This window comes from Amblyomma maculatum, chromosome 3 (genome assembly GCF_055883805.1).
Source record: "Amblyomma maculatum isolate TAMU_Amacu chromosome 3, ASM5588380v1, whole genome shotgun sequence".
Classification (NCBI taxonomy): Eukaryota; Metazoa; Arthropoda; class Arachnida; order Ixodida; family Ixodidae; genus Amblyomma; species Amblyomma maculatum.
Genome location: NC_139346.1, coordinates 85,310,937 through 85,371,884, shown reverse-complemented (window position 1 = coordinate 85,371,884; position 60,948 = coordinate 85,310,937). Strand labels below are relative to the sequence as shown.

At 46.6% G+C, this 60,948-nt stretch overlaps 1 protein-coding gene across 1 annotated transcript; it reads right to left on the bottom strand.

Annotated features, from left to right (window-relative positions):
- Positions 1-11,504: 11,504 nt before the first annotated feature.
- LOC146195165 (uncharacterized) lies at positions 11,505-37,381 on the bottom strand. Its single transcript, XM_084597707.1, has 5 exons — positions 37,094-37,381; positions 27,101-27,258; positions 22,936-23,009; positions 22,420-22,503; positions 11,505-11,785 (listed from the first exon to the last, which is right to left on the bottom strand). Exons 1-5 carry the CDS (start codon positions 37,214-37,216, stop codon positions 11,658-11,660), a joined length of 567 nt encoding a protein of 188 aa, XP_084453833.1. The 5' UTR covers positions 37,217-37,381; the 3' UTR covers positions 11,505-11,657.
- Positions 37,382-60,948: the final 23,567 nt, after the last annotated feature.

Sequence of the window (60,948 nt, the reverse complement as noted above, 5' to 3'; positions counted from 1 at the left end):
AGATGAAAGTTAGTCGGATGTTTAAAACACTTTCAAAACATTTTGCTAAACAGCTGGTCAGAGCTATGGGTCTGTAACTGCCCGCTGAGGTCGGCGGCTTTCCTGGTTTCAGAAACGGAACAATAACGGCTTGTTTCCAAGCCTCCGGGAGTTTACCCAGAGTCCAAATTTTGTTAAAGAATTTCACAAGTGCCTCTACAGAGGATTCGGATAAATGAGCCAGCATTTCGTAATGAATTTCGTCAGGACCAGGCGCAGTCTGTTTTCCAGCAGCAAGGACGTTCTTTACTTCTTGGAGTGTAATAAAACTATTATATGATTCATTTCTGCCACCACTTGTTGGGAGTTTTTGTTTCTCAGCTATGTTTTTGTATTTTAGGAATGTTTCTGTGTAGTGTGACGAACTTGAAACGTGTGCGAAATGTTCGCCTAGTATATTGGCCTGTTCTTCTATGCTAGTCTGAACACCAGGGGCTGTGAGGATGGGAATTGTAAACGAGGAAAAGTTTCCACTGAGTTTACGAACTTGTTCCCACATTTTTTTAGACGTCATTGAGCTATTTATTGACATGACATACTTCTGCCAGGATTCTTTTTCAGAGTTGCGACGGATGTATCGAGCTTTAGCTTTGGCCTTTTTAAAAGCTGTAAGATTTTCGTGTGTAGGGTACCTTCGGAAAACACCCCATGCTTTATTTTGTCGCTTTTTGGCCTCCTTACATTCCCGAGACCACCACGTCTTGTGTTTTTGTCGCACCACACCTAAGGACTGTGGAATGGCGAGGTGAGCGGCAGTGATAATGCAAGTCGTGAACAACTCATTTATTCTGTCGACACTAAGGGCATCTGTAAAAACTGCACCTAGATTCGCCTCTACTTTAAAAAGCTCCCAATCTGCTAAGTGAAGTTTCCACCGTTTCGGTTTGGTCGGCATGAGTGATGGTGAGGATGATAAGCTGATTATTGCTGGCAGGTGGTCGCTACTATACGGGTTGTTCAGAACATCCCATTTAAAATCATTAAAAAGGGAAGGTGAACTAAAAGCCAAATCTAAAAAACTCATTTTTCCTGTCCTTGGTGAACAGTACGTGGGCTCACAGGAGTTCAATAAGCAAATGTCTGAACTAAGAATAAAATCCTCGATAAGCTGTCCACGTGTATCACTTTTTTCACTTCCCCACAAAGGAGAGTGTGCATTAAAATCTCCTACTACTAGGTAGGGCTCTGGTAGCTGGCAAAAAAGGTTTTCTAGATCATGGAGTGTTATTTTAAGATTTGGTTGAATATAGACAGAACACACCGTAAGAGTTTTAAAGGCAATTATTCTGGCTGCTACAGCTTCTAAGGGAGTGTTTAATTTCAGTTCTTGAGCTGGAACTCCACTTTGCAATATGATGGCCGCACCACCCGAAAGCCTGCTTGCTTGCTCTCGATCTCGACGGAAGACTTGATATTTTTTCAGTATATTCGAGTGCATGCAACCTAAATTTGTTTCCTGTACGCACAGTGCAACTGGCGAGACTGTATCTAGAATGTCTTTTATGTCATTAATATTCTTTAGAAGTCCTCTACAGTTCCACTGTACCAGGAATGCCATCTTTTTTTTGTTGAAAGCTTGGAGATTAAGTTAAGTTTTTTCCAGGGCCCGTGATTCGGGCCTTGTCTGTTTTTGTTCGTTCCAAGGAGCTCCGCCGTCTCTGTGACGAAGACGGCAAAGAGCTGTCCTGGCCTATGTCCATTACCTCGTCTGAGGTGCTGGACGAACGTGCCAGAGGCACGTGTTCCTTATTTTTAGACCTTGCCTCGTGGGCAGAGGTCTTGTGGCCCGCCGACCCTGAGGGACGCGTAGCCTGTTTTGGGGGTGGTGGAGGAGCGGGAGCTGCTTCCACCAGGGCAGGGGATGGCACTACCTCAGCCTCGTTTGAGGTCTGGGTAGGTGCCGAAGGCCGTTGTGGTGCCCCGCCCTGTCGCACCACATCGGCGAGATTTGGTTTCGCTGTGAACTGAAAAGTGTTCTTGGTTTTGTTGTACTGGGTACGTGCCTCTTTGTATGTGATGTTCTTTGTTGTTTTTAGTGTTATGATCTGCTTTTCTTCTTTCCATTTTTGGCAGGATCGAGAGTATGCGGGGTGATCCCCCTCACAGTTTGCACAGCGTGGGTCTGCGGTGCAGTTATCAGAGTTGTGGTCGTTCGCAGCACATTTCGCACAAGTTCTGCGGCCACGGCAACTTTGCGAACCATGGCCGTATTTCTGGCAGTTGAAGCATCTCCTCGGATTTGGGATGTACGGTCGGACGTTTATTTTGATGTATCCAACTTCAATTGACTCTGGGAGGGTGCAGCTATTGAAAGTCAGAACCAGATGTTTTGTAGGGATCTCCTTGTTATCCTTTCGGATTTTTATTCTGTGAACCGCTATGACGTTTTGGTCTGCTAGTCCTTCTGCCATTTCATCTTCAGTGAGAGCAATGAAGTCTATCTCAGATATTACTCCTTTTACAATGTTCAAGGATCGGTGGGGAGTGATGACGACGGGGATGTCCCCAAGCGACACAATGTTTTTCAGGTTGGAGGACTGGCACTTAGTTTGTACTTCTAGCAAGAGGTCACCATTTGCAAGTTTTGATACTTTGTATCCAGGGCCCAGGTCTTTAGTGAGACACTTTGACACTATGAAAGGGGATATTTTTCGAGCGGGTTTTTCTAGCTCTTCGCTATGTATGACATGGAACTTTGGGAAAGTCTCTTTTGTTTTCACAAAGAAATGGCTTGTAGCATCGGTCCGCCCTCGTTTGCTTGGAGGGCGATCATTTGTTTGGGAGAAAGAATCCATGAAAGGGTTTGTGTTTTCGGTAGTTGTGCCTGCCACCCACCATGGAGCCCAACGAGGGGACGGGACAGGAACTTGAAAGAAGTCCTGCCCACGCCAGCAGTACACCGCCACTATAACCAAATATGGGCAACTCAGGGTAGCTACTCCACACAAGGTTAACCCTCGCCGCCAAGAAAAAAGGAAAAACAAGAAATGAGGAGGAGACAGGACAGTGCTGAGAAAAGAGATAGGAAAGTGAAAGATGAAGTGGAGGACAGGAAAAGGCGACTGCCGATTTCCCCCGGGTGGGTCAGCCCGGAGGTGCCGTCTGTGGGAAGCGTGGGCCAAAGTGGTGTGTTGCCTCCGCCGAGGGGCCTTAAAGGTCCAAACACTCGGCATCGGCTCAACCACCAGGATCCCCTTTTCCCCAGACACGGCGATGCCACGCACGGCTAAGCGTGGGTGCTCGGGGTCCGTGGTGTCGCACAAAACACACAAACACCTGCTTTAACAGGTGCCCCCTGCGGGGGCATTGGTGTTTGTAAAGCGGTGGAGTCACTAGCAGGTGAGGGGGTAGCAGGACGCATGGCGTTTGGTTCTGTCTCGTTCCCCAGCGACTGCGATGTGGAGACTGGGGCTGGGGTGCTTGGCAGCGCAGTCCTTTCTGGCCCTTGCATGATTTGCTCGTCCCCGCGATTCACGTCTGACCCCTCTTGTGGGCCTCCGAGCCGGCGCCGCAAGTGGTCTCCATGGCAGTGCCACACAGTGCCATCCTCCAGTACTACTTCGGCTGATGACGAACTGGTCGATGCTTTGGCAATTTCTGGTACTCCTCGGGGCCCCGGTCTGAAATTGCTGGCCCAAAGCGTGTCCCCAGCCACGGGCCCTGGCTCCTTCCTGGCTTCAGCATCGCCACGCACGTTTTGCTGTAGGTGCTGCAGGCCCACTCTGGTGCGCAAGTCTGGCTTCAGCATATCGATTGCAGTCTTCAACCGCCGACGTATGAGCAGTTCAACAGGGGAACGACCAGTGAGGGCATGAGGTGTCCTTCGGTATTTCAGCAAACTGCTCGGCACTCAAAATCCCCTCGTTGCACCTTCTTAAGCTTGTCCTTAATGGTTTGCACAACTCGTTTTGCGGCCCCATTTGACGCAGGATGGTATGGTGGAATCAGGATAGACCGGACACAATTCCTAGCCAAGAATGCCTTGTACTGTGCGCTTGCGAATGTTGGACCATTGTCGCTCACCACGACATCAGGCAATCTATGGCTGGCGAAGATAGTTGTAGGCATGCAATTGTGGCCTGCGCCGATGGCGACGGTACCCGGGCCACCTCTACCCACTTCGAGTATGCGTCCACAAATACCTAGAAGTACACGCCGTGAAGAGGTCTACCAAAATCTACGTATAATCGGGACCACTTCCACTCAGGGAATGGTTATGGTGCCAGTTGCATTGCCTTGGGAGCCTTACGATGCACCTGACAAACTGTGCACCGGCCCACTTTCACAGTGATGTCCGCATCAATCCCTGGCCACCGCACGTGACTGCGGGCCACTAACTTAAAATTTTCAACACCCGGATGGCACTAATGCAGCAGATTCAGCAAAGCTGCCCGTACCGACTCAGGTACTACCGCCCGATTTCCATGTAGCACACAGCCTTCCATCACAGAGAACCCCTACATTCGATTTGTAAATGGCCGAAAGTCCTGTCCAGGTGGCAAGTGCCCTCCCGACCACAACACACTACGCAGGGTAGCCAACACGGAGTCACGATCAGTTGCTGCCTCCACTGCCGAGGCTGACGACATGTGGGTATGCACCTTCCAACATCAAGACGTCCTGGATCCTGGGCTCCTCTCGTAGCGCCCTAGCGAGTGGCTGGCGACTCACAGCATCAGCGTGTTCCAAGGTCACCCCTGGTCTGAAGCGCAACCGATAGTTATATCCACTCAGCGTCAGGGCCCAACGCAACAGTCGCGGTGAACTTTGAAGTGGAATTCGGTTCTCATGACCAAACAGTCCCAATAATGACTTGTGGTCGGCGATAATTTCAAATGGCCTTCCCTACACAAACTGATGGAACTTTAACATGCCAAAAATAACTGTCGTGCATCCTTATCCAACTGACTGTAATTGTTCTCGGCAGCTGTTAGTCTCCGAGACGCAAAGGCTATTGGCTTCTCCTCTCCGGACGGCAGCCGATGTGCTAGTACAACTCCAATGCCATACGGCGACGCATAGCAACACAGAACAAGGGCCACTCTGGGTCGTAATAAACCAACGCTCTTGCTGATACGAGCAACGTCTTGCTTTGTGCAAATGCTGCTTCCTGTTGAGGTCCCCAGTGCCATGGGACTCCGTTCTTAAGTAATTGTAACTGGTACGGGAGTGCAGTACTGTTGACAACTGTGGTAGGAACCTCCTGTAAAAACTAAGCAGACTCAGGAAGCTCTGCAACTCACGAGTTTCAGTCGGTGCCGGTGCTCTAAGAATGACTTCAACTTTCTCTGGTGCTGGATGCAGACCATCCTTTTCGATGACATATCCCAGGTAAGCTATGCTTGCTGCGGCGAATACACATTCCTGCATCACTCAGTCGTTTCAACACTTCCTCCACGTTCATACGGTGGTCCTCTGCCGACACCGCAGCAACTAGTATGTCATCGAAGTACACGACAGTCTTTCGGCAACATCGAAGCAAATTGTCTATTTCGCGTTGGAAAATTGCCAGTGCTGATGCCACTCCAAATGGCAGTCGGTTGTACTTAAACAGTCCCTGCTGGGTATTAATAGTCACATATTTCTTCGAATCCTCATCCAGCTCCACTTGCTAGTATGCGTCTTGAAGGTCCAACTTCGAGAACAACACGCCTCCTGCCAGCTGCGCCCAGAATTCCTCGGCCCGTGGCGTTGGATATGTCTCAATATCGGCTGCTCGGTTCACTGTGACCTTGAAGTCTCTGCACAGCCTAACTTTCCCGTCCTTCTGGTACTGGCCATGGCCCAAAGAACCGTGGCTGCGCATCCTCGGGTACTCTTATCTTGGCTTTCACTCCTGAAAACTGTCCGAGACCTTCGGCGAATATATTAGGGAACCGACCTATCCACTCCTGTATATCATCGACTGCGTTAACGCTGAGCATGTTCTTAAACGGCATCAAACGCCTTTGCCCTGTTTCTGCCTAATAGGGCCCCTTGAACCACCTCTGACGATGAACAATGGCAGTTGTGCAACCTTTCCTCCAAACTTTGCAAGCATTGACGCTTTCCCCGCGACCGCTGACTGGTGTCCAAAGTAGCCTCTTCACTTGAGATCAGACTTCTCCATAGCCATCCTCGGAAAACGTCTCATGAATTCTGCCTCGTACATCACCGAGTAGACTACCACTGATTACCGACGTCCGTTTCATCGTTCTCGTCTTCGGGTGGCGTATCTACCGGGTCTACGGCCATCACCCCGCGGCAAGGTCGATATCTGGCCGGTCCCGCTCCTTGCTGCCTGTTCTGTTCCGCGCCTCGCAGACTTGTCCCAGGTTCCTGTCCGCCGCGCATTTTTTTGCTACGTGACCTTTCGTCTGGCAAGCAAAACCACAAATTCCTGAACCTGCATGATTGCTCGTAGTGCCTTCCGCCACAGCGATGACAATCACTGTCCGCCTCGTCGCTTTCCATACGCGGTGAATGTTCACCTCCTCAATCTGCCCGGTCATCATATTGGCGCCCGAAACGACAGCTGCCATACTAGTGATGATTTTGACCGTGCGGTCTAGCGTCAGCTCCGAGTGTTCGAGCAGCCGTCGTCGCATTGCAGCATCCCGAATACCATGCACGATCCTGTCCCTTAAGTTGTTCTCCAGCTCCCCTCTAAAATCACAGAAATCCAGCAACTTACGCAGTTCGTCAACGAACTCCTTGACTGGTTCTCCGTCCCGTGGAGCTCGGCAGTGAAAACAATAGCGTTGTACCATCACTGACGGTTTGGGCGCATAATGGTTGGACAGCAACTGGATGCTCTCGGTGAGAACGCCACTTGGCCGTCGGGGTGTCAGTAAGCGACGAAGCAGTGAGTACGTCGGCTTTCCGCATGAGCTGAGAAACACAGTACGCTTCTTATCTTGTCCTCCGGGACGCTGTCGGCTGTGAAGTGTTGTTCAAGAATCTCCACGTACTCATCCCATTCCGGTCCTTCGCCCGCAAACGGCTCCAACTTCGACATCACGGTCGACAATTCTCCGGTTACTCCTCGTCGCCAGTTGTTACAGGTGTTCATCATCATCATCAGCCTGATTATACCCACTGCAGGGCGAAGGCCTCTTCCATATCTCTCCACTTAACCCGGTTCTGTGCTAGCTGCATCCACTTGACCCCTGCGAACTTCTTAATCTCATCCGCCCACCTAACTTTCTGCCGCCCCCTGCTACGCTTTCCTTCCCTTGGAATCCAGTTTGTTACCCTCAGCGACCATCGGTTATCCTCTCTTCGCACTACATGTCCTGCCCATGTCCATTTCTTCTACATGTGTTTCTGTTACAGGTGTTAATACACTTTTATTATCCTCAACTACACAGCGGTCAGCAATGCATGGCGGTTGTCCAACCAGCCCTAGCTCTAACCCAAGCACACGGAACACAGCACGCCAGACACCGCACAAGACACCGCGTCCAGTCCAGTCAACGCCCCCGTCCAGTCTGCCTTCTGCACGCCACCTGGATGTCCACTCCGTGCCGCTGGTTAGCGATACAACACCTCGGCGGCGCAGGAAGATGTCTGTATGCACTGTGCGGCACCGGGGACCGCTTAGCCGTGCGTGGCATCGCCGTGTCTGGGGAAAAGGGAATCCTGGTGGTTGAGCCGATGCCAAGTTTTTGATCCTTTAAGGCCCCTTTGTCCCACGCTTCCCATAGAGGGCACCTGCGGGTTGACCCAGGTGAGGGGGGAGGGACAGGAAGGGTACAGGAAAAGGCAGTTGCCTTTTCCTGTCCCCTTCATTTTTAACTTTGCTATCTTTTTCTCGGCACTATCCTGTCTCGTTTTCCTGTTTTTTTTCCTTGCGGTGAGGGTTAAACATGTGAGGAATAGCTTCCCTGAGTTGCCCATATTTGATGGGCAGAACTTGCAAATTCCTGCCCCGCCCCTCAGTAGGCTCCATGGAGGGTGGCAGGCACAACTACCGAAAACCAAACCCTTTCACAGATCTTTTATCACCAGCAACTGATAGCCTTTCAAACAAAAAAGGGCGGACCAGTGCTACGAGCCATTTTTGTGAAAACGAAAGAGAAGGTCGTAAATATGTTGTGCATAATGAGGAATCCAAAGCCTGTTCTAAAATCTCCTTGAATAGTGTGAGTCGCAGGAAACCTGGGTTCTGGATACAAAGAAACTTGCGAACGGCGACCTCTTAGAAGGACAAAATAAGTAACAGTCGTCCAACCTGAAAAACACTGTGTCGCTTGAGAACATCCCCGTCACCATCTCTCCCCACTGATCCTTGAGCATTTTAAAATGCGGAATATCTGAAATAGACTTCATTGCTGCCACCGCAGATAAAAATAGCAGGGCTAGTAGACCAAAATGTCACAGCTGTTTACAGAATAAGAATCATAAAGAATAACAAGAATATCCTGAGAAAACATCTGGTTCTTTCATTAGGAGCGTCGAGTCAATTGATGTGGGATACGTGATAAGAAATGCTCGACCGCGCATTCCAAATGTCAGGAGATGCTTTTACTGCCAAAAATACGGCCATGGATTGCAGGGTTGCTGTGGCTGAAACACTACGTGTCCTTCGGGGTCGGCGGGCCACCTCTGCCCTCGAGGCAAGGTCAGACTGAACGTACCTGCGTCACGTTCGTCGAACATTAAAAGCGGCTATGGACACGAGCCAGGAGAGCTCCTTGCCGTCTTCACAGAGACAGCAGAGCTACTTGGAACGAACAAAACAGACAATGCCCAAACCTCGGGCCCCGCCAAGAAACCCAACTTAGTTTTCCAACTCGCAACATATAAGATGGCGTTCCTTGTCCTGTGGAACTGTAGGGAGCTTCTAAAATTATTAATGCATGAAATACACCCTAGATACACTCTCGCCAGTTGTACTATGAATACAGGAAGCAAATATAGCTTTCAAACACACAAATATACTAAACGTATCAAGTCTTCCCCCGAGATCGAGAGCAAGCAAGCAAGCTCTTAGGTTTCACGGCCATCATATTGCAAACGTCGTTCCAGCTGAAGAACCGAAATAAAATGCTCCCTTAGGAGATGTAGCAGCGACAATAATTCCTTTAAAACCATTACTGTGTTTCTGTGTATCTTGAGCCGCGCTTTAAAATAAGCCTTCATGATTTGACTACCTTTTCAATCAACTACCAGAACAATACCTGGTAGTTAGAGATTTTAATTTACACTCTGTGCGGAAGAGAAAAAGCTGACACGCGTGGTCAGCTTATAGACGACCTTATTCTTAGTAACATTTGCTTATTCAATTCCTGTAGCCTACGCGCTTCTTCCCAAGTTCGGGAAAATGAGTTCATTAGATTTGCTTTTAGCTCATCTTCCATTTTAACTATTTTAAATGTGATGTTCTGAATAATCCAGGCGGTAGCACCTGCCTACCTGCAATAGTCATCTTATCATCTTCACCATCAGTCATCCCGACCAAACCATGACGGAAGCTTCATTTAGCTGATTGAAGCTTTTTAAAGTAGAGGCAAGTGGCGAAATATTTTCTCAGATACTCTCAGTGCTGACAAACTAAATGACCGCAGTTACACACCACAGGCCTCCGTCTTTCAACTGGCTTTTGTAGAACATCACTTATAGCTAGTCTGTATGTTGAAAGAAATGAATGTTCCCTTACCGATAAGGGAACCATGCTTATATGTGCTTATATACTGAAAATAAGGTCTCTTCCGAAGCACCTGTGTGATCCCATCATTACTACATCACCATTCGGAACTCTAACCAGCAATAACCCCGAGCATTCAAACCATTGCTTCTCCGATTCGGATAAAAATGCGAAGTAGGACTTACTAGATGCCCTTCACAGTATGACCGAAGACCGAACCGACTGCCACTACGGGACAGTTTTCCTCGTATGTGCAATGTTACACTGACACATCTTGATAAAAAGCAAACTCCCAGAGAACGAATGCCCCGCCGGGGTGGTGCAGTGGTAAGACGCCCGACTACTGTGCCGGAGTTCCCGGGATCGAATCCCGGCCTCGGCGGCTGCGTTTCGATGGAGGCGAAACGAAGTGGCGTCCGTGTGCTGTGCGATGTCAGCGCACGTTAAAGATCCCCAGGTGGTCGAAATTACTCCGTAGCCCTCCACTACGGCCCCCCTTTCTCTCTATCCACTTTCACTCCCACCCTCATCCCTTCCCTTACGGCGCGGTTCAGGTGTCCACAGAGCAAGTGTGACAGATACTGCGCCTTTTCCTTCCTATGAACCAACCAACCAACCAACCAACCAGAGAACGAATATTTCAAGAGTTTTTAGCACTGTAAGAGAAATATGGAACATACACATCATAATGCACAGACAGTTCAAAGACTGCGCAGTACATTGGGAGTCAAATAACACAATACATATTAAAGAAAATAGTGCGATGCTGAAAAGCAAGGCGCCCGTGTGCTGCATGGTGTTAGTGCACGTTAAAAAACCCAAGTGGGCGAAATTTCCGGAGATTTCCACTACGCAGTCTCTCATAACCTGAACCGCTTTGGGACATTAAAGCCCGTAAACCAAACCAGAAAACAGTACGGCTGCATCAGGGCATCTCAAACGTCACTGCCGAATTGTATGCCGTCTCAGTAACGCTAGAAACGGTAATAAAGAATATTAAAAGCAGTGTTATATACTCCGAGCCCTAACGCGTAATCGCAGGGCTGCACCTCCATAATGGATTGGAACCCTTAATTGTAGACATAAACAATCTAGTAAAAGCTTACAAACAAGGATAGGCAATAAAGTTCTGCTGGGTCCCTAGCCACGTGGGCATCAGCGGGAATGAGAAAACTGGCGAATGTGCCGCACATGCCTGTGGCGGTGTAATAAAACAAATCAACATTCCTAGTAAAGACTGCATGAAAGTTATACAGAGCAGACAGGACTAAATGGCAGGCTTCGTGGAAGAACGAGGTGAACAAGGCTATAATTAGGGAATGGAAGTTGTGCAGTCATCAAAACGTTTCGTTGAAGTGATCCCATGTCGTCTGCGCATCGAACACACACCTCACGCGCAACGTTTTATTCCGGAATGAAGAGAAACCTACCTGTGAAGCATGTGAAGAAGAGCTTACAATCAGTCATGTGCTTATACCATGCGCAAAGCTCGAGGCAACAAGGAAAAGGCATTTCAAATTTCATAGCGCTCTACAATGCACACATCCCGCTCCACCCATCCCTTTTGCTGGGAGAAAAGTCATGTGTCGAGTTTTCATGCCTTCTCAATTTTTTACGAAGAAATAAACATAATAAAACTGTGACATAATTGTAAACAATACTTTACCTAACACACCACATACTCAACCGTGTACTTGGAGAATGATGGCCTTAATTGGCTATGCGCCATAAAGCCCCAATATAATACTGTATAATAATACAGTGAGCAGAAAAAGTATTTTTTGATGTTCTGAGGGCTTTGTGTTTGTTCAGATATACAATTGCTGAACAGTGTTGGCTAAAATTTATTTTTATTACAACACTCTCAAAGCATGACGTCGGGAGCTCAATAATTCCGATGTGTTGATGCGAATTAAAATCCTAGCATCAGTCTCGCAATCCTTGGCCACAAGAATCCAGTCTGTTTTCCAAGCGTAGACAAAGAATGGGCTCATTGGCAGCTCTCGTCGTACATCTTATACAAAGGCGATGTGCCGCACAGCAGCTTGTAGACGAACTCGCAGCAGGTGGTATCTTCTCCGAGGGCCTCGTCAGTGACCCAGTAACTGCAACCGTTTCCTGCACATGATGCAGCGGAAAAATTCAACATTAGCCATATTCATGTGAAGTACAACCTTACTGTAGAAGTAGGTACATGGCATGGATAACTGAAAACGCTTACTAACACATCGAGCTACTTCATTCTGCCCAAACCGGACTGACTCAGAAACGAAGCAGATTAAATAGATATCCTGGTGACTCATATTTAGTGCACTAGCGATAAAGCACTTTGCTCCTCCTCTTTTACCAATAGTTGCGAGCCGCGTGATTATTCACCTAATCAAACCTGCATACATAAAATACCTCTAGTCCATTAATTTCTTACACGGTGAGGACCATGCAACTTTATCACAGCAATCGAAGGAAGCAACTCACTTTAATAAACGTAAGAAGAATCTGCTGTAACAGGTAATTTCTTTGAACTGAAATTTTTTTTTAATGCATTTCAAACACTGTGGAGCTTTTTATAACGACGGGCCCATCTGACTCACATTACGCCTAATTGGGCGAAGCCATTGGACGTTGGCAGCTGGAGTTGATGCAGTTGTATTTAGAACGACAACGTTAACGACCGCGTTCTGCGTACAAAGTCCGGCCTCAGGGTTACGGTTGTAAGGAAAAAAACATTGAGAGCACACTACCGATATAACCTTCGAATGAACAACGTTAGTTCAGTCTTTTCAATCCGCTCGCACATTGCACGCACGCCTCCGCGTCTATCACCGTGCAAGTGATGAGGCGCTCATTGCAGGCATTGCTTCACTGTCTTCAACGCGACGAGAGGGCGCCCCTCTGCGACGATGGTGGTGGTTGTGGTGAACTCTTTTATTGCGCCTAAAAACAGGGGACCAGTCAAAGGACCGGTTGCGCTGGCTCAGAGGAGGTCGGCGAGGATCCCTTGGGATGTCAAGGCCTCCACCGCGCGCTGGATAAGCCTGCGTTGGTCTGCTGGCTCGAAAGTACGCAGGAGAGACTCCCACCTCTCTGGGGTGTTAGCGTTGTCTGTGTTGTAGCGTAGCAAGTTCACGCCATGTGTATGTGAGTGCGACGAAGTGACGTCACCCTGCGACTGCTGATTCGACCGTCATGGCCCCCCAAAGGTCAGCAACGAAGTGCCGTCCCTCTGCGACGTTCGGCTCGGCAATCACGCCCCTCCGAAGGTCTGCGACGAAGTAGCATCCCTCGGAGACCACTGGTTCGATTACCACGGCCCTCCGAAGGTTGCCATCACTACGGTTGCGAGGACCAAATGTCGTTGGCGTGAATCCCTCACATGCACTGGGTCTTTTCTGGACCAGTCATTCTGTACTACATATCGTACTGAATCGTCTGCCATCACTCCGAACCTTCTACGCCAAACAGGCGGGCCAAAAATTTAACAGCAATAGTAGCTCTAGGTGACCCAATCTCGGCTGCTGGCCCGGCGGCCGTGCGTGCTGGAGGGAGGAACCTCTGATGACGTCACAACATGGGCGCCTAGTCATGTGATATACATAGCCTACTTACGTGCAGAAATCACAACATAGCTTCCCTTGGTCACTATCTGTCATGTCATTACGGCGCAACATGGCTGTCCTACTCGCGTGATGAACGTGATAACGTCTCAACATACCTACCCATGGCGGCTACCCTTAATGCCGTGACTGCGTGATGACATCACAACATGGCTACCCTAGTATACAGTGCTCTAACTAGTCCTGTGATATAATTGCTCCAATTGTGCGAATACGTCATGCAGGAGGTAGCCACGTAGCTACAACGGCAGCGCGTAGACTATTGTGCGGCAATTTGGTCACGTGGTGTGTCGGACAGACGAATGAAAGCGAAATGTGCGAACGAAAGTATTAATATCTTACGCCTTTAAAAATCACGAACACGCCTTCGGCAGATGGGAGCTGGCAGCTGACTCGACCGAGTGCTGTTTGGCCGCTGAAATCTTTGACGTCACGAGACCGCATTCCATTGAGTTGACAGGGGAACTCAGTACCTCACTTGAGATTAGAAGGTTAGGTAGGATTTGAATTGAACCCACTGGCAGTCTTGGTCACCGAACCATACAGGCTACCTGTACGCCACGCTGGCTCGTCTCTAGAGCGTGGTTAAATCGAGGCATTATAACTATCGTTTGGCCCTTCATATAATGTGGCGACGTACCACTGCGTGTCATTGTGCATGTGTGAGGAGATAGAGGCGCAAAGTAAAACAAAATAAATTTTCTCTTTTACGTATGAACTCTGATATTGTTTTCAAACTCGCGCGCAAAGCAGGCCTGTGCACTTGCAGATAGCTAGTGAAGAATAATTGACAAATCATATATTTTTGCGCTTTACTGCTTGGGAAATTTGTTATGTGTAAAGGTTTTGTCATTATTTTCCGGTGTTTAAATTGTCTTGCCGTGTATGTAAAAAACAAGGTATCTAGTACGCGTATTTATACTACGTTTTGTCAAATATATTTGGAATGGGCGAACTCTTGTGCACACATACTAAGTCTCGATGGTTTCCGCGCTCGAGACCAGGAAAAAGCGCTGACCAACTGGCCAGCAGAATGTTGGGCGATGCTATTAAAGAATTGTCCAGGCGCAAATAAGGATTGGTACGCCTGGACGTAACTAAATCACGAATTATTTTATGGACGGAAAATAATTCATTGTAGACGTGAGCTCTGACATGGACCTACAGAATAAGTTCAACGCTGGCAAAGCAGTTTTCATGGTTCGACAGGCTGTGGGTACAACTACCTTTCCAACAGCGCTTTTCCACTTTAGGTTTGAGCGTGAAATTCGAAATATATATTGTGAGACAGCACTTGCACAAAACGTCTGTTCTATTCCAGAGCCAGCTGGCACACAGCGCGCGACGCTCCGAGCAGCAGTCAGCGATGATGATGATAATGATGATGGATCTATACAGATGAAAGAGGTGAAAGTCCACGCGTTGCGCTCACACAAATCCCCCCGACAAAAGAGCGGCCACCCTGGTCGCTGATTACAGGGATGAGGGACGACGGGCATAGGGCTTCATGCGCGAGGCGTGGACGATCTCTTCGGAGCGACGACATCGATCTGCGACGGTGTGCGAGGGAATAACGCGATAGTTCACCGGAGACGTTTGTTGGAGTACTGTATAAGGGCCAATGTAACGATGGAGAAACTTCTCACACAGGCCAGGAATGCGGATTGGTGTCCACAGGAGAACTTCATCACCGGGGTAAAAGGAGGGAGTTCGATGGCGTTGATCATACAGGGCTTTGCGTTCCTGTTGAGCATCTTCAGTGTTCAAACGGGCAAGTTGGCGACACTGGGCCATACGAGTGGCAAACTCTTCGCCCAGAGATTCAGACGTAGAGGGAGCAGAGAAGAAAGTAGTGTCCAGTACTGTCGATGGTTGACGGCCATAAACTAAAAAGAAAGGGCTATAACCAGTAGTGCACTGAACAGCGGAATTGTAGGCGTAGGTGACGAAAGGTAAAACGTTGTCCCAGTTCCGGTGATCAGGAGCGATATACATGGATATCATGTCAGACAAAGTGCGATGAAACCGCTCGATGAGTCCGTTGGTCTGAGGGTGGTAGTTAGAAGAAGTCTTATGGACGGTGTTGGCTGCGCGCAGTACTTCCTGAAGGACTTGAGAAAGAAATGTCTTTCCACGGTCGCTAATGAGAATACGAGGAGCACCATGACGCAAAACTATCGCACGCAGGAAAAAATCGGCGACTTCAGAGGCGGTACCGGAGCGAAGAGGTGCGGTTTCAGCGTACCGCGTTAGATGGTCGATGGCAGTGACAACAAAACGGTTGCCGTCTGACGTCAAAGGGAGAGGGCCAAATAAGTCAATGGCGACCGTGTCAAAAGGCACAGATGGGCAAGGTAGAGGTTGCAGTAGGCCAGCAGGAGGGGATGTTGAACGCTTGCGATGCTGGCAAGACGGACATGATGAAATGTATTTGGCGACGCTGGCAGAAAGCCCAGGCCAGAAGTAGCGGCTCTTGATACGGTCGTAAGTTTTAAAGTGGCCTAAATTTCCAGCAGTGGGGTCGTCGTGGTAAGCCTCCATAATTTTAAAACGAAGGGAGCGAGGGGCAACGGGTACCCAGCGTTGACCCGTAGGGTGATAAACGTCGCGGTAAAGTGTTCCATGGTGAAATCGGAACCGACGAAGCTGACGGCGCAAGCGACTGTTTGGGACAACTGATTCTCCACGGAGGCGAGCGATGATTGTGCGGCAGTAAGGGTCAGTCAGCTGCAGGGACGAGAAATCAGCATTGTTCTCGAGTGGAGCTATAGCGATGGGTGCAACATTCAGGTGGCCAGCAGAAGGCTGACTCGGATGGCAGCAGGGAGAGGAGACCGTATGTGGGGCCGCGTCAGTAGGTAGCAATGGGCAGCGGGAGAGGGCGTCAGCGTCGAGGTGTTTTCGCCCAGATTTATAAGTGATGGTGAAGGTGTATTCTTGAAGACGTAGTACCCAGCGACCCAGTCGACCCGATAAGTTCTTCAGCGATGACAGCCAACAGAGTGCGTGATGGTCTGTGACAATGGTGAAGTGGCGGCCATACAAATAAGGTCGAAATTTTTGAACCGACCAAACAACAGCGAGGCACTCTTGCTCGGTAATAGTATAGTTACGCTCAGCTGCAGTAAGCGTACGACTGGCGTATGCGACGACTTGCTCTTCAGACACTGCGTTGCGTTGCAAGAGAACCGCGCCAATAGGCAACCTGCAATGAAGTTTGCTGAGACATGTGGCGCCACCTGGCGGCCGACGGGAGCTAATACTGAGTCGGCGCAGAAGCAGACGCCGTATATGTTGCGGCCGCTGTGTTCCTTCTGCGTTCGCGTTTTGTTATCCCAGTGAGTGTGATTTACTCATTTAGTGACTTCAGTGGTCTCGTATGATGCTTCGACTACTACGGATGTGAACAAGAATAAAAATAAGCGCAAGGGCGGCGAGAAAGACTACCACAATCACGAAGGAGACCTATGTACCGCTTGCTGGGAGAACCTGGGGAGAATGATGAGAGAAGGAGATATTGGCTGCGAGAGAGTAATGTAACTAAAATTTGTTTTGTTATGGGGCCATTGGCGTACAGACGCCAAAAAGCTAAAATAAGACGATTGCCCGTGAGCGGAGGAAACGGTATAAACTTCTGACTCGGGGAGTCGCACGCTGGTTGGGGCACACTACTCAGTACGCGCTGTAAAATTTGGCGTGTACTGGTATATGCTGTGCAAGATCGAGTGGCATACGTCCAGAAAATCAACAAAGCCGTGCAGCCGCAGCATCGTATTCCAGCCGCATTTCAACGGAGGCGAAATAAAAAAAAAAAAATGTTTGTGGATCTGTGAACCGGATTTCTAATGCGGTGTCTATTCGGAACCACAAAGCCAAAATATCTTCAAAACTTCCAATTACAGATTTCAATAAGCATATTTATCTGTAAATTAGTTCTTAAGGTGCTGAAAAAGTTGAAGTGGCGGAGTGTAGAGGCCCGTGATACTGTGTACGCTGAGAATGGAACTTCCTTCTATTGTTCCGCGCCAAATATTTCTTGCACCGACTGCTCAAGCTACTCAAGAGTCTCTTGTCTCAGACGATAGAATATTTCATCATTAGTAACAACAGTAAAAAATTCTAACTCTTAACGACCTCCGTTACGAAAGCTTTGCCGTTGAGTGCCAGCATTTCCCGCCGGCTTTCCCCAAGCTTGAGGTACGGAGATGCAAAATGCATGCCAGTTATTGTTGTTGTTAAGGGCTTTATTTTTCCAACGGTGTAGGAGGCCCCCTACTCCCCGCCCCCGGCACGCACAGTTTTCGTTGATGACGCACGCTACACCCGCACAGTGCTTGCAATCGCCACGACATCCGTAGCGGGCACCGCACCATGCCTCCTGTAACTTCCGCGGCACTGTCGAAAGGTGCACCACGAACAAAAGTGTTCGTCATGGTATTAAACTTTAAAGCAAAACCGCGAGGAAATTATTATGCTGCTGTAATCAAACAGCAAGAACAAAAAAAAAGAAGAAACGGCGATCAATCTCTTCTCAGGTTCTCTCTGCACTTTCAATGTTTGGGTATGAGGTGTGAACGCAATAGGTGAATGAAAAGCTACGTTTACAACATTTTTCATTCATTTAATTATTTCTTAATTCATCATCACATATCCGACAAATGCCCTGAGAGAATAAATTTCGTTAAAAAAAAAATTCCGTCTACTCACGCGACATTCAAAGCTGTGCGCGCGGGTGTTCCGTCGCGAGCGGCGCGCACTTCGCGGTGACGTCGACACCGTTCACGTTTTAAACATGAGCATTCTCGAACAGGCGGTGTCCTTTCGTCAGTATTGGTTTTCGGAAGTAGCTATCAAAACATTCGATTGCCTTAAAACTGCAGAAAATGAGAGCCGAGATGCTTCTAGCCGTACAACGCGAACGCAACCCGACCGCGCCAGCCTACTCAGATTACTCGGCGCCGCCGTTGGCGGCGCTGAACGCTGCGCTCCACTAGCGCCGCCTGGCCACTGCAGGTTGCCTATACCGTGGCCACTGGCGTCTGTGTGAAGTATGGTAGGCGCGTCAGCGTCAAAATGGCGAAGCACAGGGGTGGAAGTGAGTGCCTGCTTGAGAGCTTTGAAGGCGTCTTCACATTCAGTGGACCAGGTGTAAACCACTTGGGAAGACACGAGCTTGTGTAGCGGGGCAGCAATTGTTGCAAAGTTTCGAATAAAACGGCGGAAGGAGGAGGCTAAGCCAAGGAAGCTGCGAAGATCTTTCTGACGTTGGGGCCGAGGAAAATTAACGACAGCCGTAATTTTTTCGGGATCAGGCTGGGTTCCTGCCTTACTGACAACATGGCCGAGTACTTTGATGGTCTTACTGGCAAAGTGGCACTTCTTGGTATTCAGCTGAAGCCCCGCCTGGGCAAGGGACGTGAGGACATCAGTGAGACGCTGCAAGTGCTGAGTGAAGTTTGACGAGAAGACAATGATGTCGTCGAGATAACATAGGCATGTTTTCCATTTCATGCCGCGAAGCACGGTATCAATCATGCGCTCAAAGGTGGCCGGCGCATTGCAGAGTCCGAAAGGCATCACGTTAAATTCGTAGAGACCGTCGGGGGTAGAAAAGGCAGTCTTGTCCTTGTCTGCATCGTGCATAGGAATTTGCCAGTATCCCGAGCGGAGATCGAGACTGGAGAAATACTCAGCGCCTTGGAGACAGTCTAATGCGTCATCAATACGAGGCAAAGGGCAAACATCCTTGCGCGTGATCTTGTTAAGTGCCCGGTAATCCACGCAGAAGCGGACTGAGCCATCTTTTTTGCGAACGAGGACCACAGGTGAAGACCAAGAGCTCGTGGATGGTCGGATGACATTTCGAGCAAGCATGTCAGCAACTTGCTCCTCAATGATTTTGCGTTCTGCTGCTGAAACGCGATACGGCCTTCGTCGAACAATAGCAGAGCCGTCCGTCTCTATGCGATGAGAGGTGACGGAGGTCTTCCCCAACGCTGAGGCGCACACATCAAAAGACTCTCGGTGCCGCAGGAGGACGTCTAGCAGAGCTGTGGACTGCTCGGATGTAAGGTCAGGGCTGATGGCGGCTGCGAGCGCAGAGGATGTCGGAAATTGAGGCTTGGCAGGAGGCGGTGGTGCGCTGGAAAGTGTGTTGAGGGGAACGGGATCGCAGTCAAAAATAAACCCAACTGTGGCTCCTCTGGGCAGTAAGAACGGCTGGAGAGTTGTATTAAGGGCCGCAACGACCGCGCAACCGCGGGTGAAGGAGGTGAGGCACGAGGCAAGAGCTAGGCCGTCGGAGGTCCACCGAGGAGCGGGCATAACGAAGGCTTCGCCATCGAGAGGGTAGTCCAATGCCACGATGATCAGCTGCTCGCGTCCTGGGGGCAAAACGAAATCAACTGCTGCAACACGTGTGGTGGTGAACAAGCAGAAGTCGGTACTATATCGGGGTCCGCAAGATGAATAAGGCGCTCACGGCAAGAGATGAGGGCGGACGCCGACGATAAGAAATCCCACCCCAAGATCATGAGATGAACGAACGTGGGGAGCACAATAAATTCGATATGATGCCGCTGGTTATCGATGAGGACACGTGCTGTGCATTGGCCGGTGGGTTTCATAAGAGTTCCATTAGCTCCACGAAGTGGCGGACCGATGTATGGCGTTATAACTTTGCGCAGATGAGAACACAGAGAGAAATGCATGACGGAATAAGCGGCGCCGGTGTCGATGAGGGCCTCAACGTACAATCCTTCAACAATCACTACTAACATATTCGACGGTCGCCCAGGAGGAATTGTAGATTTCGAACTCGAAGCAGCTTTCCCTCCAAAAACTGCTTCGGTTAGTTTTCCGTTATAGGTTGGAAGGGTTGCGAGGCAGGACGAAGCGGTGACGTGCGGCGAAAAGGCGAAGGGGATCGGCGTCGGGAAGGACGCGAGGGCCGTGAAACATTGGTGGAATTCGGAGGAGAGGAAGAACGCCGGTAAAAGTCTGAGTAGAGCAGTGCAGAATCATCAGGCTGGCGCACGCGGGCACGTTCAAAGAGAGCATAACCCCGTTGCTCGTCTTGTTGGCGGCGGCGACAGACACGGGCAATGTGGCCACGTATCCCACAATAGTAGCACACAGGGCGGGAGGGGCGCCAGGCTGTAACAGGACGATGCACTGTAGGATATGGTGCCATTGCCGCGACGTGACCGCACACGGGTGCCGAACAAGTCGGGGAAGGCGGAGTGGGTTGCCGTGAAGTAATCTCGGCATAGGTTGGCAAGGAATGTTGGGGGGCGTTGGGAGGCGGCGAGGGAGGTTGGGAGGCAATGGGAGGTGGGGCAGGTGCCACAGTGCAGTTGAAATTCGTCAGTTCATCTTTGATGATGCTGCGCAAATTCACCGTTGCTGGCGGAAGAGTTGGAGATACTGCAGAGGGGTTGGTGAGGCCGTAGAGCTCCTCCCGGATCATGGTGCGGATTAGGGACCGCAAATTTCCATCTATGAGGGAGCCACCATCACTGGGGTCTTGCACGAGGCGGCAGGACTGTAGCTGGTCCAGACGTTGACATGTGGATGTGATGTCAGATACGGACGACGGGTTTTTAAACACGAAGGCATTGATAGCAGCAGTGTTGATGCCCTTAATTAAGTGGCGAACACGCTGAGATTCAGGCATAGCACCGTCGACACGGCGACAAAGGGCCAGAACGTCCTCGATGTACGACGTATAGGACTCGCCGGGCTGCTGGAGACGAGCTTCAAGTTTTTTCTTTGCCTGCTCTGAGCGACCAGCCGGAGTGCCGAAAATTTTCTTTATCTGGTCCGTGAATGTAGGCCAGTCAGCGATGTCATCCTCGTGATTGAGGAACCAGGTTTTGGCGACGTCAGCCAAGTAGAAGACGACGTTTAGCAGTTTATGAGCGTCATCCCAGCGGTTAAATGCACTGACCCTGTTGTAGTTGTCGAGCCAGTCGTCGACATCTTCACCGCGAAGGCCAGCAAAGATTTGGGGATCGCGCTGGCGGCTGGTGACAGTCCAGGCAGGGGCAGCCGCAGTAGGAGGAGGAGACGCCGGGGGTGAGCGAGCACCGTTGCCCTCATCCATAGCACAGGACCGTGGACGCAAGCGAAGGCCTGAACGGAGCTCCAGGGAGAACGGTAGGCGGGTCTAAAGCGAGAGGTGGGGAATACGAATCGCACCTCCGCCACTTGTGAGACAGCACTTGCACAAAACGTCTGTTCTATTCCAGAGCCAGCTGGCACACAGCGCGCGACGCTCCGAGCAGCAGTCAGCGATGATGATGATAATGATGATGGATCTATACAGATGAAAGAGGTGAAAGTTCACGCGTTGCGCTCACAATATCAATATTTCTGAGCACCAAACAGAATCGCACTTGGTCCTTAATCAATTTTAACACGAATGTTTTTTTCATCCAAGCACGAAAGTTACGCATTGAAGTAATACGCTCTGATGGGCTAGTAGGTTCATTTGAAGCGAACGAGTAAAACTGCGCAGAAGATAGGACTGAAGGAACAAAGAGGCACCTCCGGGTTGTTTGTGTGCCTGCGCCTTGTTTGTACTTTTGTGTTTATTCAATTCCGGTTTTCGCCCAGTTTTCAAGTTTCAGATGAACGCCTCCACTGAGCGTTTCTCTGTTTTGTGCAACCCATAAAGTTAACCGAAGACATCGTACCAAGCAGTTATTTTTTTCTGAAAAAGAAACAACACAAAACACCACAGAACAAGAGGTACAGGCGATCAGTGCGATTGAAGAGGCAATGCATTTGTTAGAATTAGTGTCTGCTTCGTGACATATTTGGGTTGAAGTTTGAGAAGAAGCACTCCATGGAGGGTTTTAATGCAGAATGCAGTATCTTAGTGCACGTGTACCAGGACTTGAGACCAAGAAGTTGTTTCGCAGAGCCTTCTTGACTTGAAATGGATGAGGATGGAGGCCTTCAATGAGCGAATATTGGCATGTGGATGGCGCGTGTCAGGAGGGACGTGCATCTTCAATGACCTAAAGGTGGGTGCTTGAAAGAAGGCTTCATACTCTAGCGACCGCTGGACACCTTTTGCGACAATGGCCGTTCTAATGCTTCGAAGATTGTTTCATTGAGAACACTTTTTCTTACCGTTATCGACGTAGTCGTGCCGAAATACCTTGCACGTCTTGCAGTCCCTGTATGCTACTGTAAGGTTAACCGGCGGGGCAGAACCTGAAAGGAAAAGTGATTGAGACTTGCGTCATTAAGCCAATTCTATAGCCTACGTAACCGGACCTGTTATCACTTTTACGTCGGGTGAAAGGCGATTTCTACGAAACCTGCCAATCTCTCTGATATTTATTTTACGCCGAAAGCAGTGCCTTCCCCGTTTCCCTTTCTATTTCCACAAGTGCGCACTGGCTCATGCTACCCCGGCTATTTTCCCGAAAGTTCCGTGGAACCTTCAATAACGAAATTAAGCATCTCGAGGCTCTTACTGCCTCTCTCTGTGTTTAAATCGAGCCTTGCCAGCTTCCTTGGTGACCTCTCTTTGGCGAGCGCTGGCTCCGTGAACAGCAGTCTCCTGGAGTGTATTTCGCTTTCCGTGTCTCCATTGTTTATCTACATAGAAGAACTAGCAGTCAGTGTGAAGAGCAGCCTCACCATCTTGTGGCGCAATCTCGAGCACGTTTCCCACCGTGTACCCGGGCGACGACACGAGAGTAATAGTCGCCTCTCTGAAAAAAAAAAAAAAAAAAAAAAGATTGGCTGTGGCTTTCCTCTCTGTGCAGGATATACGTAACGAAAGCTAAGGCATAGCTTGGTTAGCCTTGGCTAATTTTAATTACATATGCAGGTTAGTGTAGTTGCCTGGCTAGGTAGGTCTCTTCGGCTCGTCGCCTTCGCCTGTTTACATTCCAACGCATAAGCCTGGCTTGTTTTAGCCTTTCCGACTCGCTTTCCATGGCTCCAAACGCGGCAGCGTCGACAAACCAACCGCTTTTTATACAGCGCCGCTACGTGTGCTAGCTGCCAGCTCCTCACCTACCTCCCCGGGTAACGCGAAATGGCGCGGCTCACGACTTCTCTCGAGCGTCTCCACTGCTCTCTTTTTGCTGCAGCTATGCGCTCTGATATCATGCGCAGCACACCTGTTGCTACCGTCTGGCTTCCGCGCATTCACACTAGTGACCTGTCTTCACACAGCGAAATGCTCTTGTCGCATACATGCTAGATGGCGAGGAGGTGGTTGCTATAGGCGGAGGCGGTCAGAGCGGTGCAACCAATGTGGAAATTGGTGGCACGGCGAAATCGCTACACCGCGGCCATTGTAGCTTTCGCTGCAAAAAAAAAAAAAAAAATAACGGACAGACACAGATGTGCCTATTGCGCACATGACTACACTATGCTGAAGCATGGCACACTTATAAACTGGTGCGAAGGCAGTAGCAGCGTAGTCTTAACCATCATGTCACGATGTTTCGGCTCGCGTATTCATTTTCCACGGGCTTGTGGCATACGCATTGTCACTGCCTGCTTACACTCCTCGAAGGCGGAAAAGCAAACGCTGCCAATTATATAAAGCCTATGTTTCATACCTGCATTCTGGGCAATGAATAAAAGGGTTTAACGTCTCAAAATAATGGTTACAGTTTCAGCTCCTTTGAAGTAGTGAAAACAGACAATGGCAGCGAGTACTGCGTGTTCGCGATATTACCTTACAGGCAAAACAGGACGGATTCATCGTAAAATGTAGAAAATGGTCTTCCCGTGCCACAATAATGCACGAACACAAAATGGTGTGTGATGGCTACATTTCTTTCACGCCTAAGATTTTTTTTTTTTTCATTTTGAGAATAACGTTCAGATTAAGGTGCATGTGCAAAACATGAAGCAAGGACGCTGGATCTGCATATGCATTCCATTCGAATAATTGGGTTTAATCAGTTCTAATTATGCACTTCGTTGCTGTGTGTAAATTTTCGCTCACGTCTCCGTTTGCTTTGTCCTACCTAACTCCAGTAAATATCTTAATGCGATTTTTAAAGTTTTTCTTTTGCGACCCGACGCTTTCCAAACATCCTGTTGTTCGTCGCCGTGAGTTCTAACTTGCCTTGAGACCCAGCAGTATTTTGTTATGTGCTTCAGTTCTGACATCCTTTATGTATGTATTGTATCTCGGAGTATGGTATGTTTGCTTTTCTAAGATTCCAGTGATGTCAGGATGAAAAGGGAATCATAGGGAAGTCTTAGTAAATATCAGCACGCTTGTTTTTTTTTTTTTTTTGTCGCAACTGCAGGATAAATATATGGATCGCAATCAAAGCTCGGATCTTTTATCTGACTTCTATCTATGGCCTTGCTGTGTTTATATATTAATTCATATAAGTAACCTTTTCCCCATACATAACTACAGGAGAACCGTTATCTCTGACTGGTTGCTTATGATCAGAAGCATGTAGGTTTTATTTGGAACTAGGTATTTTTTTTCCTTTTGTTGTCGCCTTCGCAACATTTAGAATCTAGCGCTTTGCAATGGTTAATTCTTGAAAGAGCATGGGAAAGACGTTTTCAAGCGATGTTTCATTTGATAATGACAGTGCGCAGGACGATGGGAGAGATTTTACTAAATATTCATACTGTACTATACAGAATACTATACTATACAATACTATACAGAAGCAAAACTTCGTCGCGGACAATATTTGTCTTCTGTATAGTATATTTTACGTTTAGGTTTCGTCCTGTTTTGCTTGGAGAATGAAGTACAAGGCCAATGCACTGAATCGAAACGTGCCACGTGCTTCTCCAGAGATGTCATTTTCTACTAGAGCGTATGAGTAGTAAAGTTTCAGAAATTTGCGGCAGATGACAAAGTGATAGCGTCAGTTAGCGTTGACTACATGCCCACTGCGGCGTTCAAAACCATTTACTCTCAGAGAAAAAAAGTGGCGAAAAGTTTTGTTTTCTCATGGTGATCGAGTCGACATATTCTCCACTTGTGCCGTTTCTTGCGTGCCGTTGGAAGCAAAATGTAAGTGCATATTGCAATATCTAAAAATTCCCGGTCCTTGCCTTTCTTAACCTACCATGATTAAGATGCTTTATGAAAGCTTGTGACGAGTATATCGTGTATCGCTAGCGCTTATCGCCTAAGGCTATCGCGTGTTTGCCGTCAGCGCGCATGTACAGGTCACATAGGGAAAGGGGAACGAGGCCGATGGCTCCAGTCAGTGAGCTGTCCTGTATCTTCAGGACTAGTTAGCGCGTGCGCACTGGGAACAGGGGTGTGCGCTACGCGATAACCGGGTTAAGTGTTAAACTATAAATATTAAAGCGTGTGCAACTCGTTTGGATGAACAGGCGTCGCCGTAACCGTAACCCACAGTTGAAAAAAAAAAACGTGTGGCAAAAAATGGGTACGAGATTTTGGATCTAAAGAATAGCGCAACAGAACGTTGTGTAGCGTTCAAGGTGGTCTAGCACCACTTTGCTTTTCACTTAGGATCGATCTGTTATATTCAAGTCGGAGGTTATTTGACGAGTCAAATGCCAACTATTGCCTCAAGGCGTGAACCACTACCACCATATAGTACACCCTCCCCGATGTTTGCGAACTCAGATTAACAAAATTTCAGAAAACAAACACACCACAAGAACTCATAATACAAGAATACCTGGTGCTGGAAGAAAAATATAGAAAGTATACACTGCATTTGATAGAGATGGTTCAAAAACTAATGACTCTAATGCGCGCCACCGAGATTGCATAAAGTTGGGCCGCAGCAAACTAAGAGCTAGGTGGCAAGCTGCTAGGGCAAATGAAGCAAAAAACAAGCCACATTCTGTAAAGCTCTTTTTAGGAGAATGGAAATCGTACCGACATCAAGAACGCTTCATCGAAATTATTTTATGTCGGCTATGCCTAGCACACAAGCGGGATCCGGTAAAAACGTGCCCGGTAAAAGCGTGCCCGGAAAAAACGTCCTCGGAGCAAATGCCTCCGGAAAAAATGTCCCGGGTACCTTTTTGCCGGGGACGTTTTTACCTACACCCGTACACAAGCGCATCAACCATTGCTTCTTAACAAAAACAAAACCGTGTGTGAATGTTAGGGCAATAAGCTCACACCTAATCACATTCTAATCTGGTGCCAACGACTTGACGACATAAAATAAGATATTTTACTGTAGTTTACGATGAACACATTCTGCCTCATCCTGAATTGCTTTTAGACGAACAAGCATTTGTCAATTTTTCTCTTTGCTTGTACATTTCATAAGAAAACAAATGTTTTATATCAAATATGAGTACCATAACAAGAGGCGCTTTACATAACAAATAATCTAACTTTGTGTTTGGTGCATCCTAGACGCAGTTGCTTTTGCGCCATAAAATTTCATATGACTAAGTAACTTTGCACTAAGTATTCGAGCCTATAAGGCATATGCACATTCAATTGTATGCCGTCCATTATAGGCGCACTGAAAAGTGAAACGGACAGTGTGCCTTCCGTTGCCCAAAACCCAAACAAACAAATTACATTTATTCGCCAAGCTCTGTGCAAGTCTCTTGGTGCCAAATATTCTTGGAATGAAAAGGCGCTTTTAAAAAAAGGTACCCTCAAATCACATTTGAGTCACATTTGAGGTGAATCTTAAGTGGCCTTTTAAGTTTTTTACTGGTTGCTGCAGCAATACCAAATTATGTATTTTTCAATTATGGCTCCGTTTTTCATTCCACTAGCACGAACCAGTAATTTTGGCGATAAATACACTCCGATATGCCCAAGATAAAAAGAACAAAAACACAAAAAGAAAGGACTCACAGGAGGCCGTCGGATCCGTATTTAAAAGGCGACTGAACTTGCGAGTTAATGAGGGGTCCAGTTGGTCCGGCACTCACGCATTTAGCTTCACCTCCTAGTAAGGAGTCGTTCTTGAAATTGCGATAGATCTGGTGCATCCGGGTCTTGAAGGGAAAACACTGAAATGCAAATAAAGAATGCGCAAAAAATTGAAGGAACAATTTGGACCACTGCGGTCAGGTGAAAGCATTTATAGCACGGTGGTTGTTGTCTTTTGCGCGATCTTACTGAACTGTGAGTTTAATGCTTACTGACCCTTTAGCGCCAATTATTGACTCTTCATGACTCTAGACAAAGAAAACCAAGATCCAGCAAAGTGGATTGTTGGGCGAGTTGGTTGGACACTATGTTAAAAAGCGCCAGAAACACGGACAGGTAGGAAGACTGTGTTTGTCTTCCTCTCTGTCCGTGTTTCTAGCGCTGTTTTAACGTAAAGAACCAACATCCGTTTCTCAAGTGCCCGTATATTGTACCCTACAGCTATAAAACCAATAAAGATAAAAACGCCCCGCGTGGATTATTCACTTAACGCGCTCGGCCTGTGATCGGAGGGGTAGGAATTCGATTCCCGCTGGAGCACGATTTTTTTTCTTCAAGATTAAATGGTGCGGCTTTCGCGGAAGCGCCAAGTGAAAGGCGCAGCACGGACGCCTGCATGCCTGCATCTGACGGCCGGCGGGTCAGGTTGCGGGAATCGCATCGCTCATGACTGGACGTGATATTGCTACTTCCGGTCATTATACGAGACCGGATGTGAGTTATGATGACGTCACATTCGGTGAGCACCACCTGTATGAATGCTGTGCATTTGTGAGTGAAATACACGTTTCGTTGTGCGCTGGACCGCCTCCGTCCTTGCCCTTTAACAGGGGGTAGTCGACTGCTCTCAAGTACAATGCACTGCTTTTTTAGTTGACAGCTACTGGCTTGAGTGACTAATTGTGATTGTGCTTCTCGTTTTTTCTGGCAACTCGGCAACTGCCAGATGGGATGGTGACATGAAATTCGCAATAGGGGTTCTTGAATTCCGAGTCCCAGATGCAACCTCTAGGCGACGCAGGGTTGTTCGGACGGCTTGATTAAAGCAGGATAGTCTCACGTAATGTGGCAGCTTTTCAACTCCATGCTATGTAAGTTTGAAATGTCATAGTGTCATGTCATTAGATGCAAAATTAGGAAAGCAGTGTTTAGCAAATAGTGAAGTACATGAACGGGAACCTACCCGGTCAACCACCGGACGTACATCGGACGCTCGGCGTACGTCCGGATCTGGACACACGGACATCCGTCGGAGATCCGCGCACGTCCGACGGATGTACAGAAATAATTATTTGAATCTCCCCCGGAGACCTGCGCCGGATATTTGTTGGCGTATCTATTGAGGACGTTCGGAAGTGACGCCTCTCTATTTAGAAGCAATCTATGATTACTGCAGGGACTCCATAACGAGTCCATGATATGCTTGAAATTGGGCATGCGCCCCAAAGTATGTGGAACGCATGCCTCTACAAAGCAACTAATGGCTACAAGTACAAAGCACCACATTGATGGTAATTTTATTATTGAAACTAATGCTGCTCCCAGTCTGCAAGAGGTTTTCAATCTGGTCCTTCCAGCTCAGTATCGGGGCAAGCAGTATTCTTACGGCAAGACTTGTAGCCAAAATTGGGACGATTTTCTGAAAACGAAACAAAAATATGCCAAGCAATGCATTGATATCGAAAGGCTAAGCAAATTTTTATGCTCCAACATACTTTATTACAAACAATATTAGAGATACGCAACTGGGTATTTCTGCAAACTTGCCTCTAATCATCAATGCATCTCCATGCCTGTGAGGCTTGGGCAAGTATTTGCAGTGCATATAGTCATTATCACTATCAGCCTGAATGCAAAGTGCAGAAGTTAAAATTGAGCACTATGATTTGCAGCCAGGTATAATAGGGCTGAAAACTTTCAAGATTGCAGTTTAAATCTGTAGCAGGTACTAAGCAAAATGCTTCATTCACAAACTGATACTCCCTTTCAGGAGCTGTTAGCAGCCCTGTGAAAAGCAAGGGTGACTTGCGCCATTTAGGATCGTATGCACTATAATAATAAATAGTGCTCATACATGCCTCACCTCCTCTACCCCCAAATTGGTGGGGTCAACAGTAGGAGCACACATGTATTTTATAGTGCGGACAGGTGAGAGGTCCCAGGATTAGGCCAGGTTGCCCTGCCCTTGGCAGTGCTACAAACGACTTCGAGATGGGGTATAGGATTTAGTGGAACATAAAGGAACAATGTACACTGTTCATGTATCCAGATGTGACAGCTAAGTGTGCAAGGAGCGCTGCATCCTTTTCATACATATTCATGCATATTTAATAATGGTTGCCAGACAGAATAGTACAAAGTTATAGACATAAAAAAAGCCAGCAGTTACTGAAACTAAGTAAACAATACGGAAGTATTTATGGTTTCTAATTTGTATCGTTGATCAACGAAGAAACTATTTTTTAACTGAAACTTGGTTGATTACAAGGCAAAAAAAACCCCACAACCTCAAAATTTAGTATATGTAGCTGGAAGAGCAAGCCGATATATTTTCCACAATTCATAAGCCATAAGCAACAAAATATTATTTCTTGAAGTGCAATATAGGTGTGGTCTGGTTTATGGGATTTAACATCCCAAAGTGACTCGGGCTATCACCATAGTGGAAGTCTCCGAACATTTCGACCTCCTGGGGTTCTTTCCCATGCACTGACATTGAACAACACACGGGATCCTTGCTTTTTGCCTTCATAGAAAATTAACCATCGTAGTCGGAATTCGATCTTGCATACTAAGGTTCAGCAGTCGAGTGCCCTAACTATTGCACCACTGCGGCAAGACTGAAATGCAATACATTTGTTTTCCAGACACACTGTAAACACATACCTTAGTGTAAAAAGTCCGCATTATGCAATGCTATAGATATGACCACTCTGAGAGCCTAATAAAAACTGACAGATGGAGTCCATTCATTGCCACACAGTTGCAAGTAATCTGCGACTCAGTGCCTTGGTACTAACAAGTGTACTAAGTACAGCTGGATATTCCTCCGACTGCATACTGCAGAAAGCAAAAGCAAGGTGCTGATTATGTGAGGGGAGGAAACCTGCACGTCATTACAAACTTAACTACACTCTGCTGCTGAAAACAGGTACTATACTGCCACTAGCCCAGGTCAGTCACCTCCATAGCACATGGCTAAGGCATGTAACACACACATGCAGCATACCAACTGATGTCATTATGATGCAAAGCATGGCCTTTGTCGGTATTACTCGATAAGAAAGATTCGTTGATGAACCGATTGTGGGGTTCGTTGGTTTCAACCAGTTTCAGCAGCACATAGCAGGATGAGAACAGAGCATGGAGAAGCACGCAGGATAAACAGACACTGAATCATACTAAAAGGAAAAAAAGGTAGCTATAAAATCAGGGTATATAAATCAGAGATAAAATCAGATAAAACCACAGATTAATGCAATTTATGTGCTTGAGAGGAACACAGGTTGTACTGGCACATTCATCTTTGAGCTTCAAGATTATGGCTGCTTCCACTATTTTGCGTATGAGCTTATTATGACATTTGTTCAGAATGGTGTTTGTTCAAAAACAGGGCTACATTTTGCATTGCTGTCAAATTTGCAATGTTCACTGCAGATTTCTAAACACGGCGCATTTAATGTCATTGATGTGCTTTGTTAGACTTTTATTGATAGATACGGCAAAGGGAATCACTGGCTGTACTATATGACACAAGAATTTCATCGTAGCATGCATAGAAATTGTCATATACTGCATCCACTATCTTCTGGCAAACATGCAATGGCCAAACTGGTTGAACTATCACTAGCAGACTAATTTATAGAGTGCAGCAATGATGTCAAAGTTTCAGTCCAGAAACCTTCCAGTGCACTGTCACAAATGTCACCCTTCTAAAAAAGTGCCAAAAAATGCTCACATTCTGACTAGTGGAAGCCGCCACTATCGCAAACCTCGAGGATGAATGCGTGTTATCCTTTCACGCAGGGAGGTTGCTTTCATCTCTGATTTTATCGTTGATTTTATTTGCACCCTTTACACGCCCTCATTTTACACATTTTTTGCCTTTTAATAGTCCGGTTCAGCAAATCAAAAATGAAATTTTTACCTTTCTGAAAGCGAAGATACCAAATGTCACAGCAGTCTCCACCCAAAGAAATAAGGCCAAACAGAAACAGAAAAAGCACAGTCACACATTAAGACTAGAAGCAGTCACGAGCCACACACACATACACCTAAACACAAAGCAAAACAGAGCTGCCACACAACCCTCACAACAATACGGAAAATTCCATCAAGATACTTATAATTACTGTTCATATATAGTTAGTGAGTGTGTCGCTGACGCGTTATTTAGTTTCCTCAACGGTAGGGTACCACATATTCTTTCTCTCCAGTGGTTGTCTCTCAGCAATTTAAACAGCAATTGTTGCTGAGAGGTGTCTTTGAATGCAACCTAAAGGTAACATACACCCACTGAAGGCAGGAAATTAATACGGTGAAGGTAATTGTACAGTGCAACCATTGTCATACAGTCGCTTCCTTGCGGCGTTCACGGGTGGTTTTGCGGCTATTAAGGATCAAAAGCACCACACAATGCAATCTAGAGGGGAACACAGCCCAGGAAAGAGGTTGGTAGTTTAATTTAAGGTTGGAAATTAAACAAAAGTGCACTCGGAGGATTTGAACAGACGTACTAGTGCTCAGGTAAGTATTGTTAATGCATTGCGCCACAGATTTTTTTAGAACAACGGGACCAGCAGGCTTCAAATGCGCTCTTATTCATTTTGACGATATTTCCGCTGTTTGTCGCCAGGTGACGCTTCTTAGCGGATCCTACTTGAGTTGCCATTGAGAGAACGGAATCATGCGTCGCTGACATATCTGCTGCCTTTCTTTTTTTTTTTTTGTCAAAAAAAACACTAAAATTTTATGCGCCACTTCATGAGATTTGGGCGGACACTGTTTTGGCTTATTTGGCAATTTTTGATTTCTTTCAAGCGAAATATTTTTATTGTTTATAAGCCTTTTGCATGGGTGATAGAAGGGTTTTGCGAGATAGCGATGTGTCATCTGCTTAAGTGTGAAGGAAGAGTTTGGCTGCTTGTTTTCATAATGATTGCTGATAGTGTACATGTGCTTGCTGGTTCTCTCTTTGTGCTACTGTCGTTGCGCCGTTGTTCCTGTTGACAAATCATGATGCAGGGCATTGACAGCATATATGAAAAACCAGGGCTCCAAAGGAGTAAGGAAGAGTGGTCCGCTCACAATTTAATGACCTGTAGCTCCATGGATGCCGTAAAGCCCTCATATCTGGCTCAGCATTGAGCTCTGTGAGCCATAACATGTTTGTCAAGGCTGCACCAAAGCATGGCATCATCTCACTACGGTCCATGCGCAAAGATAAGGATTTAAGTACAGAATATGCGTGAAGCCAGCAAATCTAACGGGACCTTTAAACTTTATTTTACACTTCTACTGCACAGTGCAACATACTGTACCGTACATATTTAATCACTCTGCAAGCCAAAGGAAACGAGTCAATATTACGCAAATGTAATATCATTGAATGTTCAGCCTACCTATTCTTTCCATGACCTGAGATTAATTCGGCACCAATCCAATACGTGGGCAGGTCACATCTACAAAGAAAAAAGCGAATTAACAGGATAGCAAAGTCACGACCCACTGCAAAGCTCTAGTATTTCTGGCATTATACTTTATTCGCATTCCGTTTAACAACTACGAACCCACATATCATTCACGATTCAAACCTAAATGCTATATTTTTTTACCCACGAAATCTGTGAGCTTTTCGTTTGCCGCTGTGCAGCAGCGCACGGGTGAGCGTAATAACTACTCTCATTCCAAAACTCCACTCTGCCTTGAGGGTTTCCTCTAAAATATTACCAAACACTCGTAATAAGAAACGCAGTAGAAGAGAGAGGCGCGAGGCACTCGTTTCCGGGCCTTTGTGGTACGCTAGTCAAAACGAATAAACAAGTCTCGTTGCAGGTATCGCCTCACGCTTGTAACCACTCCGTGCTTGAAACTTCACGCCACGGTGAACAAAGTGCGCAGTAGGTTGCAACTTTGTTATAACACTTAATTCACCCATCCAGCAATAACATCTGAAAGTAATTTTCACGCACTGTTACTTACATTCGGGAGTGACCAGCAGCTCCTTTCATCCAAAACATCAGAGCACCATCTCGGAGAAGTCAGTTGCAGAAAGCTTCAGGACCGAAAGGAGGTCTCGACTAGCGCATAAGTGGAACATCACTTTTGTAGCATAGTCAAACAGCCACACAAAAGAAGCACCATGGAACTGCGCGGAACGACAAAACCCGCGACTATGGCGCCAAAAATACTTTGTCTGCTGGATTGGATCGGATCACATTGACTTTAAGAGTTTGATGTGACAAGCTGTGCTGCCTGGTAGGAATTTCGTTTTCACCGAACGAAGAGTGCATGCCTCGGCGCGCAAGAATGCTGGAGAAAGAAAGCAGCATTAGTTATCAGATGCTAGAAAGTTGCATGATTAATTTCGATGCTATTTTATATCAGCGCTAATAGGAATGAGGTCAGATAATTTCGTCATCTGCACAACAGCCGAATCACTTGTTAAATATTTTGCGTGAGGGCAATTAAAGCATGTATGTCAGCCACACATTCGGGGCCATAGACGGACATTCATGGATACCTCTCGGACGTCCGCGTGCGTACATCCGATCGCCATGAAATAACGGATGCCCGCGGACATACACCGAATCTCCGATACGGATATCCGAATTTGGACGTCCGTACGGATACCTACGAACGTCCTCTCAGGGCAATGGAGATTCGGATCCTAATCAGACGTACCACGGATATCCGTGGTTGACTAGGTAAATCTGAGGGCGGAGGGTGGTGACGCAGAGGGGGGGGGGGGGGGCAGTCAATACGACGAATCAGGTCATTAAAAGCGGAGCTGTAGGAATGCGCAAAATATACGCGGTGAAATATGTTTGCTCAGAACAGTAACTCGCCAATCGAATCGAGGTCGTCGGAACAAGCCGGCGGCACCGCTGTCATCGAGGCACCTTCTTTGTAGCAGCCTAGGACTGATGACGTATTGAGAGCCATTTGAAGGACATTGATGGGAGACAATAGTGTGTAAGGTTAAACTGTGCATATATAGAAGTATATCTCTCAGTCTTTTCGTCGGCATACTGTAAAAATAGATACAGGGAATTCTGCGATCACAATTCTTATTGCTCAGCGCCGTAGTTGTCGGCGAAGTTTTTTTTACCACAGCGGATTTATATATCTTTTACGCGGCAGCCTATACAACTCTTTTCGCTCAAAAGTCGTCGCCGTCGCTGAATATTACGCGATAACGTGTAGGGCTCGTTCAGCCGAAAAGGTGATGATGCGTTCGTTTGTGTGAACGGGAGCATATGCGGACGTGTTCAGGGAAACATGTCATTCAGATGTTGTACTAGAGGACCCGTGCACGGGCCATTTTATGCACCTTTCTTTTAAGCACCTTTGCAGCCAGACCTATTCGCAAGCCCAATCTCGCGTGACTGTGCAAAGTTAGACGACACCAATACAAACCACCACAGGCCTGACAGGTTCGTTGTAGGGTTCTCTCACAGAAGTAATACACTCTGAAGGGCTACTTGGTTCATACTAATTGAACGAGTAAAACTGCGCGAAAAAGACGGGGGACGTAAGAAACACACAGGCACAAACAAGGCGCAGACTTCCAACTAGTTTTATTCGCGTAACAGTCGCTTTGATTCTGCCATAATGTGCTGTTGTAACTGTCGAGCGTTTTTACCGATAGTGTATTTGTTTTGTTGAGAGGTTACATAAGCCAGCTGTTTCGTGAATAAAACTAGTTTGAAGTCTGCTCCTTTTTGTGCCTGTGTGTTTCTTATGTCCCGTCGTTTTCGCGCAGTTTTACTCGTTCAATTATCTTACAGAGGCCAGCGAAATTTCGTTAGATTAAACCTGTGCTTTCTTCGCCCCTTACACAACACTATTCCTCCACTCTCCAACATTAAAACTGGTGTATGAAGCCGAGTGCACAGCAGAAAGGTGCATTGGTTTCTACGGCATACATTTTAAAAGCGTAGCAAAGGCACACACGACGAAGAATTTTACGGATGCACAGACACCGCAGGTACAATAAACTGTAGCACGTTTCTTGAGTCACTAGGGCAACTAGGGTGCCTAAAGCCTTGTTCACACTGCGGAAACAGTTGGTCAACGCGATCCGGCAACAGGGTGTTCGCGTAGTGTTGGCGACTCTGTCGCACCGCTTCAACACAAACTGTCAGGTAAAATGTTTCTGTAGCCCGGCAACGCGGAATTATGGAAACTTTGGGGGGAACAGTTGGCGAACTGGTCACACTGAAAAAAAAAAAAATCAATCTTTGGCAACGCTCCTCCGTTGCCTATATAGCGTAGCCGCTGGTATGGTTCCTTATACCGCACGCGTGTTTTCCGTGGGCATTTCCTGCACACGGAAAAGGAGGGGAACTTTTGTTGCCCCATCACAGGAGGAGGAAAGGCAGGTAGGTTAACCCGTAAAGGAAACCGGTTTGCTACCACAGCTGGTGTCAATTAACGACACCCTCCTGACTCCTAGCAAGACGCCGTACCGCGGCATGCAAGAAAGCGATGAAGGGCACTTGTTATTTTAGAGTGCTGTTTGCAACAGCGGAAGCCATTAAAAAGCGATTAAGCACTGATAAGAGCCTGCTTTGTTATTGTGTTGTTGCCAGAAGTTTCGCTCGGCCGGCGACCAATTCAATCACTGTTGTCAAAGGCTGTTTGCGTTTAGTTTTCATTGTTCATTTATTTCATACCGGAGCAACATTCCGGCAACCTTCCTTGTTTCTGTAATATTTGTGCAGTGTGACAAGCTATTTGGAATCAAGTTCGCTTCTTGTTAGCGAACGTGTTTTCTTCATGTTGCTGTTGTGCTCCCGAAGTGCGAACCGAGCTTAAGTTGCTGAAAAAGTAATCCTTAATTTCGTCTGTCCGACGAGCATGTGTATAGTGTATTCCAGCATCATATGTAAACTCTGGGGCCTCTTTGCCTTTTATCCATTAGAACATTTCTAAAGGCATGTTCCTGTTAAGGCGAAAAACAGTGTCGAAGGAATTACGCGCATAACTTCATATATTCGAAAGGCACGTGTTCTCCTCTCGTGTCACTGATATTCAACGTTGCTCGGCTAGGTTAAACGCCACTTTGGTTTTTGCCATTCGAATCTTATTGAACAAGGATGTTAGTGTGAGGACCATAGCCAAGAAAGCTATGTCTCACTCATCCCACTACAGAAAGAAGAGTGGGCTACAGAAAACAATTTGGTTCATGGTTTTTTAAGAAATAATAAAATGAAAAACTCGATAGAAAGAGAAAATATGAACAATATTTTCTCAAGAAAAAAATAAAATTGCCAGTGACGCGAGACGAAGTTCAGGCGATATGCCCGGCGGCCATTAAATCATTGCTGCACCCTCACACATGACTTGCATCTTGCCGCCCTGATATAAAATACTGGTTGTTTGTCGAAGAGACCTATTAATACCAAAATGATGGGGGGGGGGGGGTAGTTGCAGTTTTAAACGCAGGGCCTACTAGAAGGAAGCCAAGAACTCTTTTAGAACGTGGTGGCCTAAGCAACACCAATATGTACCCAGAGGGATGCAATGAAAAGCACAAATTTTCTGCATGTTACTGTTTTAGTCTGCCTGTATCGAGTAACTGGCCTTGGGATGAACCAAGGCTTTGTTACAGCATGGGCTGAAAGAAAGTACGTTAGCGAGCATTTTGAAATACAGCCTCTTTGGTACAAATAAGGACAAACAGCCACTTACGTCTCGGTCATCCTGATAGACGCCCAAAGCCGGGTTCAGGTCAGGCATCGTGCTTCTCGCGCCTAAGCTAACAGCAGCGAACGCTGTGACTACCAGAGCAACTAGGAAACACATTGCTGACATGACTTGTTACAGCGCAGAGAATGTTCAATTGAAGGACAGCAGCTTTATAGTGTGTGCGCCATTGAGGATGTTTGCCACGTGTCGTAGTGAGAGGGGTTAACTACACTGCTGTCTCGTACGTTTTCCGTTGACTGGGTCAATGGCAGAGAAATTGCAACGCATGTGTAGCACTCGCAGCAGTTAGAGTTTTGTATCTTCATTTTTTTTAATGCTAGTTGCCAGCCACACTGCCAGATAATGCACTTGTTACGGGAAGGTTATACAGCTAGTTCTGTCGAAAAGGTATCGCAGTTACCGTACCCCAGAATTGAGAAAAACGGTCACGAAAAAAATATGGTTGTAATTTTTGTCACAATTTTGAAGCTGCTGTCCTTTGTGCAGCGTTAACATTTTAAATGAAAATATACAAACATATTCTCGGAATTGCACAGCGCTATTAAAAACATTCGGCGGATCTTAAGCGAGACTTGAGCGTCCCCCTAATATTTCGTAGGGTACTTAATTCTGATGTGCAAGATTACCGTTAATCGCTGTACAGGAATGAAAGCCACAACAGCAATGACTCACGCATTCCAATCCGACTCATTGCACTGAAGAGCTCCCCGACTTCGTACGCTTTGCCATTACCCTACAGGAACCACGCTTCCTTAGATAGCAAAGGTTGGCGTAGAATTTGTCATTCACAAATGTTATTGTGTTTACGTCTAAACTTGACAGTTTTCTCATTTCAATTTCGAAATGCTTTTATTATTTTGCGCTTGTAAATACTGGGTAATTTTTGTTGCTTATATTTTAGTAGTTGCGGGTGCCAGGCGTTTACAAGAATCCGAAATATTAGTTTGTTGTCTGCTGCACTTATCGCTGAGCCGCACACAGGGTATGAGAGACGACGCCTCACCGAATAGCTTCGAATTGATGTCGCCTGCCTATGGTTCCCTAACCTACTCAAAGCCGCTCTGCAAGCGACTGAAAAATTGTTCCTACGTAGAAATGCATCTGCATTCCGACAAGACAACGTTGTCCTAACCAGCCGTAGGCCATGGCCACCAAGGCATCGCGGCACTTGAGTCGGCGTGTTTCTATAATTGACAATATTGAATCGCTCTGAGCAGTTATCAGAACAAGAGTCTACTCGAACTTATCTCGCGGCACTGTGTGAAGAAAACAAAACAAATTATGATTGAGCTGTAAAGGTCGATTTATTCTTCGCTTGTTTTTCAAAATTTTTTTCAGCGACCCCAAGGACCTTTGGACTAGGAATTTGCATGAGTGGAGGCCTATGAACATATTTGATTAAAACGCTGATGCAGAGGTTTTTTGTCATGACTCAGCTTTGTTGAAGGATGATACTTGTGGGGATACTCCAGTCAGGAGCGTAGGGGATGCAAGAATGGAGGTAGGTCGTATGTAAGCAGGTGGAAGGGAGGGGATAGACAAACGGCGTTGTGATATACTTGCGCGGACTGTGAAGCAATGAACTAGTTGCATAGTGGAGGTTAAACGAAAAGTGCCACGTATTTTATACTACCGTAATAGTATAGTAATGTTACATGCTATTGTAGTTTAGGCAGACCCGCCAGGGTCTACCTAGTCTACAGCAGGTGAGTCATACTGCCGCACTACGAGTAGTGATAGTACGTAAACCAAACGGCGCAGTTTTGAGCAATTTCGATGTAGTTATTAACGGTACATTGAGTGCGGTCTCAGATGGCAGATGCGCTCAAAGCTTAATAGAGTAAGTGGTTTTAAAGATAATTAGTAGGGAAGCTGGTTGTAAATTACGAACAGACTAACCTAGCGAGAAAGCGAGCGAGAATAACCTAGCGACTGTTAGCGAGAAAGCCTATTTGCATTGCGTATGCAATGCAATATTGTTCTGCAATAATGCCGCAAAACCTTCAAAGCTGTACTTGTGCTTTTTAGCAGCCGCCAGCATGCTGTGATTCTGGCACGCGTATCAATTCTGTATGCTTTGCTTGTTAATGCTGGGTGTCGCGAGACGCACTTTTATCAGTTTCTTTGTCGTGCGAGATGCGCCGAGATCTGTCTCAAAGATTCCGGCGACTCGCGTATGTTTGTTTCTACAATGTTCCCGGATGTGCTAGTGACTGTTTGCGATGCTATCTAGATGGTTCTGAGCAGCCTTTATATTGAGCATTGATGTGTGTGACAGATATTCTTAGTTCGACGATCGACGAGCACGTTTGTTGCTATCGCCGCCGCCGAGTTGCTTAGTTCTTTTGCGGGCGCAAAGCCAGCCCAATAAAGAGTTAATTTCAGTGCTATCAAGCATGTGTATTCTTTCGGTGTCTATTGCCTTGTCACCACCACGTGACAATATATCAGGAGTGACTTGTTAATGCATTTCTGGGAATCATTCACTGGAACCATTCGGAATATATTTAAAGGCAGGGTAATTTTGTCATCTCTGAAAAAGAAACAAACCCGCCGCGGTGGTGCAGTGGTTAGGGCCCTCGACTTGTCTGCCTAAGAATGTGAGATGTACATGTGACACTCTTCAAAATCATAATTCACAAACTCAATGGAGCTATGAATGCCACCAAGCTCAGTGTCGATTTCAGTACTTGAGGCATCAACCTTGGCTACGAGCTTGGTAAGTACCTTCACAACTTTTTTGATAGTGCTAGGTTGCTTTTCCAGAGCCTTTGCCACATACCGTAAGACACCCTGGAAAGTGTCCGACATTGCCGAATGGCAAACGCCAACAGCTAATATAGTACACAAGAAAAACTCTATCAAAAGTGGACACTTGTGGCAGCAGCAGCGACGAGACTATCAGCGTTGTGTCTAGTAAGCTTTATAGGAAAAGTTTCAACCAACATGAAAAAATTACAGGAAGCTGGTTAGGTCCAGTCCGTACACCGTTGCGGTTGCTGCCAGAATGACCAAAACGCTTCTACGAATACACCGCTCCCAGAGGAAGCGATAACGGTCCGCTGATTGCTCTAAACATGCACAGATGGCAGGCGTGTCGATTCAGCCATGATGAAGTCAATATGCAGAAGACAAAAGTCTACGAGGCGTTGATGAGAGCAGCCCGACCTTCGAGCAGGCACGAGCATCAATGTTTATGTCTTGGGATCTCTGCTACTTTCACAAGGACTGGACGTGGCAGCCTCTGGCATATATTTAGTGGTTTGTGTATGTGCCCCTTTGTTGTGACCCATGGAACTTTCAGAAGGACTGGACTTAACAGTCTCTGGCAGATATTTTGTGCTAGAAAAAGCAATTCAATTGCAGCCCAACAGGAGTGGAACTCACTGCCCCATGAAATACTAACAGCAGATACTACAAATAAATTTGAAGCCAGATTGACTGTCTTTTTTTTTTCAGGGACTCCACATATATGGCTAATAATTCAATGATGGCGTGTTTATTTTCAAGTTGTACATTGCTTCCAGGTTTTAATGTATTTGTTTTATTTTGCGGCTGTACAAAGCTGCCAGCCTGATGAATTTCTTTTTTTTTTGCGTGCTTTGTAGTTGTGGTATTTCTTGCATAATAATATGGCATGACCGGCATTGAGCATAGCAGCATTGCTATTCTGTAATTGTAACCACCCTGGAACGGCCACAGGCCAACGGTATTAATAAAAAAATAATTACATTTCACTGCAAGCATCTTACCCCTCGACAAATGCTATGGCCATTCTTTCAATATTTCCGTACTCACCTCTTACAAATACCTTTGTGCAACTAATTTCCACTTCCATTGCTGGTCACTCCACATTTCCTATATTATTAATTGATGAGAACCGCATGCTAGGTTTCTTAGCCGTAACTTGCGATTCACACCTCCCGCTATTAAACTGCTGACTTATGCAACACTTGTTAGTCCCAAAGAGTAATACGCATGCGTCGGTTTGGACAATCACCAATAAAATAGTTTTCTCACCCTTCAATCTGTTCACAATCGTGCGTGCGGCTTGTGGTAGTGAAGCGGTTAGACCGCTCGACTACTGTATTACAAATGTGGGATCGAATCCTGGCCTCGGCGGGCGCTTTTCACTGGAGGCGAAAAGCAAGGCGCCCGTGTGCTGTGCGATGTCAGTGCACGTTAAAGAACCCCAGGTGGTCGAAATTTCCGCAGTCCTCCGCTAGTCTCTCATGACCTGAGTCGCTTTGGAACGTTAAACCCCACAAACCAAAACCAATAGAAACAAGGTCAGTCCCATCTGCCCTTTCTGACATCTCATTTAGCTTCAAAAAACAGTTTCCAGAACGATAGAATCTGCAGTAATAGGACGGTAAATGACGCAATTATGGCAAATATGTGAATGTTTACTGCTAAATTAAACTGGGAAAGAAATGGCACTTAGTAATTTACAAAACGAACGCAACTTGTAAGCTGTACAAGTAGTGGACAGCTTATGGGAAAACCGTAATGTATAGTCGAGCAGGTCAAGCTTTAGTTGTGAAAGATTCAGAAGGACGCGCGTATTGGGAATTTGGACAAAGGCCTCCTCGAAGTCGATAAGAGGGCGTACGCAGGCATGTCAAGGCCTACACCAGTCTCGAAGAAATAGTACGAACGTCACATGAAAGGCCTTGTAGAAATCTGTGCTGGCTATCGGGAAAAGTAACAGATGTTAAAAAAAAGCCTTACTCTTGAATAAATAATATTTCTTATAAGTTTCGGTCAATGGGAGAATATTATAGGTCGACAGTTATAGAAACCTAATTAGAGCAACCGGAACAATTTTACAGGATGTAGGATGGCGATGGATGGCTGTAAAATGTGGGACAACATAACGCTTAGTATTTTCTTAGTACGTGTGCTCACATTAGCACTGATACGTTCAGTGCAGAAAATTATGTCAATGTTAATGATCAGATAATTTTTCGGCTCACCTGAAAAAATAAACGTTATCTTTTCAATAATTGGTAATTTGTTGAAACGGAAAGGAAGCTGCCCGATTCTGTTGTGAATTTTGAAAGGAGTTGTGAAAGACACTTAAGCTCCGTCTCGCTATGACGCCATAGCGTAGGCGAATATCCAACATATAAAGTATACCGGTTTAACTAAGCCGTATGATCGTGCATGCGTGGCGCGGGAATAGTGTGCTTGACTTGGTATCCAAGAGCACTGAGAAGTCGATTCTTATTCCACCTTCCCACCTCAAACGAACAACCCCACTTGGATTATCTTTTCAATAATTAGTCGGTCATTTGTTGAAACGGAAGGGAAGTTGTCCGATTCTCTCGTGAATTTCGAAAGCAGTTGTGGAAGACAAGCTCCGTCTCGCTATGACGCCATAGCGTAGGCGAATATCCAACGTATAAAGTACCGGTTTAACCAAGCCGTATGATCGTGCATGCGTAGCACAAGAGCAGTGTGCTCGACTTAGTATCTAAGAGCACTGATAGGTCAATTCTTATTCCACCTTCCCACCTCAAATGAACAACACCAGTTGGCAGCTTCTCTCAACTGTCTGCTATGAAGTCTCTTTAAAGGGAAGTTGAAACGGTTTTCAAATTTCATGAAATTCGGTGGTTGGAAAGGAGGGGTGTTGTTAATCATGGTGTGTCAACGTTTTTTCAATTCTGTCGATAAGAAAAAACAGAAATCGCTTGTTAAAAACGCGCCGCGGTCATGCCATGGCAGCCCTGGAAGCGGGGCGCCGAAACTGGGGAACAGGCGGATGTGACGTCAATCTCGGAATGCTTGGCGGCCGGCCAGGCCGCTCCCGCGTTTTGCACGCTTGCTTCGCTCCCATCTCGCGCTTTGGTGATCGACGGATCATCACAATCTGATGCTAGTGCCGGTTGTTTTCCCCACTTCTATCGTTCTGTGCTGAAGGTTCCGCGTGTTCATTGATCCCATGAGGTCAACCAGCAGATACGCAGCTGTTGCGAAGTGGCGCGCCGCGCGCTTCGACGCCCTACGACTAGTGAGGCTCTTTTGCTCAGTTGTAAAATAAACGTCATTTGACACTCGAAAAATTTTTTGAGTGCCTGATGCAACTGGTGGCTATTAGCAGGGCTTTTCGTTGTGCGAATAGGGTCCAGGCGACATGGTGCTTTATAGTCTCACAGATAATAAGAAATATAGAGCGCTGTGGGCCCCTGCCATAAAAAGCAAAAAGAAAACCTTGCCTTTGAAATCAGCTGTGTTTCGCACTGATCATTTGCATGCCGATGACGATAATAGAGTCTTGTCAGCGATTGCGGCCATTTGGGATTTCAATTAAATCAGCCCTACTGAAAAAACTGTATGAGGCAATAACAACACATTTTCTCACACAATCTCTCTCAATTCACATAAAAAATCACATACAAGTCGCATATAATTGCATAAGGTCTCATAGATTCTTGTACATTATCATACATTATGTACGATATTTTATGATAATGATGTGCATCGCATGAGAGTCTATGCGATTAGATGATATTATATGAGATTATTGCCCCGTAGAACCTTTGATTTTTCAGTAGGGAATTGAAGAACGCAGCCGTTCTGTCATTGTTCCCGCACCTAATTTGGTTAATACCGATGTTGCACGGCTGGATTCACCATTGTTAAGTTTAACCGACAATACCGAGCTGAAAAGGGGATTCACGGTCACGTTAACAGTTACCAATTCGGGACAGCAAACGAAATGCATATGATCGATAGAACGAAGCTGCATTTGCAATGGTCATTTATAACGCAATGTCTGCAGTATCCTCTTTAAGGAAAAGTACACGTGCCCCCCCTTCCCCGTGTACTTTCATAACTAAATAACGAGACTGGAGGAGGTTTTCCTTATAATTATAAGAGCTGGGGTGGCCTTTACCCCATCGGTAACTTGCACAGCTGCAAATCGTTACAGACCGGATGCACAGTCCGTTGACACGCGTTCTTGCATACACATATCCTGTTTTGCTCGCATAACAGAAAGAACAAGAGTTCTATGCCACACTCGCGCTCTTACAACAAGCGTGGCAGCGCGCTTGAGCACGAACATCCTTTCTAAAGCGTTCATAGTTTATTTATTCACTTCGTGCTCTCTTATAAGTTAGAATGAAATAAAGAGGGTCGCGGAGATACACACAGAAGAAAGAAACGTTTTACGAGGTATTACGGAAAACACAAAAAATAACTCAGGGAGTGGATATTTCCCGGCATGATAAAATACGATTCCGGTGGGAGGAAAATGGAGGCATTGCAGATATATCAGGAGAAGAGGAAACATATATGCGTGGATTGCATTCGAATAATGAAATATTATTTTTTTAAGAAGTACCATAAAAAACTCGAACAAGAATATGGGGAAAAAATTCTCTATATCATCATGCATGATTGCGATATATAGAAAAAAACTATATGACATCAATATCTATGTAGTCGTTTTTCACTGTAGAGCTTGCATACACCTAAACATGCCGGTAAGGAATGCCACTCTGAGGAACCACGGCGGTTGGTAGTTAGCAAGGTTACAGTAGCGTAACTAGAAGCAGATATTCGAGACAGAAAGTTGGTCAAGTTGCTGTTTATAATGAGAACACCTGGTACTAGCGTGAAACTAGAACGACCAAGATAGAGCTGAGAATATACCCGCCATTATTTATACATCAGAGATGTTTATTCACAGCTAAACCCTCATTTCTATAGGCATAAAAATACCTGCCTACTGTTTCATTGCCTAAACAGCACGCGCCAAGGCACCGTCGCCTTCAAGGACATCAATCAGTGGGCGGAAATGGATACTTTAGGATTTCGTGCATATGACTGCCTTTCCAAGCGCCCGAGAAAATCCTCCAATTTCTGGTTGTTTCTCTTCGTAATTTAAATATAATGCTCGGGCTTTTTTTCTCCAAGAATGGGTCTAACATGAAGATGAAAACTTCATTGAGTTTCCACATAACGTGCGGCTCCAAGACAAGATCGCTGTTTCTTTTGAAGGCTGCCTTGTGCTATAGTAATTATTCTAGGCACTATCCTTGTGCTCTCTTGGCCAGACGTTGATACAGCAGTCACTTTCATTCCCAGTCGGAAACTGGCAATGAAAATATGTAGACGAAATTGATTTTGCTCGCCATGTTTTTTGGGGGCGGGGCAGCTTTTTTTGTTTGTGGTATCATTAACCGTTTACCCGCCACCTACAAGCTTCAGTTGTCATGGGAAATTGTAGTGATATCCTGAGTGGCCGGTCACACTCATCGCTCACTGTAGCGCTACCCCCCCCCCCCCCCCCCCTCCACCTTCGAGTCGCTGCTGGAAACTGCGTTGGCTCTAGTTCTCAACTACTTGCTATAGAATTTCGAAGGAAAAAGAAACATTTCATGCCTTTCGTGCTTATTTTTACCCTGATAACAGGTATCGGCCTCACAATGGAGAATGCGGGGTGGTGATGCCTAATGGAAAATAGTAGTTTCTTGAAGCAGTCCTAACAGCAGCGTCGCTGGCGATCTAGGATTAGTTTCCGATAATCACTATGGCTTCTTTTGCAAGCACGATACATTAGACACAAGGCAGAGAAAACCTCAAGGCAAAAAACAAATATTTCCCTACTGTTGTAGAATATGGTTGGTGTCACAAGGCAAAAAGCGGCATTGGACGGCCACTGCAGGCAGCTGCATAGCCCTACCTCTGTTTGCTTGCGTTGCCTGCACTGGCCACCCAGGTTGCGGGTAGGTAACCTAGGCGACAAAAAGAAGATATGGAAACGACTATCCCTAGAAGGTAATATAGTGACCAAGATGTCTTAAACGTGCCTCACAGCGAATTGACAAAGTTATGAATAATGCATCTACAGATGTTAAACAAAGGGAAGAAAATAAAATCAAGCAAGGAAGCATTTGTTGAACCTCTCGAGGCAGTTCAAGCTGCTAAATGAAACTTCTGATAGTCACGTCACACCTTTAGTCGAGAGTCCAACTGATTTACAGGTTTGCTAGGTTTTTGTGCAAGTCATCCTTCGGGCTCCGAAGGCTGCCCCAGATTGAAAAGCTTTGCCTGGGAAAAGTTCTTTCAGACAAGCATACTTCTCCGATTTCTTATTGCACTTTGCCGACAACACGCCCTCGTTGCAGTCCCACGTAATTTCTGCATCTAAAATGTTCACAGAGCAGGAAGTTTTGATTACTAATTCTGGTTTTAATTTCGTTCCCGAGGGAGAACGAAAGGTCGGTTCTTCATCGCCGGTGACTGAGGAGTCATGCTCGCGAACAATGCGAACAAATTGCTTAGATATTAAATTACGCTTCGTGGATGTTTAATAGATTCACACTCCTGTAGAACGTCAAAAGCTGTTCCTGGGCGCTCATTACAGCGTCTACAAAGCCGGGGGGAGGGACCTGAACTGTGTTTATTTGTGAGAGTACGGGTGGGATATGAGATAGTTCGAAGACGCAGATCACGGACCCGGTCACCATCTTTGGTATAATTGGAATGATAAGCAAGGCAAGCAGATTGTCCTGTGTGAGCAAAAAGATCTTTGTTTTTATAGTGTCAGATATACGAATTCCATCAGTGCGTGGAACCACGTTTCAGCATTGACTTCGTCAGTGTTGGTCACATAGGCTGGGACCTCAAAGGGATCGGAAATACGAGCGTAGCAAGGTTTCTAGAGGAGATCGAAGAGTCATGATAAAGGGTTCGTCCGAACGAGCAAGCCTCGCAAAGACCTTGAATTGCACTCTCGCAAAGCGCTCCAGCTGGAAAAGCCAGGGCCCCCACATTTGGAACGCATCGAGATATAGGAGCGGGGAAAACTGGTTGTAAGGTGGAGGGATTTTGTACCTTATTTCTTGTCATTTTGTCCAAATGAGCAGAGTTTGACGCTCCATAGCGAAAAGCGGTTTGAACAAGTTGTCTCCAGTAGTCAATATTCTAGGACGGTTTAAGAGCTGCACGGCCGACTAGATTTAGTAGATCATGAGCTGTATCGAATTGTACCTTTCGATTTTTATTTATGTAGAAATTTAATACCAAATATTCAATAGGCTCATCGGGCCTCTTGGATCGGACAATCGTGCCATCCACTGGGATAGGGGGAAGGTCATAGAGGAAACCTTTGGTTTAATGATTTATTCGCCAGCCAGAGTATAGAGGCTTGGAAGGATTCAGCTCAGGGTTAATGTTGGTAGTTAGAGGTTTGTGTGTACCAGAGTGCGAATGCCTTCAAGTGTCGAACAATAGCAGGTGGTCGTCCTCAAAACCAAAAGCTGAAAGCGAAGTGTCGGCCAGATGGACGCCGGATTTATTTGCGTTTAGTTGATCCAGAAGCGGATCCATAACACAAACAAGAACGGTGATAATGGATCACTCTGTTTTATTCCTTATCGCAGAGGAACACGGACGTCATCAGAAATACCATTGCATTGATAGGTGGTACTGCAGTAAGTATAAATTTCCTGGATTATTGAAAGAGTTCTCACATGGAAACTTCTAGCTTCGAGACTAGAGAATGTAGCGCTCTGAGAAACGAAATCAAATGCCTTTCATGTATCAAGACTGACCCTGAAAAAGGAACGAAGCTATTTTTTGAAGTGTTTCATGATTGCCTGTAAAGTTAGTAGATTTCTTGATGTGGAACGTTCAGGGGAGAAACAGGACTGGAAAGAGTTGAAGGTATTAGTGGCTTCGAGGCTAGGAAGATAAGCTTGGAAAAAGGTCGATACAGGAGAGATTGAGATGGGGAACATTCCCAGCACTGTTAGTGTGAAGATATTTAGGTATGAGTTATCATTTACTGCTTCATTTCCTGAAGGAGGAAAGCGAAAACCAGCCAAATATTTAAAATACGGGTAAGTACGTTGATTGGAATTTTGTGCAGATCTTTGACGGTCACCGCGCCTGGACCGTGGGCCGCTGCAGAAGACAGATATTTGAAGGCAAGTAGGATATCATCATCTGTGAACAGTCTCGTCAAGATCCAACTTAATGCTGGCCTGGAGAGGTTGTTGGATTGATGCGGATGGTTCATCAAAAATAGTTTCGAAGGTGTTGTGAAGTTCACGCATGGTGGTCACCCATCACTTGTGGGGCCCTGCACCACGTATCCGTAAGGCCCGTGCGCGCCGCGCAAAGGCCGCGCCACTATCCCAATGCCCCCTGCGCGGTGCCTGTTTCCCTCTTCCCGCTCGTTCGGGGATAACCGGTCCCGCGCGAGGGGGCTATAAAGGAAGCCTCGCGCCGCCGTCGCTCTCTTCTTGGTCCCTGGCTCGTCGCTCCTGCTTCGCTCCTGGCTCTCTCCACGGAAACGACCCGCAGCCACCCGGACGACGACCCCGGACAGCCTCGACGACGCCCGCGCTTAACGTGAGATAAAAGATGTTTGTTATGTTTGTTATACGGCCCACTGTGTGTTTGTCGTACGCATCCCTGGGGCAGAGGAATCGCCCACACACTTTAGCACCTTAAGCTTAGAGACGCTGGTGTTCCGCGTACAGCACGTGCTTTTCCTGGCGTCAACGGGAGCGGGTTATTTGGATGCTTTGTGGAGCTTTATTCTTACACCGAAGGTCACGTAAAGTTTGTGCATATCAGAGGAGGTTAAATGACTTGAAACAATTAAAGAGACAACAGGGTCGCTATGTAGTTCTGACTGTCGCAGACTACTGAGTACTTCAGTATAGTTGAGCGGGAGTTGCTCTGGCCGAAGTGGTAGAGTGGAGAACGGAGGAAGACTTGGTTGAGTTATCTGGGTAGCCAGTACAAGATTTGTGGCATTGCTGGGTGTTTTCGTAGACGGAGCGGAAAGGGAATTAGCCAAGGAGAGTCGTCATTCTTTACAATTCCAAGTTCAGCCTCGGCGCGTGCGAGAACAATGGTCAGATTCAATCCACCGGCAGTGGAAGTAGGTGGGAGCTCGGTCCTCCGGTAACTGTTCAGGCCGGAGGTCGTGCGTCGGTGCCTCCTGTCGTGAGGATAGATCGAGGTGGTGCTTGCACTGACCTTGAGGTTCCTAGACTGGGGCTACAGGCTGAAGGTCTTGCGTTGGAGTCTCTTGGAGCGCTTTCAGTAATGGAAGTGATCCCCACTAGTCTTCTTGAGGTTCGCCTTGTACTCCTTCCTCCTGACTCTAAAGCCTTAGCGATAGATCAACTTTCGTCGTGCCTTCTCAATAGCTTCCTGGGATCGCTGAGGGTGTCTACATGTCACAGACTCCCCCACCGAACGCGATCAGCTCCTAAGAGAGTTCACTACGTGCGAGGGACTCATATTCCTCTGCGATTAATCTGCCTTTCGTAAATCTAACATAGTCTAGAGGTTGTGTAGAGGCTTCTGCAGTTGATGGTGATCCAGAAGTTAGACGATTGGCGATGCAAGAGTGCTCTAAAGCAATGGCATTCGTTTCCGTAATTGGTGTTGCGCCGTCAAGGTCTGTTGTGTGGTAAATGGGAAGTGTACGTGTTGCAACCATTCGAAGGAGAAACTTATACAGTTGAAGTGGTGATTTGGTCAGACCTCTCACTAGAGAAATTGCGCTTGCAGCTAGATACATGCGCAGACATAGACCTCGAAGAGGGATATGTTTAATTCTTGCAAAAGGCACATAGCCATAAAAAAGAGACACTGTGTTTGGACTGATAAAGCATTTCAAGCGTAAGACGTAAAGTTAATCGGGTACTACATTTATGGCAGAGAAGTTCCGGCAAGGAATAGTGGTGAGATACAGGTTGCCATTTTTTTTCGCATCACCCGGGCAGCTTTTGCCGGGGCGAAAAAAGCATGAACACGACTATCTAAAACCAATCGAGATCAAGACTAATCCGTGGTAATGGAGCTGTAGAGAGGCTTAATATAAACTAGTGAGCAGATGGATAATGCAAGAGAAAAATAAAGAAAAAGGAGACAATTTTAAAAAATAAAATCGATGAATTAAAAAAGTAATATAAAGGAAAGGGGAGAAGAATAGGAGAAGGAAATGTAACCAAAGACCAACCACGAAAGTCCGCAAAGAAAAGCTCGAAAATCAAACAAAGAACGAATTATGGAACAGAAAAGAGAGCATTGTGGTGCACTTCATCACCAGCTTGACTATACGCACTGCAGGGCGAAGGCCTGTCCATATTTCTCCAATTAACCCGGTTCTGTGCTAGTTGCATCCACTTAACCCCTGCGAACTTCTTAACCTCATCCGCGCACCTAACGTTCTGCCGCCCCCTGCTACGCTTTCCTTCCCTTGGAATCCAGTTTGTTACCCTAAGTGAACTTCGGTTATCCTCCCTTCGCACTACATGTCCTGCCCATGTCCATTTCTTTTTCTTAATTTCCGGTAGGATGTCGGTAACTTGCGCTATTTCTCTGACCCACTCTGCACGCTTCCTATCTCCTAATGCTACTCCTACCATTTTTCGTTCCACAGCCCTCTGGGTTGTCCTCAACTTAAGTAGAAGCCTCTTGGTTAGCCTCTACGTTTCAGCCCCATAGGTGAGTACAGGTAAGGTGCACTTACAAAAGTGAAAAAAAAAAAAGCTGGGGCACAAGCAGAATAATGACTATTTATAATCCTTGCTAAAACCGCGAGACCAATAGAGATGGAACTGTTGAGGTCGAGATGAACAACTAAATGACAGAGCGGCAAAGATCACACTGGAGACACAGAGAGAAATACAAAAATCTCTCCTCACCCAACAAGCTGGGGGCGCAACGTAAGGATAGTGGGGCCGTGACATGCCCTTAAGCCATAGAACAAGCTGGGCGTCTGCCTCGATGAAGAGGGCGCCGAGCAGAAGTTTGGGCCTCGACGTGACCGTGACAACGAGTGTTTCCTTATGTTTGAATGATGTTGCATGAAATCAAAAGGGGAGTTTCAGATATTTCAGTGATCCCACTCACTGCACTGAAACATCAGAAGATGGCAACTCTGCTTCTATTGGTTAGTGGTCTCTAGCTTGCCTTCCGATGACATGTCTGTTAATCGAGGAAGCAGTTAAGCAAAATAAAACTTCTTTTAAGCCTAGGTATGTTCTTAGAAGCATATGCGCAACAAAAGGCACTTGAACGACCATGTCATTATGCACGCTCCAAAAAACATTGTTTTATATTTGTGTATAATAGCTGAAGCTGACATTGGCTGTAAACGCCATTAGGTCGATTCTATGCAAGGCAAAAAATACATTATTTACCACATTTAGCATCGCATTTTCCGCTCCTTACAAATTCCAGGCAATCTGGAACGTTTGAGCGTTTGCTACAAAATTGTACTTTCGTCTTCCATGACTCCCTCAGTGATGGCTGAAAGCCACGGCATTTCAACGTGCACAACTTCGCCACTGTCTGACAACGAAGCGTGTCTTTGCACAAACTGGACACGAGCGACTGGCTCCATCTGCTTGCATGTCCCGTTCATTTGCATTTCCTATAAAAGCAAGAGAAAGCATCCTCAGAGCCGCATTCTGAAAATAAGTCATCTCTCTCTTTAACCCTTTGCTTGCGTTGGAAGCTATCAGACGTAGTTTGAATGAAAGAAACCCGAATGATGTTGACTGGCTCTTCGTCTCGCATTGGAGGGTCCTGGCACCTGCTGCTTACAAAATTACATGCCTGTCGTAACTCTCCCTGCACCTGTTGCTCTCATCAACATTGCGGTTACCATGAGTTGATTGGTCAGAGGAGGCTGAGCTTCAGCGCTCCTGCTGTTATCTTGGAGGCGCTTTCAGCGTTTCATGAAGACCGGTACCTGTATATTAAAAATACATCACTTGTGCCAAAGCACAAGGTACCCTGATTTTTAAGTGCTATCATTCATGTTAAACTTTAATCTACACAGGTGGTGACGGCATTTGGATTGGTTACAGATAGTGTAGTGTACATAGCCATAGTAAAAATTTTATTTACCTATAATTTTGAAGACTTGACAATATGGCGACTGATTCTTCCTGGAGTTTTGATGTCCACTCAATTGGGCGGAAAAAAAAAAAAACGAATTTCCGACATTGGGAGGACCACTGTCGACTGTATTAAGCCCGTTATACTTTGTGGCATGGGCAGAGGCTCTTTATTTTTCTTTCCTTTTCATGCCTCAACATAGTATATGTATTTTTACTCAATTCGTGGTGCGGGCGGAGTCTGCCTTTGGACTACACCTTACAATATGTATTTTTACCTAGCCTGAATCTCACGGTTTTAAGCACAGCTGGCTCAATATTGCGCTTCGTCCCTCGGTTCCACTGCGCTGCGCAATCAGTGCATGAAGTGGCCGTCTTGAGAAACTGCCATGTCAATCTTCCAAAGGATTCCTCTTACACGACTGCAGACATTGCCTTTGCCTGCCCTACGTGAGCATCCAGTAGTGATAACTTTACAATGTCTCCTCGCACATATACACACATTTCTTACTGTAGCATTGAGCGACTGTGAGGATCATACAGTGTACTTGACGTAGCACGTCACTTGGCATGGAATGGAAAGCAGCCTTCCAACTTTTGCCGCGTGGCAAACGCAGCGCCATAAATAAATAAATAAATGAATAAAAATTCATCCACTCCGCAAATATTTGAACGACTCCAGCAATTTGTAATTCTTTACATACTGAAGTCACGTGCTTTAGAGCTGACGAGATAGTCAATAATATCTGATGCTCTTACAGGAGGTGATTGTACGATATCTTCTGACCATGCTGTGATATCATCTGGATGGTGATATGTGTGGTTAGTTAAATAAAAAACCAAACAAAGCAGACCGTCAACATTACATATTTTGTGGGTGCATGAGTGCAATCAGTGCATGAAGTGGCTGTCTTGAGAAACAGCCATGCCAATCTTCCAAAGGATTCCTCTTACATGACTGCAGACATTGACTTTGCCTGCCATACGTGAGCATCGAGCTGTGATAACTTCACCATGTCTCCTCGCACATACACACACATTTCTTACTGTAGCATTGAGCGACTGTGAGGATCATACAGTGTCCTTGACGTAGCACGTCACTTGGTATGGAATGGAAAGCAGCTTTACAACTTTTGCCGCGGGGCAAACGCAGCGCCATAAATATATAAATAAAAATTCATCCACACTGCAATTATTCGTACGACTCCAGCAATTTGTAATTCTATACATACTGGAAGTCACGTGCTTTAGAGCTGACGAGATAGTTAATAATATCTGATGCTCTTACAGAAGGTGATTGTACGATATCTTCTGACCATGCTGTGATATCATCTGGATAGTGATATGTGTGGTTAGTTAAATAAAAAACCAAACAAAGCAGACCGTAAACATTACATATTCTGTGGGTTAAAGCTTTCTTCTATATCAACAAGCATTTTCAATGAAAACTTCACTTTTTGATAAAAATATTTTTACTAGCCCCACTGAGAGCAATTGAACAAAAGTGCCGCAAAAAGTAGCCATGGATATGAAAAAAACCTCATTAAGTCCTCCTTCGAATCACACTTGTCTAGATCACGCGAGGCATGCGGTATGGAGGAATTAAAGCGAACTTCTAAGACAGGTACTGATTTTTGTTTTAATACCCATGCTCTAGGGCAAGAGCACGCTTTTGCGAACCACACACACGCAAGCGCATTCCCTCTAATAAAGCAGCTGAGTGCTTAAATGTCTCCACATCACACCGCTCAAACGTTCTACACAAATGCGATGGCCTTCGTGCTGTAAAACTTCGTTATGGCGAAAGCCTTTCTAGGCGCATGTAACGGAATCCCGTGCGCGGGATCAGTGCGCTTATCTGTCACTTGCTAATAATGGATTTATGAGGAGGGAAAATTAACTGTCAACTATCCTGATGACGTCATCAGAAAAGCAAAAATCCTTTCTCCATCGGGAATCAAACCTCTGTCCCGCACATCCTCAGCCGAGCGCTTTAACCAACTGCGCCACTCCCGGGGTTTTTATATTTAGCATGGTATTACTCCCGTTTATATAACACAGTACAGTATAACACAGTACATGCCCGTCCTTCAGTACAGTATATACCTCATTTGGCCTCCTAACCTCACTAAGCCCTATGCCATCACATTTCAAACCCTCTAGTTCCCCTAACAGCACTGCTAAACTAGCTTCACTAGCTCTAGTTTTAAACGTTGCCAGGGTGAGTTTCCAATGGCGGCCTGTTCGGCGGAGCCAGAGATTCTTAGCACCCCCCGCTGCGTCACAGGTCTGACCGCCACTGCTGACTGAGGGCCGGAGTTTTGTAGGACTAATCATTGGAGGTTGTGGCCATTTATTGCATCAGGGTGGCCAATTCCTGTTCTGGTAAAGGAGTGCGTTGCCGGAGGTGGTTCACGGGCATCATGTCGCACCCCAAACCTGTTTATGCCATGCCATATATAATACATATATATAGACATGGTCTGCTTGTAACTAATGGGCCAGAGTTAAATTCAAACAGGATGTCACACAACGTTCCCGATTATCTATTTTATTCCAACAGTTTCGGACGGTGGACCATCCTTCTTAAAGGTAGAATTCTACCTTGAAGAATATATATATATATATATATATTGTAAGGTAGCGCGAAGGTCGGACTTTGGGGATCAGGTTTTATCGCAGACCTGAAGATTTGTTCGCATAATGCAGCCAACCACACTCTGCGATGACGATGGGTATCTACAAGAGGGAGCAGGATGAAGATGGAGCAGCAAGCTCAGCCGTGTGGAAGATGAAGCGCCACACAGTGCTCACACTATTTCGCTCGCGCAGTTGAAGCGGCCAGCCTGGCCGCAATTAGTCCGCTGGATTGCGCCGAATAAAAGGCTTCATGCGTGAAACGTGGACAACTTCAGTGCCACGGTAAAGACTGTCCGGAGGAGGGTAAACAGGAGAGACGCGATAGTTGACCGGGGAGGTTTTTGCAAGAACTGTGTAAGGACCAATGTAACGATGCTGGAACTTGTCACAAAAGCCAGGAGTGCGTAATGGGGTCCAAAGTGACACATCGTCGCCGGGACGGAACGAAACTTTGCGATGGGGTGCATCATAGCGGCACTTGCGGTCTTCCTGGCTAGCTTCCGCGTTGACGCGAGCAAGTCGGCGAGATTTGGTCACTCGGGAAAGGAACTGGTCAGGAAGAGAGGATGAGGAACTGGCATGTGTAGAAAGGAAAGAGGCATCAAGAAAGGTGCGGGAGAACGGCCGTAAACGAGGAAAAACGGGGTGTAACCTGTGGTCCACTGTACAGCCGTATTGTAGGCGAATGTAACAAAAGGAAGTATTACGTCCCAGTTTCGGTGGTCCTGGTCAAAGTACATAGACAACATGTCAGAAAGCGTGCGGTGGAACCGCTCAGTCAACCCATTGGTCTACGGGTGATAGCTGGAGGTCAATTTGTAATGTGTGGCTGAGGCCTCAAGAACTTTGGCTACAATCGTCGACAGAAATGTCCGACCACGATCGCTGAGAAGCATTTGAGTGGCCCCATGGCGCAGTACGAGTGATTCCAAAAAGAAGGTCGCGACCTCATGTGCTGAGCCATAAGGCAGAGCGGCGGTCTCAGCGTAACGTGTTAGGTGGTCGACGACGGTGACGATTCAGCGATTACCTCGCGCGGACAATGAAAGTGACCCGTAAATCCATGCCAACAACGGCGAAAGAAGTAGCAGGGCAAGGTAGCGGCTGTAGTAGGCCAGCAGGAGGAGAAGTCGGCCTTTTGCGGTGCTGGCATGGCAGACAAGAGGCGACGTATTTTGCCACCCTTGAGGCGAGGCCTGGCCAGAAGAAACGGGTTTTCACGCGGTGGTAAGTTTTATGAAAGCCTAAGTGACCGGCTGTAGCATCATCGTGGAAAGCCGTTAGGATACGAGTGCTAAGCGCGCTCGGAATAACGGGGACCCAACGGGTGCCTTCATAGCAATAATTACAACGGGAGAGCACGCCGTTGTCAAGTTTGAACTTTTAGAGTTGCTTGCGCATTCTAGCGGTAGGAGGGTGAGAAGCACCGGTGAGAAGGTCGATTAGGGAAAGACAGTAGGGATCTGCTCGCTGGTGTGAAATAATAGCGTAGCGATCTGGAGCAGCAGCAGGAGTAGCACAGGTGATGTTTGGAGCTCTGTACGACAATGGGACGTCGAGGGTGCACGCACGAACGCGCGAAGAAGCGCTAGGTGGTGATTCTGGGAGCGGGCAACGGGAGAGAGCATCGGCATATCGATGTTTGCGACCAAATTTGTATGTGACATCGAAGTGCTATTCCTGCAAACGCAGAATACAACGGCCCAGGCGTTCAGTCAAACTTTTGAGGGTTGATAACCAACACAGACCATGGTGATCGGTAACGATCGTGAAGTGGCGGCCTAAGAGGTAGGGGCGGAATTTCTGAACTGCCCAAACGACAGCGAGACACTCTTGCTCAGTGATGGTGTAGTTGCGTTCCGCTGGTGTTAGAGTTCGACTGGCAAACGCAATTACCTTTTCCCGGGAAGTGGTATCACGTTGCAGAAGTACGGCGCCGATACCGAGGCTGTTGGCATCTGTGTGGAGAAGGGTGGCAGCAGTGTCGTCGAAGTGCGCGAGGACAGGGTCCGAAGTGAGGGCATTCTTCAGGGTTTGAAAAGCTTTTTCGCATTCTTCGGACCAATTGAAAGTAGTACGGTCGGTAGGGAGGTGGTGGAGCGGTGCAGCAATGGTAGCGAAATTGCGATTGAAACGGCGAAAGTATGAAGATAGGCCAAGGAAACTGCGTAGATCCTTAGACCGCTGAGGGCATGCAAAGTTCAAAACTGCAGCAAGCTTGTCAGGGTTGGGTCGAATGCCCTCGCGGCTGACGAGATGGCCCAGGATCTTGATTTCTTTCTTGGCGAAATTACACTTGTTTTGTGTTCAGTTAGAGACCGGCGGATGCCAGGCACGTTAATACTTGATCAAGGCGGCATAAATGATAAGAAAATGTCGCAGAGAAAATAACTATGTCGTCCAGGTAGCACAAGCATGTTTTCCACTTAAGTCCTCTAAGAACAGTGTCAATCATGCGCTCAAACGTAGCAGGGGCATTATAAAGTCCAAAAGGCATCATTGAATTCGTACAGCCCATCGGGAGCAGCGAATGCGGTTTTTCCTTTGTCGACTTCGTGCATCGGAATCTGCCAGTAACCGGAACGCAAATCCAACGTGGAGAAATATTCGGCGTCCTGAAGACAGTCGAGGGAGTCGTCAATTCGTGGCTTAGGGTAAACATCTTTGCGAGTGACTTTGTTAAGTGCGTGGTAATCAACGCAAAAACGCACGGACCCATCCTTTTTTTTGACCAAGACGACCGGAGATGACCAGAGGCTAGCTGAGGGCCGAATAATGTCTCGTCGGAGCATATCATTCACATTATCTTCTATGATTTTACGTTCTGATAAGGAAACACGGTAAGGACGGCGGCTAACAATAGAAGTACCTTCTGTAATAATGCGGTGCTGTGCAGAAGAAGTTCGGCTCAAGGTCGGAGAAGTGACATAAAAGGAGGCTTGGTGTTTCCGAAGTAATTCCTGCAAAGCTTGGCGGTGAGTCGCAGGAAGGTCAGGATTGATGGTGCCAAAGAGAACGCAGAGAGAGGCATCGGAATAAGCTGCTGGTGAGGAAGAGGGGGCGGTAAGGGTGGTGAGGGACACCGGGTGAATGTCCAGGGTAGAAGAAAAACATGTGCCTTTAGTCAGCACAATTGGCTCTGGGGAAGGGTTCGAAGCAGCGACAAGCGCAGTGCCATGCTAAAACCGAACAAGACTTGGTGGTAGCGCGATTCCACGGGTTAGATGGCAATCAGAAGGCACGATTAGCACATCTCCGTTATCAATGTCAGTAGAAGTAAGCGCGACAAGTTGTTCGCATCCAGGGGGCAACACTGAGTCAGTAGCGGCAAGCAGGCGTTGACGGGGCTCGGGAGGTTCAGAAGACGGATCGCTCTCGTTCATGTAAATGACCCTGTCACGACACGAAATGCTGGCTGATGCGGCAGACAGAAAATCCCAGCCTAAAATAATTGGGTGAGCGCACGGTAACATCACGGCAAATTGTACGTGGTGGCGGACACCGTCAACAAGAACTCGCACAGTACACTTAGCAAAAGGCCGAATTATTGCACCATTAGCTCCACAGAGTTCAGGTTCATCGTAAGGCGTTTTCACTTTTCGCAAGCGGAAGCACAAGTCAGTGTGTATCACAGAAACAGCGGCGCCCGTGTCAACCAAAGCCTCAACAGATAAACCTTCAACCCAAACTAAAATAATATTCCAGGGGCGTTCCAGAGGATTTTTGGGATGGCTGAAGAGTGCAGTTTTCCATCCTAAAACTGCAGTGGTCAGTTTTCCGATAGGAGGGGGGTCGTCAGAGAAGCTTGGCGGAGAGGCGAGGTTGAGCGGCGAAAAGGCGAAGGAGAACGGCGTCTTGAAGGCATGTAACCACCAGGCGGAGCGTTGCTTTCTGGCGAGGGTGGTGAACGTTGGGGATAATCAGGGAACGAACGGTGGTTAGAGCCGGAGAAGCGAGGAAGGTAGTCTGCTTCAAATGAGTCGTAGCCGCGGCGTTCATTCTGGAGTCTGCGATGACAGAAGCAGGAAATATGGCCTCGGTACCCGCAGTAATAACAAACAGGGCGAGCTGGGCGCCAGGTGGGGTAGTATGTCGGCGCCGCGGCAGGGGGTGCCAATGCGGCGACATGAGCCGTGGTAGGCGCCGGTGGCATAGGCGCTCCGATTGCAGGCGGCAAGGACGTGACCTGGGCATACATTGGCACCTGACAGATGGTAGGAGCGACCGGTGTTGGGGGGGGGGGGGAAAGGTCATTGAGGCCAGCTCTTATTTGACAATGCTACGCAGGCCGGTACCTGAAGGATGTGGCTCAGATGCAGGGCGGCACAAATTACCTCGAGCCGAGAGCTCTTCACGAATTAATCCGCAAATAAGCACACGGAGGTCAGCGTCGGCAGTGAAACAAAATGAAGTGGGATCAGGCTGCAGGCGTATTGACTGTAGCTCGTGAAGACGTTGACAAGTCAATATGATGGCGTCGATCGTGGTAGGGTTCTGCATGGCCAGGGCGTTATAGGCGAGTAGCCCAATTATACCTTTAAGGACGTGCCGAACCCGCTAGGCCTCTGGCATCTGGAAACGTCAGAAATAAACTGTTATTTTCGTTTGTGCGCCCCTACCTCATCTTATACATATTTCTGGATCCTGGAAGACTTTTATGAAGTATATATATATACGTAATTACACCTTAGTATTGTCAGTAGATGCATTATTGAAATTTTTTAATAAAATATGGATATCTGGAACAATACCAGAAGCCTGGAAGACAGCCGTTATAGTACCTCTCTTAAAGCCTGGGAAGCCCCCGGACTCCCCAGGCAGTTATAGGCCAATAGCCCTGACGAGCTGCCTTGCAAAAGCTTTCGAAAGCATTGTAAATACAAGGCTCATGTTTGTTCTTGAATCCCGGAAACTTCTTGATACCCATCAGTGCGGCTACAAAAAAACATGTTCAACTATTGATCACCTTGTCCGACTGGAAAATACTATCCGAGAAGCCTTTATCCATAAACAGCATTGCCTTGCCGTATTTTTTGACCTCGAAAAAGCCTATGACACCACGTGGAGGTTTGGGATCCTGCGTGATTTGGGAGAGCTTGGCATTCGCGGCAGGATGCTAAAATGTATAAGCGACTTTCTCTCTCAACGCTCATTTAAAGTACGTCTCGGTTCTACCCTTTCTAAAACCTTCATACAAGAAAATGGTGTGCCTCAAGGATGTATTTTAAGTACTACTCTGTTTATAGTAAAAATTAACAGTATAGCAAAAATAATCCCAAAATCCGTTATGTACTCTGTCTACGTAGACGACCTTCAGATTGCATGTACATCCTCCAATGTGTCAACATGTGAGAGGCAAATACAGCTCACAGTAAATAGACTGGCAACGTGGGCAGATAGGAATGGCTTCAGGTTTTCTACTCAAAAGTCGGTAGTTGTTTTGTTCTCTCTCAGAAGAGGACTGCACATTGATCCCACCATCCACCTTAATGATGTTAAGCTACCTGTAAAGCACGAACATAAATTTCTAGGGCTAACTTTTGACAGAAAGCTTTCATTCCTTCCCCACATAAACAACCTAAAAAAGAAAGCTTCAAAATCTCTCAATATATTGAAAGTCCTTTCACATAAACACTGGGGATCTGACAGAACATGTCTTTTAAAAATTTACCGCTCTGTGGTTCGCTCATGTTTAGATTATGGCTGCATAATATATGGATCTGCAAGGCCGTCATATTTAAAACGACTGGACTCTGTACACAATTCAGGCTTGCGTATTTCAACTGGTGCATACAGGACATCCCCCATAAACAGCTTATATGTAGAAACCAATGAACCATCTCTTGCAAGCCGAAGAAACATTCTCACATGCTCATACATTTTAAAGATCCGTTCACTGCCAAACCACATCTGTTACCAAATAGTTACAAAGTGCCAGTCTCGAACACTGTTCATAAACAAAACTCAAAAAATAAAACCACTTCTGCTCCGCTTTGAAGAGAAATGTCAAGTTTAAACTTAATAGACACATTACCTAATATTACCCGAAAACCTGATCCACTTCCACCATGGTACTGCCTGCCGTCTGTGACTTCACATTAAACCAATTCCAGAAAAACCAAACACCACATGAACACATATTGCAGGAATTTTTAGCCCTAAGTGAAAAGTACAGAGAATATGTGGCATTCTATACAGATGGTTCAAAATCTGCACAATACGTCGGAAGCGCAGTGGTCCAAAACAATTGAAATAGAACAGTACGGCTACCACAGTGTGCATCCATTTTCACTGCCGAGTGTTATGCAGTCC

Bases quoted from the DNA above. Each gene is read 5' to 3' on its own strand.
- LOC146195165 (XM_084597707.1), bottom strand. From the start codon at position 37,216: ATGTCAGCAATGTGTTTCCTAGTTGCTCTGGTAGTCACAGCGTTCGCT. The intron at 27,259-37,093 runs GTAAGTGGCTGT...TTTGCATTTCAG, and splicing joins TCTATCAGGATGACCGAGAC to TGTTTTCCCTTCAAGACCCG. The intron at 22,504-22,935 runs GTGAGGCTGCTC...TTTTCCTTTCAG, and splicing joins CGAGATTGCGCCACAAGATG to GTTCTGCCCCGCCGGTTAAC.